This window comes from Lactuca sativa, chromosome 8 (genome assembly GCF_002870075.4).
Source record: "Lactuca sativa cultivar Salinas chromosome 8, Lsat_Salinas_v11, whole genome shotgun sequence".
Taxonomy (NCBI): domain Eukaryota; kingdom Viridiplantae; phylum Streptophyta; class Magnoliopsida; order Asterales; family Asteraceae; genus Lactuca; species Lactuca sativa.
This window is the reverse complement of record NC_056630.2, coordinates 22,631,260-22,703,348: the sequence shown is the minus strand read 5'-3', so window position 1 is coordinate 22,703,348 and position 72,089 is coordinate 22,631,260. Positions and strand designations below refer to the sequence as shown.

The 72,089-nt window shown below is 38.9% G+C and overlaps 2 protein-coding genes across 2 annotated transcripts; both read right to left on the bottom strand.

Moving 5' to 3' along the window:
• Nucleotides 1-21,385: 21,385 nt before the first annotated feature.
• On the bottom strand, nt 21,386-22,626 carry LOC111898094 (trafficking protein particle complex II-specific subunit 130 homolog). The gene is made up of 5 exons (XM_023894021.3): nt 22,502-22,626; nt 22,241-22,427; nt 21,885-22,162; nt 21,708-21,798; nt 21,386-21,588 (listed from the first exon to the last, which is right to left on the bottom strand). The coding sequence occupies exons 3-5, from the start codon at nt 22,146-22,148 to the stop codon at nt 21,401-21,403; spliced, it is 543 nt and encodes a 180-aa protein (XP_023749789.2). The 5' UTR covers nt 22,149-22,162; nt 22,241-22,427; nt 22,502-22,626; the 3' UTR covers nt 21,386-21,400.
• Nucleotides 22,159-22,922, bottom strand: LOC128127660 (trafficking protein particle complex II-specific subunit 130 homolog). The gene is made up of 4 exons (XM_052766317.1): nt 22,717-22,922; nt 22,502-22,586; nt 22,267-22,427; nt 22,159-22,162 (listed from the first exon to the last, which is right to left on the bottom strand). Exons 1-4 carry the CDS (start codon nt 22,920-22,922, stop codon nt 22,159-22,161), a joined length of 456 nt encoding a protein of 151 aa, XP_052622277.1.
• Between the last annotated feature and the right edge of the window lie 49,167 nt (nt 22,923-72,089).

Below are 72,089 nucleotides of genomic sequence, written 5' to 3'. Positions count from 1 at the left end.
ACCTTCTAAACTCTAAGTAATTTCAATATCACGTACTGCATTGAATCCAATAAATAACTCAGTATACGAACACACATATAATAAGCATATAGATTGTCAACTTAATTTTGGTAATGCAGAAAAGAAAAAGAGAAATATGATCTAAAAAACCAAAGAAATGCAGAAACAGAAAAACCTCTGTTTAAGCAACTTCTGGTGGATGAAAATTGTGACCGAGATCGAGAGTTAGGGATCATCTTCTTCGTTCAAGTCTTCAATCCACAGAGGAGACCGAGATGAAGTCGGCGATTACGGTGTACTTCGTGGAATGAATTGATGGAGGATAAAACGATTCAAAATCAAAGCATCTTCAGTGAAGTCTATTCTATTAAGAACATGAGATCAAGGAGTGTGGCAACGACAATGAAAGCTGGATAGATCTAGATGTAATCTAAAGCGAAGTGATGATAACGCATCTGTGTGTGTCGCGCGCGCGCGCGCGAGAGAGAGAGAGAGAGAGAGAGAGAGAGAGAGAGAGGAATGGATAATACGTATGTTTGGAAGTCATTTTTTACATTCCTAAATTGTCCTCTGTTTGATTTATTTAACATGCCCCTTCTCTTTAGTTTTTAACTTATTTACAAAAACGCCACCTTGCATCTTGACCCTTCTTTTTTTGTTGTAGTGGTCTTAAAATTAGTTCTTGGTTCTCAGGAAACTATAGATTCTCAAATGATCATTCCTCTCTCTCTCTCTCTCTCTCTCTCTCTCTCTCTATATATATATATATATATATATATATATATATATATATATATATATATATATATATATATAGGAAAAGCGAATATGTGGTTGTTATGTACCTAAACTTAGGTATAGAACCTTTTAAACGACGTAGTTTTAAACAAAACAAACCCAATTTCATTTTCTCTTAGTTTTGTTTTAATAGAATACCATTGAATTAAGTTAAATTATGGAACTAAAAAGATCAATTATATATATTTTTATTACAAATAATTATTGAAGTTTATAGAGAAAATAAAAAACCAATATTTTTTAATGGATATAAATCAAGCGTTTTGTCTTTCAATTGAAAAACCATATCTAATGATTTTTTGAAAAGCTTGATTGAGTTATGACATGTTTTTCTTTTATCTTTTATTCTCTTAGTTTTTATTTAGAATTTAGTAGGGTTGATTAAATAGTCAAGACTTTTAATGCTTTAAGTTCTTAGACACAATGAATAAAAAATACACATATATTTGATCGAGTTAGTAAGTCACGTGATTAAGAAAGAATAGTAAAAAGAGATATCATGATTAATTTGGATATAAATGGATCAAAACTACATTTTTTTGGAGGGCTCTATATATAAACTTAGGTACATGATAGCCACATATTCACTAAGTCATATATATATATATATATATATATATATATATATATATATATATATATATAGAGAGAGAGAGAGAGAGAGAGAGAGATAGATAGAGAAAGAAAGAGAGCGAGCTAGATTCAAATATTCTAACTAATTATTATGTGGATGTAAGAATCAATGTGAGTCAATCATTTCAAAACCTAAATAAGGTAAATTTTTAATGTTATCTGTTAATTAATTTTAGTAATTAAATAAATATTTAATTAATCTTTTTAATTTAGGCAAGATAGTTTAAGAATTAATTAAATAACGTAAATTTTTAATGTTATCTATTAATTAATTTTAGTAATCAAATCTATTTGTTCAATAATTATATATTTAAATATATTATTTAGACTATTATTCTGTAAGAATATATCTATATTTAGATTACAATGTTTGAATATATAAGGATCATGTTATATTTCAATTGAAGGTTCAAGAATATTGTTTTTCTACAAGAGGTTATTTCAATCAAAATATGTACTCTATCAAAATATATTATGGCACTTTTCATAGAATATCGTTCTAACAGAATTGCATTCTAAAAGAATAAAATTGAGTAAAATTAAAAACTATGTTAGAATTAAAAATGATTAACTAAAAAAATTCAAAATTCAAAATTAAAAGAACCTATATCTCTCAAAAAATCCGAAATTTTCATTGATTAAACATGGGTTTCCCAATTTGAATATGTGTCTCCTAATTAAAAGATAGGTAAATCATTATTTAAAATAACTAAACCATTGATCTACATTCATCCCTACATCCATATAATAATTAATTAGAATATATAATAACCTAAGCATATATATATATATATATATATATATATATATATATATATATATATATATATATATATATATATATATATATATATATATATATATATATATATATATATATATATATATATACACTTTTTTGAATCTTAGATTGTATGCTTGGTATTTTTCAAAAATCGGAATATGCTAGTGGCATAATCCATTAGTAGTGGAAAAGGAGGATTAGGCATGCATTTAGTTTTATGATATGGCCCGGTTAATAATTTTAGTGGCCAAAATTTAAAGAATCCACACACAAGGACGTGTAGTGGGGTGAGATGTGGAGATTTTAGTTTTTTTTAATACGATGAGGGTTTTTCCAAACTTCATTTGGAACATCTTGATCTTTATAAATATAATATGCTCGATGTATGTATGTGTGTTAGTGTATAAATAAAATTATACGGTTAAAATAATGTTAAAGAAATATTTAAATATGATGGAATATATATATATATATATATATATATATATATATATATATATATATATATATATATATATATATATATATATATATATATATATATATATATTTTACGTTTTGTGTATTTGTCAAGACTATATAATTATTTATGATATGACAGTGACACATTCTTTATAAACAATGTGTTGTTTTGCCAATTTGTTGTCTATCATATCTTCGTATTTATTTAGAATGATTAGGTTGTTTATTCTAATTATATATAAGCATTATCTTTTAAAGTATGTTGTGATCTAAAGAAAATATGATCAACATTAATATCATCGTAGAAGAAATCAAGAAGTTGATAGAGTTCTATGTAAAAACAAAAGTTATTAAGGTACTTAAAAATATGATAAATAGTTGAATCGATAGATAGTAGTATACAAGAAAAAACAAATAAGGATCTTAAATCAGCTAGCTGTAACAAATAAACCGAAACTGCAACATCATTTCGTTTTGCTCTAAATGTACAAGCATAAACTTCTTTGAAATTTAGGAAAAGTAAAAGGAAAAAGATGTTGAAATAATAAAGTAACTAATAATGTTATTATTGAGTATTGGTGGAGCCACGATAAAAATAAAAGGGTGTCTCGTAAAAGAAATCGTGTAATATACTATAAGAAAAAAACCCCGCAATTTCATTAGATATAAAATTCAACTTCCATAACAAAGTTAGGTTTTAAAGTTTACATCTTCGCTCTTTTAATTTACAAAAACGAGTACTTACATGTTCAGTCTTAACGTTCTCTAGTGCTTCATTTTCTATACCACAAATCAAAACATCATTCATAAAATCGTCACCTATTCTATTATGCAAATCGGTTTTCAAAAACTTCATTGCAGAAAAATAGCGTTCAACGGTTGCGGTTGCGACGGACAAAACTAAAGTTAGTTTTAATAATCTATAAACCAATGGAAAAGAGAAGTGCTTCCCAGTTCCCACCAACAAACGAGAGAGGTCTGCAATTCCTTTCAAGTTAAAAAGTCTCTCATCATGGAGCAAAGAAAAATATAGATATCAAGTTGTCCATTAAGTTGCGTCATTTCTGAATTGTCAAAATCTTTTTTGTATATCTCGCTTAACTTTAACAACTTTGCTTTATCAAAACTAGAAAATGAGTTCAATGACTCAAAGCTGCCATGTTCTTCATTAACTTTGTGCCAACTTCACTAAATCTATCCCCAAATTCTTGAATTTGCATATCCAAAACTGTGTTAAAAATTACAACTTCAAAATGATGTTGATTAGTCTTATTGGTCCTACGCTTTCGTGGGGTAAGATAATATTCTGACATGTCCACAATTCCAATACTATACTTTTCAGAAAAATCACATACAAACTTCCAAATTTGTGGAAACCCATCTTTTCTAAAAACTAGCAATGCTTTCTTTGCTCTTTTACTAGCGAATCCATTTCTAAAATGTCTTGACCATTTTTTTAAAGATGCCTTGACAAGGTATCCGTGAGGCATAGAGTTTCTAACATCAAGTGTAAACGAAACATGAAATCAAGTGTCTTGAAATATGACAAAGTATCCTTTGCTTGATTAGAGTTAGATAAAATAGACCCCTACTCTTTGATATAATTAAGGACTGGAACAACTTCTGCAAAAAAATTCAACAAACTTACAATTGTTCTAAAAAGTGAACCCCATGTAGTATCTCTAGCTTGAACAAGAAAAATCTCTTGATTCAACCCTTTTCCTGCTTTCGGTTTTGTAACAGCCCAAATTTCGAATAATTTTTTCATTTTTAATTTAAAATTCATTTCCATAAATTATAAAATTCCAATCACAATTGTTTTCAAAATCTGTAACAACAGATAAATTATTCATAAAATCAGAGTGTCCCCAAACAAATCGCTAGAGAGTGCATGCCTGGCCATCAAGTTGTGCCCTTGCCCTTAGATCCTGAAGTACCTGAAACAACCAACAAACTGTAAGCTAATATTTAGTGAGTTTCCCAGAGCATACCCCACACAATCCACATAAACACATAAACCATATTAGCTATATAAGCTACATATACCACATAAGCCATGCACACAAACATATAAGGATGCCATGGAAACCCTCCAAGGTCTTACATCGGGTGCCACTGGAACCCCTACGTGGTCTTAACCAACTGCCATGGGAACCCCCACATGGTCTTAACTACATGCAATGGGAACCTCCACATGGTCTGCACTAACTGCCATGGGAACCCCTACATGGTCTTAGCTAACCAAAGAAATATCATGCGAGCTAAACATACAAACATACTAGGATGCCATGGAAACCCTCAAAGGTCTTACACCAAATGCCATGGGAACCCCTACATGGTCTTAATCTACTGCCATAGGAACCCCCCCCCCCCCCCGGGTCTTCCATGAAAATGTCATACCAACATAGCACATAATCCACTAACAATCAGTATATCACATAATGGGTCGGCCTTGGTGTCATCGACCCATTGGTATAGTGAGGAGACTTACCTCTCGAGAATTGTTGAACCGGTAAAATCAAATCACAACTCACGACTTCCAGCTCAACCTCTTACCACCACCCTGTAACTAACTTCAACAAAACTCCGAATTAACAATGATACTCTTGAAGTCAAACTTGGTCAACCTTGGTCCAAGTCAAAGTCAACAGTCTAGGTCAATAGTCCATGTTGATCTAACTCGTCGAGTGCATCTGGCAACTCGCAGTGTTCCTTCACTATTTAGAAAATTGGGAAAAACCCTATCCAACTCACCGAGTTATCTCATCAACTCGTCGAGTTCACCCAGTATCTAAAAGACGGGGAAACCCGATCCAACTCGTCGAGTTGCTAGGTCAACTCGTTGAGTTTTCCCAGTCTTAACATATTCAACCCCTTCCAGTCAAATCTATAGCCCTAAACTATAGATCTTGTCCCCTAGGGTTAAGATTGTTGGATTAGGTATCTAAGCCCATAACTATAATTGGTATGTACTATATTTGATAGTAGCATGGCCCTTTTGGGTTGCCTTCACCATAGCAACTGGATAGGATGAGTTTTGGAGAAAGGTTACTTAATGGTTTATTAATATATTATACGAATAATATATTAATTGACAAATCATTTTATTTAATTAGTATTAATCAGAAATCAATTTTGAATTAATTTTGGGATTAAAGGAACTGATTAAAAGTAAGGGGACTAATTTTGCAAATCGTTGATAGTTGCAAAATGGGCTGTTGGATCACCTTGGAAGGGTTGGACGAAATCTATGGGAAGCCCATAGAAGATTTCGTCCGAAGGGGCCTTCTGGAAGGTTTCCATGGACTGCTTAAGGCTTAAGCAATCAGATTAGGGTTTCCACCTAAAACCCTAGCCACCACAAGTATATAAAGACCCCTTAGCCACTAGAAATCGGCAACTTGATTCCTAAGAGAAACCCTGGCCGAGTTCTGCCTCCTTTTCCCTTATTCTTTGCTTGTGGTTTTTGTGACTCCATTAGAGGTTCAACACTTGGGGAACTATGCTTTCGAAGGTCAGGGAATTGAAGAAGGATTACTTGTTATTACAATATAACAAGAGAGGTGATATCTAAACCCTATTAGTTTCGCTTTATGTATACTAGAATTAGGGTTATTGCTTTGGAAATCTTATTTTCATGTATAAATTGAGAAAAACCTAGATCCAAAGCAATTAGAGTTGCATGTGCACATAGGAATGTTGTAATGCTCAAAAACCATTAGTGGTATCAGAGCTTAGGGCGTTTTTCTGTTATATTTGATGCAATTGTGATTTGCCTAAAGCTGGAACAAAATCATTTTTTCTCGCTGTCTACTGAACTCGACGAGTCCATGCCCTGACTCGTTGGATCATCTATTAGCAGATATTTTGAATTTCAAGCCTAAATTAGATAAGGATAATTACCTAAAATTGTTTTAACTCTTTAAAATCTAATTTTCTGATATGGTAATGGATATCCTCATCTAATTAAAAGATAATGGTCAAATTTTAAGATAATATTCTATTATAAGATTAATTGATTATTTAAAATTTGAACTAGTAATTTGAAAATTTTCAAATGCACCCTCAAAGTTTTAGAATTTAAAATTTAATTAAAAGTTTAAGTTTGAAATATTAAAATTCTAAAACCCTAGTACTCTAAAAGTTTAAAATACAACCCTTATACTATTATAATATTAAAAGATTAATATGTATATATATATATATATATATATATATATATATATATATATATATATATATATATATGTATAAGATGAGTCAGTCTTACCGTTAGTAGGCCTCATTCACGAAGCTGATCTATAAGGGGTGTTTAAGGAAGCTGCCTATAAAATGACCGTCATTGGGTATCCACTCTTACCCACCACACTCTTTGACTAGTGGAGGGTCGTTAGTCGAACGGGTAGGATAGGACATTAATTCTCTCACTAATAAGTATAATGATAAATATAAAGTAACTAAATGTTTTTTTAAATTCTCAATCTTAGTTACTTTAGGAAAAATGTGAAAATGATGCTAATCCATGAAATTGCACTTTGCACTTTGCCAAGTCGTTAGTGGAGCGTATGTGGTTAACCGGCACACTAACTTGGACTAACAAGGGTGGAAAAGGGTAGCTCGAGAATTATCATAGATCAATGGAGCGTGTGTGGTTAACTGACACATTGATTAGGTGGTAAATGACATCAAGAGTACCGAGTTAATTTGCATGGTTATTCACACCTTGTTTGTGATCCTCAGTATCCTAGTCACAAACTTGAAGGGCATAATCAATATTAAACTTGCCATTGAAAAGTTCAATGAATCTCAAAAGAATCTAGGGATTTCATTTCAATTAAAACCTAATTCTTTATTTCGTTTTTCGTGGTGGAATTGGTAAATCGTCATTTACCTACCTTCAAATAATTTACAATTAGATTACAACATCCCTCTTCCAAGTTGTGAATTATTGTGTTGGGTCCTAGCCTTAATATTTCATTTGTGTGTCATATTAACGATTTCGTTATCTAATTAAAACTTTGTCCTTCTTCTTTTGCACATGTCTACCTCAAACAACATTTTTGGTTCCTCCAACAACAATTCATTCTCGCTCTTAAACATTTGTGCGAGGGTCACATTTGATGGTTCAAACTTCAATGATTGGATCCGCAACATTCGAATGTCCATGCGCTACGAGAATAAAGAATATGTCCTTGAAAATCCATTAAAAGAGGTTGATGAGTCCAAAGCTACTCCCGACGTCATAGCTGAGTATGAGGCTCACCACAAGGATGCCATTAAGCTGTCATGTATTATGGTAGCCACCATGACTCCTGAGCTGTAGCGGCTCTACGAGGACTACTGGCCCTACGAGATATGCAAGGACTTGATGGAAAAGTACCATCAACGAGCACGTCAAGAGAGGTATGAGATAGTCACCTTGTTCATCACCACCAAATTGAGGGATGGAGAATCCATCACATGCCACTTGCAAAGAATGCAAAGATATGTGGATCGTCTCTTGAAGTTGAATGTGAACTTTGACGAAGAGTTGACTATTCACATAGTCCTACACTCTCTACCTCCTTCCTATGACCAATTCAAGATGACTTATCATATAGCAATGAGAAGTCACATTAAGCAAGATTCAAGGCCTGCTGAGAACTATTGAACGTGGATTGAAAGGGAAAAGTCTCGAATCCACTCCTACTCCTGTTGTTGCCCCAGCCCTGGCCATTGGACATGGAAAAGGGAAAAAGACAAAAGCTCCCTCTAAGAACTGGAAGGGAAAGTCCCATGATGGATCTTCTTCAAGTGGATCCAAGGCAAAGACCGGTTCTGTCACTTCCTCCTCCGATCCTAAAGAAGCAACGTGCTTCTACTGCCATGATAAAGGGCATTAGAAGAGAAGCCGCCGGAAATACTTGTAGTACATCAAGGATCGGAAGATAAAGCCCTCCTTCGCAGGTATTTATACTATTCTATCTAATAGCTCATCACATGATAGTTCTTGGGTCCTTGATACAAGATGTGGTTTTCACAGTTATTCTAATTTGCAGGGGCTAAAAAGAAGTAGGGATGTGGAGCATGAGAGGAGAACTTGATTATGGGGAATAGGAAATCGTCGCTTGTCACCAAGATCAGAGTTTATTCTTTAGTGTTAATAGTGGGTTAGGTTTAGATTTGAATGAATGTTGCTACTCGTTAGAGATGACGAGGAATACTATTTCTTTTCTTGGTTTGTACAGACAAGGTTTTAGATTTTCATTTAATAATGAAATTTGTTCTATTAATGCTTATTATAATGGTTTATTTTATTTTGAAGCATTGCCTTATAATGGTGTATATGGAACTGTGATGGTTGTTGATAACTTAGGAAATAATGTGTTGCATATCGATTCGTCTAATGGTATAGACAGGGCCATCTTGTGGCATTGTCGTCTTGGACATGTTAACAAGAAGTGCATAACCCAACTCCAAAAGGATGGAGTGTTGGAGTCATTTGACCTAAATTCAGATGACACATTGTTGGGGTGCATAGCCCCTGATCTTTTCACGAAATTACACAATTTGTCCAACTTCGCAAATGGGGTCATAAAATGATGAAATTGCAGAATTTTCAAATCTGGTCCCTGCAGTTTGTGCGAATTTACACATTCTACCCAGTTTCGCAAATGGGGGTGTGTTTCGCATATTTGACTGTTTTTGGTGCAACAGGTCACTGCAGAATTTTGAAATTGACAATTTCTACCAATTTTTGAGAAATTTTGTCAAAGGCGATCCGTGAACGAAGTTAAAAATTCATTATTTTTTGGATTTTCCGGATTGAAGCAAAATGTATATGCCACATGTTAAGGGGGAGTTTTGACATGAAAAATTCCAAATAGAGCACGTTCTTTTTCCTTTGGAGTTTTATAATCAAATTTCGATTATAAAAAGGGGGAGAAGTTTTATATGGAAATTCGAACTTGAATTTTTCATATTACGCGGATTTGAAGACCGAAGTGATCTTGAAGTTTTGAAGATTACGAGATGATGCAATTGGAAGTTCGGAAGTGATGTATTCGAAATGGGTTTGGTTTATTGAAGATTTTTGGGGTGTGTTTTTATGCGCAACTTTAGGATGATTATTTGGAGTTTGGAATACTCTTGATCATTCGTTGCTGCTCGGATTGTATGGTCTCACATCCTAGAGCCCAAATTGAAGAGTCATGGAAGAATTGAAGATTGAAGTTCGTTTCGACATTTGTCACCTTTGAGGCTCGAGCCGCGTAGTGCTTGATTTTGGAAGATTTGAAGTGGGTCATTCATTCCTAACTTTGAGGGGGAGAATGTTGGGGTGCAAAGTTATTCATTCATGACTTTGTAAATGTTTGACTTGTGTAGACCCACTTGCATGTGGAGTATTAGCCTTGTGACACATGAGAGATAGAGAGTGAGAGAGAGACATGTAAACACCTCTATATAAGGTGGGTTTGTCCACTTGTAGAGGTGTGCTTGAGAGATGTAAAAGTGAGTGTGTAAGTGTGTGTTATTTATGTAGTCTAGATCTAGATCCTTTTTGTAACACCATATACAATCAATACATCTCTTGATCACCTAAATCACCATGTTCAATTGTGCAAGCTTTAATTCCGCATGCCAAACCATGTTCTTTGTCACTACACACGTGCAAATCTTGCTTGCTTGGAAAGAAGACTAAATCACATCTCACTGGTACTTGTGAAAGAAGTAAGGGATTGTTGGATCTCATATACACATATGTGTGTGGGCCCTTCAGATCAAACCGCTTCTATGTGACTTTCACTGACGACTATAGCTGATATGGGTATATCAACTTAATCAAGCACAAGTCGGAAACCTTTGAAAAGCTAAAAGAGTTTAAGAAAGAAGTGGAGAATCAATTAGGCTGGAAGATAAAGATGCTTAGATCCGATAGGGGTGGATGTCAAAACCAGTTTCCTTAACGCGAAGCTTGCTGAAGATGTTTACATGTGTCAGCCAGAAGGTTTTGTAGATGATAAATATCCCAATAGAGTGTGCAAGCTTGAAAAATCCATTTATAGATTAAAACAAGCGTCTCGCAGATGGAATTTTTTCTTCGATGAGAAAGCCAATGAGTTTGGTTCTAGGGGTGTTCACGGGGCGGTTCGAATCGGATAGTAAAAAAATTATAAACCGTGACAACGGGGCGGGTACCTTGGTAGCACTAACCGTAACCGAACCGAATTGCTAAAAAAACCGAACCGAACCGAACTGTATAAAGGCAGGTAACCACGGTTCGGTTCACGGGTATCCATTAAATATAAAAAATAATAATCAATCAAAACTACAAACTTCATTTTAAACAATTCTTTTCTAAAAATAAAAAACTCACAAAATTAAGAAAAAAAAATCAATGCTTACTAATAAACCAACTTTTTAATATTATGATACCAATCATCAATTCTTTGATATATTGATATTTAATATTTATTAATTCTTGTTTTTTTTGCATGTGGCCTCAAACTAATTCTTTGGTTATGTAGGATAATTAATTTGATATCATAAAACCAACATCACTTCTAGATTTTCTAGATTTACACATAACAAAACACAGTATGTTCGAATTATAGTCAAAGAGAGTTAGTTTTTTGATGTTTAAATTCCAATCAAATATATTAATATAACTGAATCTTATATATATAACAGTTCGGTTCGGGTATCCGCGGATATCTAAATATCCAAACCGAAACCGACCCATAGGTACCCGGTTTTTTTCGGTTTTGGTTTTTTCGGATTCGGTTTTTTTCGGTTTCGGGCTGGCCGGATCGGCTCGGTTTTGCAGTTTTTTTTGCACACCCCTATTGGTTTTTCTAGAAGTGATGATGAGTTTTGTATGTATGTCAAGGCTAGTGGGAGTACTGTTAGCTTTCTAGTATTGTATGTCGATGACATACTACTCGTAAAAAACAATGTTCTAACCTTGCAGGAGGTTAAGTCTTGGCTTGGGAAGTGTTTCACTATGAAGGATCTAGGGAAAGCTGCTTACATTATGGGGATAAGAATTTTGCGAAATAAGAGTAATAGACTAATTGGACTTAGTCAAAGTACTTACTTGGACATGGTGCTGAAACGTTTTAGCATGGAGAATTCCAAGAAAGGCGAGTTGCCAATCCAAAGCAATACCAAGCTGAGTAAGACTCAGAGTCTGAGTACCGATGCTGAGATAGCGGAAATGAGTCGAGTTCCATATGCTTCTGTGGTTGGCTCGATCATGTAGGCTATGACATGTACTCGCCCTGATGTGGCTTTTGCGTTAAGCATGGTTAGCCGATATTAAGGGAACCCAGGTAGAGCTCATTGGACAGAAGTTAAGAACATTCTTAAGTACCTGCGAATGACTAAGGAATGGGTCCTTATACTTGGTAGGAGTGATGACTTGAGAGTGACATGGTATAGTGACGCCAGCTTTTAGACCGACATAGATAATCTCCGCTCTCAATCAGGCTGGGTATTTACCCTAAATGGAGGAGCAGTGCCTTAGAAGAGTTCCAAGCAAGAGATCGAAGCTGATTCAACGTGTGAATCAGAGTATATAGCTGCGAGCGAAGCGTCGAAGGAGGTTATATGGTTGAAGAACTTCATTGGAGACGATGGAGTTGTACCAACCATAAAAGATTCCATGGAGATTTTTTGTGATAATGAAGGAGCGGTTCCTTAACCAAGGAACCAGGGGATCATGGCAGATCTAGACATTTCAACAGTAAATATCTATTTCATCAGACATCGGGTAGAAGGACTCCTTGTGGTCAAGAGGGTATCGTCATAAAAAAATCGTGTGGATCCCCTCACAAAGGGTCTGAGTAGGATCAAGCACGTTCATCAAGTGAGGAACATTGGTTTGAAGGACGATGTTAGTTTTAGTGATTAGATAGATGTTTAGAAACTTTTAATAGATAAATGTAATTGACATTTGATGATTATATAATGGAGATTTATATATAAGTATTGTTTACTATTGTGTGTCAATTATTTACTATTGTTTCACTTTTGCATGTTTTACTTCTTGAACAATGGGGTTGTTCAAATTATCCACAGTCGATCATACTTTGGAAGTAAGTAATGAGGCAAGATTGTCATGAATTGGTTTGTAGATTGTCTAAGTGCTTAGACATAGCAAAGTTTTGCTGCAACGTTCATGAGTACTCTTGAAATAAGATTTGAGTATTGGATTAAACCCATGCTCATATGAATTAATTCATGGAATTTATCACGAGTGATTGTGAGATGATAATATCGTATAGTCTTTAAACCGAGATATATGAGTTGTTGTTTACGAGTTGGTTGTGCATTGATAATACGTAAACGCATCAGTAATTTGATGTTATAAAATGTATTGTTGTGTACAAGTTGTTGAGTAAATAGTACAAGAATATAAGTCAAATTTTATCTGTTCCTTTTGCCGTAACGGGAAAAGCGATATCTTGGGCCCGTCAATGATTTTGTGTTGACTTATGTGACGGGCCCGATCAGGAATGAATTGATGTGTTCAATTAATTTCATTGTCAAACAAATCAGAAATCAAGAAACAAACTGTTAAACATTGAGAAAGATTATATTCGATGTCTTTTTCCACATGATATCTTGTAGAACGAAGGATTATATGATCCCTTATCTACAGGACACGTCAATGACTAGGTCAGTGTCGACAACGACTTTTGAAAGCTAAGATTGCTAATCGAATTTTGAAGTCATAATTGCAGTTATAGTTATTAGACTTAACCAAGTGGGAGAGTGTTGGATTAGATGTCTAAGCCCATAACTATAATTGGTATGTACTTGATTTGATAGTAGCATGGCCCTTTTGGGTTGCCTTCACCATAGCAACCGGACAGGATGAGTTTTGAAGAAAGAGGTTAATTAATGGTTTGTTAATATATTATAAGAATAATACATTAAACGAGAAATCATATTATTTAATTAGTATTAATAAGAAATTAACTTGGAATTAATTTTGGGATTAAAGGAACTGATTAAAAGTAAGGCGACTAGTTGTACAAATCATTGATAGTTGCAAAATGGCATGTTAGATCACCTTTGAAGGGTTGGACGAAATCTATGGGAAGCCCGTAGAAGATTTCATCCAATGGGGCCTTTTAGAAGGTTTCCATGGACTGCTTAAGGCTTAAGCAATCAGATTAGGGTTTCCACCTAAAACCCTAGCAACCACAAGTGTATAAAGACCCCTTAGCCTCTAGAAATCGGCCACTTGATTCCTAACAGAAACCCGATCCAATTTCTGCCTCCTTCTCCCTTATTCTTTGCTTGTGGTGTTTGTGACTCCATTAGAGGTGCAACACTTGGGGCAATAGGCTTTCGAAGGTCAAGGAATTGAAGAAGGATTACTTGTTATTACAATATAACAAGAGAGGTAAGATCTAAACCCTATTAGTTCCGTTTTATGTATACTAGAATTTGGGTTACTTATTTGGAAATCTTATTTGCATGTATAACTTGAGAAAAACCTAGATCCAAAGAAATTAGGTTTGCATGTGCATATAGGAATGTTGTAATGCTCAAAACCTGTCAAAGATGCCACGTAAAGTTGTTAACTTCACATCCATGTAAGGTATCAAAGGGCTAAAACACTCAAAGAAATCTTATTAAGGGACCTATAGTATGAAGGAGGGTCAAGACTTGATAAATTTTGCAACTTTAAGTCCACAAAGGCCATGAGATGTCCAAATTTGAAGTCATAACTCCATAATGTGCCTAAATCCAATAACGGTTCCAAAATAGGTTGATAATGGCCATAAACTTTCAAGGTACGAGATCTAGCAAAAGAATAGCCAAGATATCGACTTTATACCTTAATATAGCTACCATAATAGAGAAATCCCCGGATCTAAAGCTCCTTTATTCAAATATGAACCACCAAATTCAACTCCTTCAAGAAATACCAAGGAAACACACTCTTTTAACTCACACAATCAAAAATGGGAGATGAGACACAATATAGGGTTTCTATGGACTGAGAGGACGATGAGAGAGGCTAACAATGAGGCTTAAGGCCTTTAAATAAGGTGAAAACTCTGAAAATTAGGGTTTTCCTTTCCAACGTCTACTCGTCGAGTTGGGGCCGTCCAACTTGTCTAGTTGGCTCTTAATCCCGCGTCCCAAAACATCCCTACACAAAGAGTTGGAGCTCTCCAACTTGTCGAGTTCTAGTCTAAAACCCTAAATTGTTGAAAAAAGGATACATGAATCGAGCATTACAAATCTCCCCCACTTGAACTGGACTTCGTCCTCGAATTTTATGGATGCAAACAAATCCGAGTAATGCTCTCGCATGTCTTCCTTCGGCTCCAATGACCACTCCGAGACCTTCCGGTGCTGCCATTACATCTTCACTAGCTTCACTTCTTTGTTACGGAGAACCTTAGTTTTCCTATGTATGACCGAAATAGGCCTATCAATGTAGTTTATGCTCTCATCGACTTGGATGTCATCTAACAAAATGGATGTAGTCTCATCGGTGACACACTTCCGAAGCTAGGACATGTGGAAGGTGTTATGAATCTGGCTAAGCTCGTCCAGCAGATCCAAACGGTAAGCCACCTTGTCCACCTTGGCAGAATTCCTAAACGGTCCAATATATCGGGGCCCTAACTTGTCCTTATTCTGAAACCTAATGACACCCTTGAAGGGTTTTGAGCATTCTAACACTCCTATGGTGTACATGCAACCCTAGAAACCTTGGATCTATCTTTTACTAAGATACATGTAAATTTGATTTTTTTTCCAAGGTTCTTATCCTAACTAGCATGGCATGGGGAACTTGAACATAAAAGCTAGCAGAATAACATACCTTTGTTGTTGCTTGAATTCCTTAAGAACTTTGTGAGCCTAACACCCCAAATGTGATGCCTCAAGTTTTTTCACACAACACCACAACTCTTGGAATAACTTTGAGAGAAGTATAAACACACTTAAAATCGGCTAGCCCTCTTGTTCTTCACTTAGTGTCGATTTTGGTAGCTCATGGGGTCCTTTTATAGTTGTCTCACATGTAGGGTTACACCATGTAAGCCCTACTTGACATAGCTTTTCATTTCCTCCATGATCCATGGGTTTTAACCTCCATGGAGCACCCAATGGGTTTTAGCCCGATTCAATAAATGATGGATCATTAGCCCACTATATAAGAATGGATGATTTACACAATTAGCCCCATATATTTAATTAGTCTCTTTTTGATCACCAAATTAATTCCAAATTAATTCTTGATCAATACTAGTTAAATAATATTATTAATATAATAGAACTTATAATATATTAATAAACCATAAGTGTCCTTTTCTCATTTTGTCTATCCAAGTGTCATGATGCCATGAAACCCAAATGGACCATGCCAACCGGGTCAAGTACATACCAGAAATAGTTATGGACTTAGACACCTTATCCAACAGTCTCCCACTTGGATAAGTCTAATAACTATAAATGCAAGTATGACTTCAGGAACCGATTAGCAATCGTAGCTCTTTCAAAGTCTCGTGGAACTAAGATGACCTTCCATTTAAGATAAGTGATCATATAATCCTCTGTCTCAAGATATCAGTCGGACAAATACATGGAACAATGTCGTACTTATTGTCCATTAGTTCGTTTCCCGATTTCCGATTTATTTGACATAGAACTTAATCGAACACATCAATTTCGTTCTAACCGGGCCCAGTACATAGGTAAAAAAAAATCATCGAAGGGCCTAGATATCGCTTTTAATCCTCTAATGACTAAAAAGAACAGATAAACTTCGACTCATATGCTGGTTCTACTACTTGTTGAATCATACACAAAGGCACGTTTTATAACATTGAGTTACCAATGCGTTTTCGTACAATCAATGTATAACCAACTCATAGTCAACAACTCATATCTCTAGGTTTGAAGACTTATATGATATTACCGTCTCACGATCACTCGAGATAAATTCCATGAACTGATACAAGTGAGTATGGGTTGAATCCAATACTTGAATCGCTATTCCAGGAGTACTCATAAACACTGCAGCCCCTTTGTCCCAGACAAACTGTAGACCCTTCATGACAGTCTTGCCTCATTACCTACTTCCAAAGTATGATTGACTGTGAATGGTTTGAATAATGTGATATACCATAACATAATTATTATGGAAGTCAAAACATGCAAAAATGAAATGATAGTAAACTATTGACAGCAGATAGAACACTTTACTTATAAATAAACAACTTTTATTTATCAGCAAATGTCAATTACACTTTACAAATTTCAAAAGCTATCTAATTTCTAAAACTAATATCATCCTTTAGCCCAATGCGTCTCGCATGCTGAAGATGCTTAACCCTACCCAGTCCCTTCGTGAGGGGGTCTGTTGGGTTCTCATCTGATGATACCTTCTTTTCCACGAGAAGTCCTTCTTCTATTCGATGTCTAATGAAATGGTATTTTCTGTCGATGTGTTTGGATCTCCCGTGATCCCTTGGTTCCTTGGCTAAGGCAACTACACTTTCACTATCACAGAAAATCTCCATAGGCTCATTTATAGCTGGTACTACTCCAAGGTCTCCAATGAAGTTCTTCAGCCATATTGCCTCTTTTACTGCCTCGCTTGCTGCTATGTACTCTGATTCGCAAGATGAATCAGCCACTGCCTCCTGCTTGGAACTTTTCCAAGTAATTGCTCCTCCGTTTTAGGTAAAGAACTAGCCTGACTGGGAGAGGAAATTATCCAAATCAACCTGGAAGCTAGCATCACTATACCCTACTACTCTTAAGTCATCACTCCCACCGAGGGTAAGGACCCAGTCCTTAGTCCTCCGTAGGTACTTAAGAATGTTCTTTACCGCAGTTCTATGAGCCTTGCCAGGGTTCCCCTGATATCTGCTGACCATGCTCAAAGCAAAGGTCACATCAGGATGAGTACAAGTCATAACATAAATTATCGAGCCTACAGCATAAGCATACGATACTCGACTCATCTTAGCTATCTCGGCCTCTGTACTCGGGCTGTAAGTCTTACTCAATCTGGTGTTACTCTGGATCGGTAACTCTCCTTTCTTGGAATCCTGCATGCTGAACCTATTCAACACCTTATCTGAGAAGGTAATCTGACTAAGTCCAATTAGTCTCTTACTCATGTCTCTCAAAATCCTTATCCCTAGGATATAGACAGCTTCTCCAAGGTCCTTCATAGCGAAGCACTTCCCAAGCCAGGACTTCACTTCCTGCAGATTTGGGATGTCATTTCCTATGAGTAGTATGTCATCCACATATAATACCAAAAAGCTAATTATACTCCCACTAGCCTTGACATATACACAAGATTCATCTTCGCTCTTCAAAAAGCAAAACTCTTTGACTTTCTCATCGAAACAAAGATTCCACCTGCGAGGTGCTTGTTTCAATCCATAGATGGATTTCTCAAGCTTACAACAAAACCATTTGGCCGACTCATGTAAACATCCTCAGCCAACCTTCCATTAAGGAAAGAGGTTTTGACATCCATTGGTCATATTTCATAATCATGAAATGCAACAATGGCTAACATAACCCTAATAGACTTAATCTTCGCTACTGGTGAAAAGTTCTCATCATAATCAACTGCCAGAGTTTGAGGAAAAGCCCTTTACAACTAGTCACGCCTTATAAGTGTTTACATTCCCATCTATGTCGGTCTTCTTCTTGAAGATCCATTTACACCCGACTGTCTTACGACCTGGTACATTGTCAATCAAGTTCCAAACTTCATTGTTATACATGGACTGTATCTTGCTGTCTATATCCTCTTTCCATTTAGCAGACTTGGGGCCTTCCATAGCTTCCATCTAGCTGTTAGGTTCATATAGACTTACCAGTGTACTATCACTGATAAGTTTATCACCTTCTGCAGTAATATGGAAACCATAGTAATGCTCAGGTGCATTCCTAACTCTCGTGGAACGCCTCAGAGTTACAGACTCATCAGTTGGAGCAACATGAGCTTCCTCCTCAGGTTGATTGCTAGGGTTTGAGGTTCCTTCACCACTTGACTCTTGAATTTCTTCAAGGTCAATTTGCCTCCCACTGTTTCCTTGGCTTATAAACTCTCTTTCTCTCTCTCTCTCTCTCTCTCTCTCCCTCTCTCTCTCTCTCTCGAAAGACTCATCTCCTTGCTACAAAGACCACATTATCACTTGGTCTATAGAAGAGGTAACCAAAGGATTTATGTGGGTAGCCGATGAATATACACCTCTCACTTTGAGGTTCGAGGTTATCGTGAGTCTCGCACCTCACGAAAGCCTTGCAACCCTAAATCTTGATGTGGTCCAATTTGGGAACTTTCTCAGTCCACATGTCGTGAGGTGTTTTGGCAACCTTTTTGGTAGGGACTAGATTAAGAATATGGGCGGCAGTCTCTAAGGCATACCCCCAAAATGATATTGGTAGCGAAGCGAAGAACCATGTCCAACAAGGTTCGATTACACCTCTCAGTCACACCATTAAGCTGTGGCATTCTGGGAGGTGTCAATTGTGAGTCAATCCCACATTCCTTAAGATAGTCAAGGAACTCTGTACTAAGATACTCACCACCTCGATCGGATTGAAGCATCTTAATGTTCCTGCCCAGCTGATTCTCCACTTCCAGTTTAAACTCTTTGAACTTTTCAAAGGTTTTTGACTTATGCTTGATTAAGTAGACTTATCCATATCTACTATAATCATCAGTAAAAGTCACATAGAAGCAGTTAGCATCCCTTGTGGCGGTTCTGAAGGCTCCACACACATCTGTGTGTACAAGATCCAACAAGCCTTCACCCCTAGCATAGGTACCGGTGAAGGGTGATTTTGTCATTTTTCCAAGTAAACAAGATTCATAACTATCATTCAAATTTAGGTCAAATGAATCCAAGACTCCATCCTTTTGGAGTTGGCACTACTAGAAAAAAGGCCTTTTACGACGCTCATTGCGCGTCGTAAAACGCTCAGACGACGCGCAAATGCGTGTCAAGGAAGGCCCTGTCATAAAGAGAGACGACGCGCTTTTGCGCGTCGTCTATAGACGACGCGCATTTACGACGCGCGGTTACGACACGCAATGCGTATCAAGGAAGGCCCTGTCATAAAGGAAGACGACACGCATTCGCGTGTCGTAACTTTACGACGCGCGTGTTAATGACACGCAATGCGTATCAAGAAAGCCCCTGTCAAGAAAGGCCATGTCATAAATGAAGATGACATACATTTTTGCGTATCGTAAATTTAAATGTTTAAAAAAAAATTATATATTTATTAATTTTTAAATTAAATTTTCATTTAATTTCTTATAACAGAAATAAAATACCATATACAAAAAATACAATCCATTGCATAATATAAAATAAATTGCACAAATTATAATGTCATACAAAAAATCATTCAAATGTTAAACAAAAATAATACATTGCTAACATGTGTTATACATTCCTATAAAACTAACAAATAATCATACAACTCTGTTTCTTACTGGAAAGGAAAGCCAAACATGATTACAAGTCTCCCTTAATCTTGAACTTCGCCACCACCGACATAAGAAAAAAACTGCGTATAAATATCAAAAAACAAGATATGAGCCAATCATTCTATGACTCAAGGAAAAATATCATTAGAGAAATGTGAAAAAAATATGAAACAAATGAATGAAAGTGCATTGCTATTTCTTTAATACTTACTGCATAGAGTAAGACTTGGACATCATCTATAGTTTTGAAGGACATTGATGTCTCCCTATGCTGCACATATTAAAAATAAAAAAGAACAAAATTAAGTAACATATGGATTCATATATCTATCAATTGTATTGTAAATTGTAAATTAAATAAATAAGCATGCTTATTTATTTTTGCTTGTGTCTCGTTTCCTCCAAAACTTCTAGATACGTTGTGAGCATGCTATAAAAATTGATTAACATGCAGGTTGTGAGCATTAAAGAAGCTTTTGAGAAAACTATAAGACAATACAATTGTGAGTTTGCTTTTGTCCTCAACCGTGCTTCCAATCTTCATCTTGTTGAGGTTTGTTTCAGGGAGGGCAAAATATATATTTTTATATTTACATAAAGGAAAAAAGTTTGGATTAGAAAATGACATGTTTACCCTTGTAATGAAAAGTTGTGTTTCAATTTTGGTCCTTATTTTTGAGGTTCTTGTAAAGGTTTTGGTCCTTGAGTATAGCTGATTTTTTTCCACTTTGGACCCAAAAATAGTCATTTTCGTTGGAGAAGAGGCCAAATATGCAAAAAGGAAACTGTAGGGATGAAAAGAAAAAAGAAATCTATATTTAGGGACTAACAATTGTAGTTGGTTCAACTGAAGACTTTGATCCTTCAAAAGGCAAGACTTTAGTTGACCTTCTAGTCCTTGTTGTTTCACTTTGTTGTGATTTTGGTCCCTCTTACTCGCACCGTTAGTAAAATGACAATTTTACCCCTAGCCCCTTTCTTATAAATCAAAAAAAAAGCAAACCATAACTTACTTGTGTAAAAATTCAAGACCCCCTACAGCTCTTGATTCAGTTCCCATCAATCCAATTAATCCTTCCCATTCCTGCATATATATATATACATAAGGTATTAATAAAAATCATACATACATACATACATACATACATACCTACATACATACATACATACATAAGTGAAGAGGAGCTGAGAGGTGGAGGGGAAACACAGACCACACCAAAGCACCTACAAAAGTCACGATTTCATCTCTAAGCAGGAATGGGAATGGGAATACAGAAGGAGGAGCTGAGAGGTGGAGGGGAAACACAGACCAAGTGGGGCCCAGCTGGGTTGCAACTAATATTACCCTCACCAATGTCCGGTAACTCCAGTTGTGGGGGCCGCATGTACCCAGCAACCAATGGCACGCATAGGATTGAAATCTCTATTCGTGAACCTGTATACATTAAGTTTATTTTTAGACAACAAGGTTTCGAAATCAAGATATAAAATTTATTAATTTATTAAATGTTGAGATATTGAAAGAGGATTTGGATTATAAAAGGTTAGTAGTACCTTGCTTTGTGGAGAGAGGTGCATGGCCTCGCTTCCTCCCAGCAATCATCCAGTTTTCAGAATTTGCGTTTATTTCATATACTACCTCATCCTGTTCGCAAATCAAATATATGATTTAACATTTAAGTCATTTTTACTTTTTATTGCCAAAAAAAAGTAAAAATTTTAGAAACTTACGTATTGTTCGTCCTCGAGATACTTCAACCTTTCAACTCGCCACTTCATAGTAAAAAGCTGGCCGACTCTAAGGCCTTCTGGAGGAAGGGGAAGAAAACCAACTGCCAAACAAGGTTCCAACACTGGTCTTTGTAAAACAAGAGCACTCTTAAAAGTCAACATCTGTGAAGACTCATCCTCAAACATAGGAGTATGCGATCCATGATTTCTATCCCCAGATATTTTATATTTTATATTTAATATCGTATCACTATCAGGATTCATATCTTTCGCTTCATCTGTAAAAAAAATAAAGAGAGAGATTGATTATTTTTTCTAAAGATGAGTGATAAAATGAGAAATAAAATAATGCTTGCCATTTGTGGGTAGGGATATAGTGAACAAGATTTCGGCTCTTGATGTAGAAGGAACTACAAGTGGAAAGAAGGCGGATGTTGGTCTTCCATTACTTTGACTTTCACCAGCAAGGGTAAAACCGTCTTTTAGGTCCAGCCAAGAATCGTGTATGGTTAAGTTAGCCTTCACTTGTGAGTGGAGTATCACCTGGGAATGTGAGTAAATAATTATTACTATTTTTTTTTTGCATTTAACCCTAACAAGACTTGAGATCAATATACCTGCAAAAGCAAGGTGCCATCACTGCATTTATCTGCTACACGTGTGCTGACATGGAATGGGTTGGTGAAGTGAACAGCTATAGTCCTACAAATAATGGCAAAAATGTTCAGGTGCTACATAACCACTATTCCTGCAAAGATTTAACATTGGTTATTGAAAATTTACTTTAATCAAATTGAATTAGTAGTTAAGTTATATATACTTTTAAACATACAAAGTCCCTGAGAATTTTGTGCTAAGATGAGTCGTATCTTCTGGTAGCAGTCTTATAAGCCCAAAATTTGCTATTTTTTGCTGCAATTCTCTATCAAGTAGAATGTTGCTAGTTCTTATATCTGTATGGATGATTGGAACATGGTACTTTTCATGTTGATATGAAAGACCCCCTGCTTCCTGTAAGAAAATCTTTCTGGTACCCATATATAAAAGAGCTTGATCGTCAATGTGGAAAGGGACAGCTAGCTGTTGAATTACCACTCTTATGGTCTGAATCTGAGCTCAATTATCTACAGGAAGTCCAATAAAGGCATATATATGTTCCTATCCTAAGTTTTGAATTTAAGAATAGACACCCCTGTGTTGTTGAATATAACAAACACATTACACATACATCCCTCCTATCAGGCTGAAGTTGTTGAAAGAGCAGAAGGCATCAGAAAAGAGTATAATGAGCTTGACACTGTCTGGTTCATGGCTGGATCCCTATTTCAGGTTGTTTAGCTTTTTCCTTGGTTCATTTTAGTTATTACTAATGCCTCACCCTGTAATCACATCCAAATTCATAATCAAAAATAAATAACTAGAATAAAGAAAGTAAAAGAAAATTTTAATATTATTTTAAAATCAGCTTCACCATGGTATTAAAATGCACGCTGGGATCTTCTTCCAAACATAATTATTTGGCTTAAATAATGCATACCGACTTTGCTAGAATATATATGGCCAGGTACTTGAACAAATCCAGCCTGAATAAATCCAGCCTAAGAAAGAACCTAGCCTATCAGAATCAGGTACTTGAAAAAATCCAGCCTGAATAAAAGCAAAAAAAAAAATTAGAACTAGTTGAAATAAAAAGTTGAGTGGGAAAAGAACAAGACAAAAAGTTCTTCATCATGATAGAAATACAAAATACTAATAATGTTAAAAAGGAAAAATGATCATAAGATGTGAAGGAAGATCAGGAAAACAGTCATCGAGATGATGCTTGGACCATGCTATTTGGCACCCAACAAACCTACATAGTCAAAAACACATTAAGGAAGAATTCAAGGCATGATACTATTGAAACTTAAATGACAAAGATCAATCCATGCAAGAGCATTCTTAGAATGTAGAGCACAAACCTTCAATGAAATCAAGCCTCAGGAGCTAAAGAAGAAAGAAGAACAAAAAACCAAGTTGAGGTTGTGTGGCTCTGAACTTATGTGCTCCTTCAACAACCATTTGTCAAACCACATCCTGTAATAAAAAAAATACAACATGTTTAATTTGAGTAACAATAGACATGGTCTACTAACAAAACCTGTAAATAAAAAAAATCAAACCTAGTATAGATTGCAGATCAGTGCAAAAGAAGAGTTGAGGTGTCAAGTTGATACAGGAGAAGAAGACGTCGACTTAGTCAAACCATTTATAGTGTTTCCTATTCATGCCCTAACCTAATTCACCCTAAATTTCAAAGAAATTGATCAAATTCTAGCATAACTATTAACCCAATCGGGCACATGAACTGGTGGATAAAGGAGAAACCGAAGATTGAGAATTCTAAATCACAAACTAAGATCAAAATCATATGGAAAAAATCTGAAATCATAAACTCATATGGGAAGAAATATGTGAAAAAGAATTTTGAAGAAAGAGAAACCGAATATAAACATTACCAGAATCAAAAGAGAAACCAGAGGAAGCGACAAATTCTCTCAATCCCTCCTCCGATTTCTTAAACTCGTGCATCATTGTATCGCCACTGGAGATAGAGACATAGAGCCTCAGGCTGCCATTGCTGCTTCCCAGCATGCAGTTTCACCTCGATTTGGAAACAGAGCACGAAACCAAATATGGCAGAGATCATCTTTTGGGCCGAGAGTTGTTTCTTCTGCTACTGAAGCGAGAACTGATCTCACGGAACTCGAAACGCAGGTGAAGAAATTGGTCAGCGACTTGAGCAGCGCTTCCATTGATACAGTCAGGAACGCCACCGGTGAACTCAGATTACTTGCGAGACAAATGAAATTGAAAGGTGAACTCAGATTACTTGCGGGATCAAAGATTTGGTGATATTGCGATTTTGTTGTGGGAGAAAAGAGGATTTGTGACGATATTAGGGTTTTTTTTGGGTATTAGAGTAAGAGAGATAGAGAAAGAGAGAGAGTGAGTGAGAGAGAGAGAGAGAGAGAGAAGAAAGATGGAAATAAGATAGAGGATAACAATGGCGGCATTTCAAACTTTTGGGATTTTCTTTCCCCCCAGCTGCAAAAAAATAGAACGCGCCTTTCATTTAAAAAATATAAAGCGACATTTCTAGACGACGCCCATTTTTAATTAAGTGCCCTCCGTGTTTTTAATTTTTTTTCTTGGACATTAATTTTAGGGCACGCACAAAAGCGTGACCTCTATCCTTCAAAAGTTTGAAGAGATGACATTATTTTTAGAGCGCGCGCTTTTGCGTATCGTAAATCACCGCGTGTCATTGTTTGCGCGTCATTAAAGGCTGTTTTTCTAGTAGTGTGGCCTATGCGTTTCTTGCTCACATGTCCAAGACGACATTGTCATAATGATGCTTTATCCAAGTTAGTGGAAGAATCGATACACAACACATTATTTCCTAGGTTATCAACAACCGACATAGTTTCATATACACCATCACAAGGTAATGCTTTAAAATAAAGAACATTAATAAATAAAGCATTAATACCACCACATTGATTATCAAAAGAAAAAGTAAATGCTTGTTTGTACAAACCATGAAAGGAAATAATATTTCTCGCCATTTTAGACAAGTAACAACATTTATTCGAATCTAATGTTAACCCACTACTTAGAAACAAAGAATAAACTCCAATCTTGGTGACATGTCAAGCTTTCCTATTCCCCATGATTACGTCCATCTTCCCATGCACCACATTTTCACTTCTTCTTAGTCCCTGCAAATCAGAACATATGTGAATACCACAACTTGTATCAAGGACCCAAGAATTAGAATATGGTGAGTTTTTAGACAATATAGTGTAAATACCTGCGTGGTTGGGTTTTACTTTCACATCCTTAACATCTTGCAAGTACTTTGGGCAGTTTCGCCTCCAGTATGCCTTTTCATGGCAATAGAAGCATTCAGCCTCTTTAGGGTTGGCAGAAGGAGTGACAAAACCACTTTTGGTTCTAGTTGAAGAGGAGCCATCAAGAGATTTTCCCTTGGTACCCTTCGATCCCTCTTCCTCTTCTTCCCTTTACCTTTCCTGATAGCCAGAACAGGGGAGGCCGTAGGATTAGGAGTGGTAATAACCGATTTACCTTTAAGACCGGTTTCCGCGATCTTCAAAAGTCCTTGAAGTTTGCTGAGTGTGACCTCCTCCTTGTTCATATGGTAAGTCATTCAGAATTGATCAAAGAAAGAAGATAAGGAGTGCAAAATGATGTCAATTGCTAACTCCTTCGGAAAGTTCACATTCAAATTCAGCAGACAGTCCACAAACCTTTGCATTTTCTGCATGTGGCCCGTCATGGGTTCACCATCCTTCATTCGAGTTGTTATCATGGAGGAGATTATTTCATATTTCTCTTGACGGGCACTCTGATGGTATCTGTCCATCAAATCCTAGTGCATCTCAAAAGGATAAAAGTCCTCATAGGACTTTTGGAGCTCGGCTGTCATCGTGGCTAACATGATACATGCCACTTTGGTAGCATGTCTCTCATGTGCCCTAAAGTCAGCGATCTCCTCGGGAGTAGCTGTAGACTCATCAAGATCCTTGTTGAGGACATATCCCTTGTCCTCATAGTGAGTGACCATCCGTATGTTCCTAATCCAATCATTAAAATTAGTCCCATCAAAGATGACTCTCCCACAAAGGTTCATGAGAGAGAAGGAGCTGGTAGGGTTTGAGCCAGAAGCATAATTGTTGGAAGACATCTGAAAAAGTAGAAAGGCAAGTTTGGATTACATATAAAGATAGTCCTTAATAAGACACCCAAATGTAATATTAAGGCTAGGACCCAACACACTATTTTATAACTTAGAAGAGGGATGCTGTAATCCAAGCTATAAAATATTTGAAGGTAGGTGAATGACGATTCACAAATTTCCACCATGAACAACGGAATGTTTTATTAGGTTTTAATTGGTTTTGAAGCTCCTAGATTCTTTTGAGATTCATTGAACTTTTTAATGACATGTTTCAATCTCAATTGTGCCCTTCAAGTTTTGTGACTGGGATACCGAGGATCATAATACAAGGTATGAATAACCATGCAAATTACTTGGTACTTTTAATATTTATCACCTAATCGATGTGTCGGTTAACCACACGTGCTCCACCGATCTATGATAAACCTTAAGCCACCCTTTGCCAACCTTGTTAAATCCAAGTTAGCATGCCGGTTAACCACACACGCTCCACTAACAACTTAAGCAAGGTGCAAAGTGTAATTTCATGGGTTAGCACCAAATTCACATTTTCCTAAAATAACTAAGATTGGAAATTTATAAAACATTTAGTTACTTTATAATCATTACAGTTTTAATGAGGATTAAAGTCATTATCCTACCCGTTCGGCTAATGACCCTCCACCAATCAAGGAAGCAGTGGGTGAGAGTGGACACCCATTAAGCTACCATTTTATAGGCAACAACCTTATTCCCCCCCCCCCCCCCCTTTATAGACCGGCTTCGTGAATGAGGCCTATTAACGGTAAAACGACTTGTTCTTATATATATATATATATATATATATATATATATATATATATATATATATATATATATATATATATATATATATATATATTAACTTATAATATTATAAAGTATAAGGGTTGAATTTTAACTTTTAAAATTATAGGGGTTGGAACTAAAGTTTTATAAAGTGACTTTACATGTTCCAAAACTTGACGGCAAGTTTTGTAACTATTCAAAACTTTTCAACTTCATAACTTATGAGTTAATGGTTTATTAAAATGAAGACTCTTCATTTTATGTAACATATGTGTTCTTTAATGGACTTTAAAAGAAAGACTTTTGGTAATCCATAACGTGAGGACAAATAATGGATTCCATTAAAACTATTTAGATCAAGAATTAATCTAACAAACAATTTGCAAATAATTCCTATGGTCTACCAAACTCATAAGTGTATGAACATTCATATAACCATTTTCAAGAATCATAAAAAAACACATATAAAACTTGAAATTTTGATAATAACCATTGTAAATGGATTAGCATAATCATTACCACATCAAAAACAGGTTTTATAAGTCTAAAACAGTTTAGGGTAATGATTCTAGTGCATTTCCAGCAGCTAAACTCGAAAAACTGCACTTTGGGCCTCCTATTCGTCGAGTGCATGTACCTACTTGATGAGTAGGATGAATATATGCATGGACTTGTCGAGTCCCCCCATGAACTTGGCGAGTTCACTCAACAGAATGCATAAAATTTGAGTTTCTTCAACCATTTTCATCAAGTATCAAGAAAACAAGCCTAGGCTTTGATACCACTGAAGCGTTTTGAGCATTCTAACACTCCTATGGTGTACATGCAACCCTATAAACCTTGGATCTATGTTTTGATGGGTTTGAGCCAAAATACCATCCTATGTGCTCATGCAAACCCTAATGCTTGGATCTAGGTTTCTCTATTGTACATGCAATCATCCAAGACTTGAAAACCCTAGATCTAGTGTATATAATTCAAAATTGACATAAAAAAATAGATCTAGATGATTACCTCTTCTTGAAAGGTTGAATCTTCTTGTCCTTGGAGCTTAGAGTCACAAATGTCACTCCTCTAAAGGCTTACAAACACCACAAGCAAGAGGATGGTCTTGGAGAGAGGTTGGAATCTCTTGAAGTCGGCTCTGGTACTCTAAGAAGTAGAGTTAATCGATTTCTAAAGCCTTAGGGGTCTATTTATACTTATGTTGCTAGGGTTTCAGTCAAAACCCAAATCAGATAGCTTAGGCCTTAAGCAGTCCAAAATGGCTTCCAGAACAAAGGCCATAGACGAAATTAGATGGGCTCCCACTCTAATTTTCGTCCACCCCTTAAATCCAAAAGGATTCTCAGCCCAAATCAACTATCACATAATTGACAGTTCCAGTCCCCTTTATTTAATTAATCTCTTTTCGCCATAGAATCAATTCTTGTCTAATATTAATTAAACTATATGATTTCTCTTTTAATATATTATTCATATTACATATTAATAAATCATAATAACCTCGTTATTCATAAATCATCCTATCATGTTGCTTTGGTGAAGGCAACCTAAAAGGACTATGCACAACCGAGTTAAGTACTTACCAAATATAGTTACGGACTTAGACACTAATCCAATAGTCTCCCACTTGGATACGTCTAATAACTAAAAATGTAAATACAATCCAATTAGAAATCGTAGCTCTCAGAGATGATGTTGAACTCTGATCTTATCAATAACCTGTCCTTTATATAAGGGATCGTATAGTCCTCCATTCTAGATATCGTGCGGACAATTACATTGAACATAGTCATACTTCTTGTCCAGCAGTTTGTTTCTCGATCTCAGATTCGTTTGACATAGAACTTAATTGAACACATTAATTCAGTTCTGACCGGGCCCGACACATAAGTCAAACCAAATCATCGAGGCGCCCTGATATCGCTTTTACCCTCTTAGGATAAAAGGAATAGATAAACATCGACTTATATGCATTTACTATCCACTAATCAAATCATACACAACAATGCGTTTTATAACATCAAGTTACTGATGCGTTTATGCATCATCAATGTACAACCAATTAGTAAACAACAAACCATATATCTAGGTTTTAAGACCATATGATATTATCATCTTGCGATCACTCGTGATAAATTCCATGAAGTGATTCCAGCAAGCGTGGGTTTATTCCAATGCTCAAATCAAGTTCATAAGCACTCATGACCGTTGTAGCAAACTTTTGCTATGTCTAATACACTTTAGACAATCTACACACTAATTCATGACAGTCTTCATTCATACCTACTTCCAACATATGAACGATTGTGGACCGTTTGAATAATCTTATTATTCAGGAAGTCAAAACATGTAAAATGAAACAATAGGTAAACAATTAACATAAGACAGTAACTTTACTCATAAATAATACCCATTTATTTAATCATCGAATGTTAATTACAATTTATCTATTACACGTTTCTAAACTATCTAATCTAAACTAATATCGCCCTTCAGCCAAATGCTCCTAGCATGCTGCAAGTGCTTAACCCTACTTAGTCCCTTCGTAAGAGGATATGATGAGTTATCCTCCGACGATACCCTGTTCACTACGAGGAGTCCTTCTTCCACCCGATGTCGAATAAAGTGATATTTTCTATCGATATGTCAAGATCTGCCATGATCCATCGGTTCGTTGGTCAAGGAAACCACGCCCTCATTATCACAGAAAATTTCCATAGGCTCCTGTATGGCCGGCACAACTCCAAGGTCTCCAATGAAGTTCTTCAACAATATTGCCTCCTTTGATTCTTCGCTCGCTGCAACATACTTTTATTCGCACGTTGAATGAGCTACGGTCTCCTGCTTGGAACTTTTCCAAGTCACTGCTCCTCCATTAATGATAAAAACCTAGCCCGACTGCGAACGGTAGTTGTCCTTGTCGATCTGAAAACTTGCGTCACTATACCCTCGCACCCTTAAGTCATCACTCCCACCGAGGACAAGAAACCATTCCTTGGTCCTCCGAAGGTACTTAAGAATATTCTTGACTACGGTCCAATGCGCTTTGCCAGGGTTCCCTTGATATCTGCTGACCATGCTCAAAGCGAAGGCCATATTAGGGAGAGTACAAGTCATAGCATACATAATCGAGCCAACTGTTGAAGCATATGGTACTCGGATCATTTCTTCTATCTCGACTTCCATACCCGGGTTTTGAGTCTTACTCAACTTGGCATTACTTTGGATTGGTAACTCTCCCTTTCTTTGAATTCTCCATACTAAAACGTATTATTACCTTGTACAAGTAAGTATTTTGACTAAGTCCTATTAGCCCTTTACTTCTGTTTCTCTTTATCCTTATTCCAAGAATATAGGCAGCCTCTCTGAGGTCCTTCATAGCGAAGCACTTCCCGAGCCACGACTTGACTTCCTACAGCGTCGGGATGTCGTTTCCTATGAGTAGTATGTCGTCGACATACAATACGAGGAAGCTTACTATACTCCCACTAGCTTTGACATATACACATGATTCATCCTCGCTTCGTAGAAAACCAAACTCTTTGACTTTCTCATCGAAAAAAAGATTTCATCTGCGAGATGCTTGTTTTAGTCCATAAATGGACTTCTCAAGCTTGCACACTCTATCGGGATTCTTCGTATTAACAAAACCCTCTGGCTGAGCCATGTAAACATCCTCAGCCAACTTTCCATTAAGTAAAGTGGTTTTGACATCCATCTGTCATATTTTGGAGTCATGAAATGCAGCAATGGCCAGCATCACCCTAATAGACTTTATCTTTGCAACCGGTGAGAAGGTTTCATCATAGTTAACTTGGTGAGTTTAAGTGAAACCCTTTGCGACCAATAGCGCCTTATAGGTGTTCACATTCCCATCTATGTCGGTCTTCTTCTTGAAGATCCATTTGCACCCGACCGTCATACAACCTGGTACATTGTCAACTAAATTCCAAATTTTGTTGTCATACATGGATTGAATCTCCTTGTCCATCGCCTCTTTCCACTTTGCAGACTCTGAGCCAGCCATGGCTTCCTTATAGTTGCTAGGTTCATCCAAATTCACTAGTATACTATCACTAATGAACGTATCCCCTTTTATAGTAATATGAAAACCATAAAACTGGGGTTGAACCCTAACTCTTTTGGAATGTCTAAGAGGTAAGGACTCGTCAATCAGTTCAAACGGAGTTTCCTCCTCAGGTTGAGTGTCAGCGTTAGAGGTTCCTTCATCGCTCGAATCTTTGATTTCTTCAAGACCGATTTGCCTCCTACTGTCCCCTTGCCTTATGAGTTCTCGCTCACGAAAAACCCATCTCCTCGCGATGAAGACGACATTGTCACTCGGTCTATAGAAGAGATATCCAAAGGACTTATGCGAGTAGTGAATCAAAATACATCGCTCACTACAAGGTTCGAGCTTGTCGTGAGTCTCTCGTCTTACGAAAGCCTTGCAACCCCAAACTTTGAAGTATGCCAATGAGGGAGTTTTCCCTATCCACATCTCGTGAGGTGTTTTGGCAACCTTCTTCGGAGGGAATAAGTTAAGGATATGGGCGGAAGTCTCTAAGGCATACCCTTAGAATGAGATAGGTAGCGAAGCAAGACTCATCATGGAATGAACCATGTCTAGCAAGGTTTGATTACGCCTCTCAGCCACACCATCCAACTGTAGTGTCCTAGGTGGCGTCAATTGCGAAACGATTCTGCATTCCTTGAGGTAGTCGTGGAATTCAAGACTTAGGTACTCTCCTCCTCGATTGGATCGAAGCATCTTGATTTTCCTTCCCAACTGATTCTCCATTTCTTGTTTAAACTCTTTGAACTTTTCAAAGGTTTCTGACTTGTGCCTGATTAAGTAGATATACCCATATCTGCTATAATCATCGGTAAAAGTCACATAGAAGCGGCTCGCATCCCTTGTGGTGGATCAAAAGGGCCCACACACATCAGTGTGTATGAGATCCAATAAACCCTCACCCCTCGCACAAGTGCCAGTGAAGGGTGACTGGTTCATCTATCCAAGTAAACAAGACTCGCACACGTCATCATCCCTAAGGTCGAATGACTTTATCCCTCCATCCTTTTAGAGTTGGGCTTTGCATTTCTTGTTGACATGTCCAAGACGACAATGCCACAAGCATGCTTTATCCAAACCATTGGATGAATCAATACATAACACGTCATTTCCTACGTTATCTATAACCATCACAGTTTCATATATTCCATTACAAGGCAATGCTTCAAAATAAAAGACACCATTAAGATAATCATTAATAGAACCCTTTTCATTATCAAATGAATATTTAAAACCTTGTCTATATAAACCATGAAATGAAATGATGTTGTGACATCCCCAATTTCACGGCCAGAAAAGACCGATTTGTTTATGCTTTGTTTTAAAATCAGAGTACTCCTTTTTAAGGAAAACAGTTGCGGAATTTGTCCCAAAAACAAAATATGATAACCATTTATCAAAACATTTCTCAAAGAGAATGTATTTTCATTTAATAATAAAACCTCGGGATGTCATGTTCCGATACAGACACATAAGCATAAACAGAACTTACATTATATTATACTAATGATTTATATCTCCTTTAAATCTCTCGGTGAAATATGTCTTCGTATCGATACCTGTGATACAAAGAAAACTGAGTGGGTCAGGCTTGGGAGCCTAGTGAGCATCTAGGGTTTTCAGCCCACAATAATACATTTATTATATTCGATCATCAAACAATCAACCCAATTACCCATCCCTGTTATCTCCATTTATTTCTTAAGTACCTTCCCTAAGGAATTATCCTAAGGGTCAACTCCTACATCGTATTTACCTCTCATCTCCTTACATCGCATTTCCTTTATATATATATATATATATATATATATATATATATATATATATATATATATATATATATATATATATATATATATATATTCATTCCTAAAGCATGAATACACAGTCACAACATCGCCTGGACTTGTAACTCATAGTAAGGGTTAGGCTATCATCTCATGAATACGTAGTCACAACATCGCCTGGACTCGTAATTCATAGTAAGGGTAAGGCTATCATCGCATGAATACGTAGTCACAACATCACCTGGACTCGTAATTCATAGTAAGGTTTAGAGTATCATCGCATGAATACGTAGTTGCAACATCGCCTGAACTCGTAATTCATCACATATAGGTTATGAGCCTGCTGGTGTTTCCACGGGGTCATCTAGAATAGTCTGTGGTCGCCATCTATACTCTGGTAGATGACTACATCGCCAAATTGCCACATCGCCGGTCAAGGTTATGGTATCTCCTCTCATCTCACATCACCTATTTATCATCACCTATCTATCATCACCTAATTATCATCACCTAATTATCATCACGTATTTCTCATCACCTATTTCTCATCACCTAATTATCATCACCTATTTCTCATCACCTAATTATCATCACACATCAACTAATTCATCTACCCATGTTCTACCCAACATATTTGTAGATATAAAATACATATACAGATTAACTCATTTAACACCTATATAAAACATCCATTCCACACTCATCTCAAATAAACAACAATATATAAACACATAACATGTATTTCATAGCAAATACTTCATATCTTTATGTTAGAAGAAAATAACCACACACTTACACATATAAACAACAATATATATACACATAGCACGTATTTTATAAAATACTTCGTCTCTATGTGTAAGATGAAAGTGACTATACACTCACCTGATCAGAAGATGATCGGACAGCACTACGGCTCTAAGAGTAGTATTCTTTGGTGAAACCGGGATCACTTCACACACCGGGTTTCTCGCGGACAGAGCTTCGGCTCGGAAACTCTTTTCTTCACGGGATCTTCGGGCTTCGGGACTTGCTTCGGGTCTCGGGATTGATACCGAAGCTTCGGGGGTATTTCTTGGCACGTAAATCGATGCAATATAGGTGAGAGATGAGAGAATGAGCAACCAAACTCGGCTGAGCCTTGATTTCTATTTATAGGGAAAATTTCTCATTTCCACGTCGTTGGCATTGTTTCCACGTCTTGGGCTTGATCGTCACTGCATGCGTCATCGCAAGTTGCGTCTGGGGGACTCTAGAAGGTGTCAGAAGACTTGCCACGTCGTGTCGGTTCTTTCACGAAACTTCGATAGGTGATAACTTCTTCGTTATAACTCGGATTTCGGCGTTCTTTATATGTACGGAATCCTTGTAACATATACTATACCTTAGTTAAGAATAATCCTTCTAAATAATCTTCCATAAAAAAGTCATTTTTGATGCTTATCGTCTCTAAACTGACTAGCCCGGATCTACGGGCGTTACAATTATCTCCCCCTTAGGATGATTACGTCCCAGAATCATCAACGAAATAGGACTTGTATAATGATTCCATACGCTATCTCTTCATCCTAGGTAATAACAGTAACTTCTATGTTTCTTCGAAAGAGTATCTAACTCTAGGGCTTCTTGACTGCTGACGATGCTCAATCTTGCATCTGCTTTTCGTACTATGTTGGACTTTCAATCATAACCTTCAAGTTACAAAATAAGTCCTCATTTTGGACTCCTTCTTCTTTGTAGGATAAATACTTTCCTTTATCTATTGTAACAGACTGATGGGTCATATTCTAATGACCTCTCATCGTATGATGCAACGCTTAGACTCAAGTCTCTTAGAGTCAAATTCCAGAATAGATTATTCCTTCCTTCATATTCTAATGTGATATAATCACATTTTAGCATGTAGCATTTCTAGCTACTAACTTCTTTAACAACGAGCGCGATGCTATCAATCGCATTGATTTCAATCTTCTGACTTAAGTCAGATGCTACATCAAACTCGGTTCTCTGAACCACGTAACAAACTCATTGCAGTCGGACTCAATTTGTCATGACCGCTAGGGTTAGAATAACAACCCTCTTACTAGTCATTACCGAAACAATGGTAATGACATACATGAATAAAACGGAATCAATTACTAGTTTCTTGGTAACCTTGTGACTTTCCCTGATCCAAGTGCGAGTCCTGTGCTTCCGGTAGCATAGATCTCTACTACCATTCACACCTCTCATACTCGTCCCAAGTATTGTCTCGCAGTCCCCAAGTCCTAAAATCACAAAGCAACTTAACACATACGAATGTGTCCAAATAATCATAAAAAATTTCCTAGACTCTACTAGGACTTCTTCCATGCGTATCTCCACTCATAAATCCTGCTTCACCTTGGTTGGTGGTGGAAAGTTCATCCAATGGGACAACTTCAGGAATAACACCAATTGTTCCATCATTCCGCCAATCGAAGGTGTACTTTAGACGTACCGTACTCCTCTAAACGTTCCGTTATTTTATTAGACATAAACTAAAGGCAAGACATCACTCTTACGATATCTTCCGATAGGTGTCATTCACTATCATAAGCCTTTCATTTCCTCCATTTACTCAATTTTCTACGAGTCTTCACCATAACGTTTTGTACACCCAAACTGACGTTCGGTGTACCGGGAAAGAATTTAAGATAAGAAAGCTTCATTTACGATAGACGTATAAATCTCCTTATCACTCTGAAACGTTTACATGCTAGTTCTAATACCGTAGTCGTACGCTTAGAATCCTAAACACATAGGTTTCTAGATCCGATCGGCAACAGACCATAGATCCGAACAAACAATATCATATATGGAAAACACATAGCATTTAGCACATAAAAGCATTTTAGGCATCTTTTCTAAAATATACTAGTGCTCGTCTCTAAAATATGGTAGACACTCATCTAACAATCATTGCTTAGCATTCTAAGTTTAAGTCTAGAAATCCTACAAATTCTTAGTTCGCTTAAACTAATGCTCTGATACCAACTGTGGCATCCCCAATTTCACGGCCAGAAAATACCGATTTGTTTATGCTTTGTTTTAAAATCAGAGTACTCCTTTTTAAGGAAAACAGTTGCGGAATTTTTCCCAAAAACAAAATATGATAACCATTTATCAAAACATTTCTCAAAGAGAATGTATTTTCATTTAATAATAAAACCTCGGGATGTCATGTTCCGATACAGACACATAAGCATAAACAGAACTTACATTATATTATACTAATGATTTATATCTCCTTTAAATCTCTTAGTGAAATATGTCTTCGTATCGATACCTGTGATACAAAGAAAACTGAGTGGGTCAGGCTTCGGAGCCTGGTGAGCATATAGGGTTTTCAACCTACAATAATACATTTATTATATTCAATCATCAAACAATCAACCCAATTACCCATCCCCGTTATCTCCATTTATTTCTTAAGTACCTTCCCTAAGGAATTATCGTAAGGGTCAACTCTTACATCGTATTTACCTCTCATCTCCTTACATCGCATTTCCTTTATATATATTCGTTCCTAAAGCATGAATACCTAGTCAGAACATTGCCTGGACTCGTAACTCATAGTAAGGGTTAGGCTATCATCTCATGAATACGTAGTCACAACATCTCCTGGACTCATAATTCATATTAAGGGTTAGGCTATCATCACATGAATACGTAGTCACAACATCGCCTGGACTCGTAATTCATAGTAAGGGTTAGAGTATCATTTCATGAATACGTAGTTACAACATCGCCTGAACTCGTAATTCATCACCTATAGGTTATGATCCTGCTGGTGTTTCCACGGGGTCATCTAGAATAGTCTGTGGTCGCCATCTATACTCTGGTATATGACTACATCGCCAAATTGCCGCATCTCCGGTCAAGGTTATGGTATCTCCTCTCATCTCACATCACCTATTTATCATCACCTATCTATCATCACCTTTCTATCATCACCTATCTCTCATCACCTATTTCTCATCACCTAATTATCATCACCTATTTCTCATCACCTAATTATCATCACACATCATCTAATTCATCTACCCATGTTCTACCCAACATATTTGTAGATATAAAATACATATACAGATTAACTCATTTAACACCTATATAAAACATCCATTCCACACTCATCTCAAATAAACAACAATATATAAACACATAACATGTATTTCTTAGCAAATACTGCATATCTTTATGTTAGAAGAAAATAACCACACACTTACACATATAAATAACAATATATATACACATAGCACGTATTTTATAAAATACTTCGTATGTATGTGTAAGATGAAAGTGACTATACACTCACCTGATCAGAAGATGATTGGACAGCACTACGGCTCTTAGAGTAGTATTCTTTGGTGAAACCGGGATCACTTCACACACCGGGTTTCTCGCGGACAGAGCTTCGGCTCGGAAACTCTTTTCTTCTTGGGATCTTCGGGCTTCATGACTTGCTTCGGGTCTCGGGTGTCACAACCCAAAACCGATAACGGCAGAATACGTTTCGGGGTGGAGGACGTCATGTACAGTATCATCACAATTGCATAATAGTAAAAACAAGAAACATACAACCATTGCATTACATAGTGAGTTTAAATACAAGTGTGTTTTATAATGTTCAACAAACACCAAAATAATACAAAAATAAGAGATGGATCTTGTATGCTCCACCTTCTCCAAAATGATGCACCTGTACCTATCTATCTTTGACCTGAAGATACAAGTTATTTTGAAAACGAGTATCAGCATAAAGCTGGTGAGTTCATAAGAGTTTAGTGTGTGTTTTGTATAAAAGGCATTAGAACTGATAGTATCAAAAGCTGCAATTTACATTCATAAGTAGTAGAAAACCCTAGAAAATCCTATATTTTCCAGAAAACACATTGTAAGTGAAAACCTTTAAGAAAGCATGTAATTTTTATCTTTGAAAACCGTTTATTGTAAAAGTATATTAGTGAATCTCCAATAAGTAAGGTATTAAAATAAGTTATGCTTGTAGTCAGTAATAGAGGTGCAGACTTCCTTTAGTGTTAGATACTTGTTTACTTCGGGATGTTAACTTAGCCTTTAGTTCAGTATTTTAGTGTGGATATAGTGTATTCCTTGTATGCTACCGATAGTGTGAACAATAGAGGACCCCATGACCTTCCCGGTCATGCATAGTGTAGTGAAGTAGTGGCATCCCTGGGCCTGCACGGCTCGGACTAAAATTAACAGTCGGGATGTAATAGTGTCTGCCCCGTATAGATCTATACATGTAGCGTCGTTCTCCTGTCCGAAAACTCTGGGCGTAGTGTGTAGCGAATAGAGTATCTCATAGTGAGTTAGTGTGTTATCTTCGAATTAGTACTTTCTCTTGTATTATAGTGTAGTAGTCTTTTGTGTAGCTCGTAGTGTGTTCTCTTATTAGTGTATAGTCTCGTAATAGTGTGTATTATAGTGTGTAGAGTAGTAGCTATAGCGAGTAGTAATGGCCTTAACTATACCTATTATAGTTAACTTAGTGTGTATGGTTCTTGTCAATTTAGTGGTTTAAGCATCGGATGAAATGAAAATACTCGTATCCAACACTAATATACATGATATATAACTAAGAAATCAACGACAGTCGGACGGATAACAACTACCCTAAGCCCACAATCAAACAAGAACAGGAAATAAGGCGAGTTATCGGTCCTAAGTCCTTCAAGTCTTACTTATATAAATATATTAGTGTGGTTACATTTTGTAAGAAAAAATTATTTAATAAAAATCATGTCAAAAGGGAACATTTAGAAAATTGTTTATTTATCCAAAATAGTTTTGAAAACGTAAAATCCTTTTATAAAGCATAGCGGTAAATCACATGTGATTTGAACTACGGATAGTGAATCACATGTGATTAATTTCCATAAACATGTATATTTGACTTGTATCCCCCCCCCCCTTAAAACATATAAAAACATTTGAAAGGTTTATTAAAGGGGTATGAACTCACCTGAAACCAAGTAAATCGGGTAAATCGGGTGAAAGTGTCGGTTGAGCGTTTTGTACCAAATAAGGACTTGTGCACCTTTTAAGACCCTAATATCATATGAAATATGTATTTTACAAGAAATTAATCATTTTATTCTTTTCATTAAAACATTTAGGCATTCTAGCATTGATTCGGGGTCTTAGGGCTTAGAAGTGGTTCTCGGGGATCGTACAAGGCCAAATAGGGGTTACGGGGGAGTACTCCCTTGGAGTTTACGGCCCAAAGGCCACTCCTTGGGATTTTACGGCCGTAAGCCCCTAGGCTTGGCCGTGAACTCTTGTTCTCCTCTCAAAAATGAGTGTTAAGGCCTTAAATCAATCCCCTAAATTTCTAGTGAATGTCTAGGACCAATTTGGGGGTTTAAAACCTTCATTTGGTTGTGCTTGAGGGAGTTTACGGTCCTAGCTTGTGCTTGGGCCGTAAACTCCATTTTGTCCCTCAAAATGAGTTCTTAAATGGTCCTAAGCACTTCCTAAAATTATAACTAAAATTCTAGAATGCCTTAGGTGAGTTTTTGGGACATTTTAACATTGGAATTGGGTGTTTACGGCCTAAGCATAGGCTTGGGTCGTAAACCCTCTTTTAGGCTCTAAAATCTTATGTTTTGGTGTCGAAAATCATCTAGGTATATCCCTTAATTAGTACACAAGCTTAAAGGAAGGAAAAATGGGACATTGGCCAAGATTTGGGGTGTTTATGGCCAAAGCGGCTTCTTAGGCCGTAAACTCCATGTTTTCCACTAATTCATATGATTTTTGTGTGCTAAATACAATGGAATACGTTTAGAACAAGCTAGGGAAGAAACTCTTACGTTTGGAAGCTGGAATTCGCGATTTTGGATTCGGAATCGGGTCTAGAGGGAGAAAGTAGTGAGAGAGTGTATGAATGGGGTGGTAAAAGGGTGTAAAGTGACATCCCTTTTCCTTAAATATGCCTCGGGTATTGCACCCGGTACACGACCACCCGATGCTAAAGTTTAACGGGGTTAAAACTTTTTACCCGGATGAAGTGGTTGAAAAGTAATATAACTTTATTTGGTTAAACAGGGTTAACACTTACAAGTTATATTTACTTATAATAATAATGATAATGTAAAGAAAATATAAATAAATGGATATTTATTTATTGACGACTCCAAATATTACGGAAATTTATATATAACGACGAATTCCGTTAGAGAAAACAGGATTATGTAACGGAAATAAATTTGGGTTGTCACATCATCCCCCCGTTAGGGGAATTTCGTCCCGAAATTTAGAATTCATACAGAGAGTTATTACAGAACTACTATGCGAAAAGATGTGGATATTTGAGTTTCATTTGATCCTCGCGCTCCCAAGTGAATTCCGGTCCTCGCTTGGCATTCCACTGAACCTTCACAATTTGGATGCGGCTTTGTTTCGTTCTTTTTACTTCCCGATCCATAATCTCCGCAGGCTCTTCCACGAAGTTGAGGCTCTCATTGATCTCGATTTCGTCGAGGGGAATCATGAGAGTCTCGTCGGACAGGCATTTCTTCAAGTTTGAGACGTGGAAGGTAGGATGTATGTTACATAGCTCGTGGGGTAACTTGAGTTTGTAAGCTACAGGGTCGATTCTAGCGAGAATCTCGAAAGGCCCTATGTACCTCGGGTTCAACTTTCCACGCTTTCCGAAGCGTATCGTACCTTTCTAGGGCTAGACCTTCAAAAGGACTCGGTCTCCCACCTAGAATTCCAAGGGTTTTCTCCGTTTGTCTGCGTAGCTTTTCTGTCGATCCCTAGCGGCTTTTAATCGTTCGCGAATCCGTACAATCTTTTCGGTCGTTTCTCAAATAATCTCCGGACCAGTGAGAGCGCTATCAGGAACTCATCCTTTAGCTAACTGAGTGTCACCCACCTCAGCCCAGCACAAAGGGGATCTGCACTTCCGGCCATAGAGGGCTTCGAATGGAGCTGCTTTGATGCTCGTATGATAACTATTGTTGTAGGAAAACTCCACAAGGGGTAAGTGTGTGTCCCACGATTTACCGAAGTCAATCACACAAGCTCGTAGCATATCTTCCAAGGTTTGGATCGTCCTCTCACTTTGTCCATCAGTCTGTGGATGGTAGGCTGTACTCATGTCCAGCCTCATCCCCAAGGCTTTTTGTAGTGATTGCCAAAATCTCGAAGTAAACCTACTATCTCTATCCGAGATAATAGATATGGGGATGCCATGCAGCCACACAATTTCCTTTATGTATGTTCTTGTGATTTTCTCCATGTTTTCCGTTCTTTGATGGGCAGGAAGTGTGCAGACTTGGTCAATCTGTCGACGATGACCCAAATGGTATCCAACCCACCCGCTGTCTTGGGCAGCTTGGTTATGAAATCCATTGTGATCCGCTCCCACTTCCATTCTGGTATCTCCGGTTGTTGGAGGAGTCCCTATGGCTTCTGGTATTCGACCTTGACCTTCGCGCAAGTAAGGCACTTACTTACGAAGGTAGCGATCTCCGATTTCATGTTAGGCCACCAGTATAGCTTTTTGAGATCCAGATACATCTTATCTGAACCTGGGTGGACGGAGTATCGAGTGTTGTGTGCTTCCTTCATGACCAGATCTCTGAAACCTCTGTGGCGCGGAGTCCAGATTCGGTCCATGAGATAGTAAGCTTCGTCACCCTTGACCTCCAAACTCTTATCCATTCCACGCAGGGATTCTCCCGTCACATTCTCAGGCTTTAAGGCTTCAAGATGAGCCTCCTTGATCTGTGTGGATAAGTGTGAATGGATAGTCATTGTTAAGGACTTGGTTCTTCCACCAGAATACTCTTTCCTACTTAGGGCGTCTGCTACCACGTTGGCTTTCCCCGGGTGATATCGGATTTCGCAGTCGTAATCGCTGAGTAGCTCGACCCATCGGCGTTGTCTCATGTTGAGCTCTTTCTGATTCAGTATGTGTTGGAGGCTTTTATGATCAGTGTACACCACGCTCTTCGTCCCATACAAGTAGTGTCTCCAGATTTTTAGTGCGAAGACGACCGCTCCTAACTCGAGGTCGTGAGTAGTGTAGTTCACCTCATGTGTCTTTAGCTGTCTTGAGGCATAGGCAATGACCTTACCTCGTTGCATCAAGACACAACCGAGCCCCTGATTTGATGCATCGCAGTATACTACAAAATCTTCTGTCCCTTCAGGAAGGGATAATACCGGTGCGGTGCATAGGGCTTGCTTCAGGGTCGGGAAAGCCTTCTCCTGTTTCTCTTCCCAGTCGAATGATACACCCTTCTGCGTCAACATGGTGAGAGGCTTCGCAATCCGAGAGAAGTTTTGGATGAAAATGCGGTAGTAGCCAGCAAGGCCTAAAAATTGACGAATCTCTGTAGGCGTCTTCGGTGCTGACCAGTTCTCAATAGCTTTAATTTTGGAGGGATCCACGTGGATTCCTTCTTCACTAACCACGTGTCCTAAGAATTCAACTCTTCGGATCCAAAACTCGCACTTAGAGAACTTCGCATATAACTTCTCTGATCGCAGCGTTTCCAAGACTCATCGTAGGTGATCCTTGTGTTCTTCCTCTCTTCGAGAGTAGACGAGTATATCGTCAATGAAGACGATGACGAACTGATCTAGATATGGACGACACACCCTATTCATCAAGTCCATGAATACTGCAGGGGTGTTAGTCAGTCCAAAGCGCATCACTACGAACTCAAAATGCCCGTAACGGGTTCGGAAGGTTGTCTTCGGGACATCTTCCTCAAGCACCCGTAACTGGTGATACCCGGATCTAAGATCAATCTTGGAGAAGTAACTTGCTCCTTGCAGTTGGTCGAATAGGTCGTCGATACGAGGGAGAGGGTAGCGATTTTTGACCGTGAGTTTATTGAGTTCCCTATAATCGATGCACATCCGAAAGGATCCATCCTTCTTCTTCACGAACAAGACCGGAGCTCCCCAAGGTGAGAAGCTCGATCTTATAAAACCCTTGTTGAGCAGCTTGTTGAGTTGACCGGATAGTTCTTTCATTTCGGCAGGTGCTAAACGATAGGGCGACTTAGCTACGGGGGTAGCTCCTGGGACTAGGTCGATTCTGAACTCAACCCGACGTTTGGGAGGTAGACCTGGGAGATCCTCCGGGAAGATATAAGGGAATTCGCATACAACGGGAATGTCTTTTGGATCTTTCACTTTCTGACTTGTGTCGACGACGTGAGCTAGGAAGGCGCGGTATTCCTTACGCAAGTATTTCTGAGCCTGGATACTAGAGATGATACGAAGGCTCGTACCGGGTTTATCTCCATAGATCAATAGGGTTTCGTGATTCGGAAGGTTCAGGCGAACAGCTTTGTCGGAGCATAGGATATCGGCATGATGAAGACTCAACCAGTCCATACCAACAATGACATCGAAATTTTTGATTGGTACTGGTATAAGATCGATTGGAAATGGGTGATCGTCTAACGTGAGGGTACAACCTATGTAGATTTCGTTACAGCTTTCTGTCTTCCCGTTAGCCATTTCTATGACGAATGTTTCTTTTAGTGGTTGAGGGGATTGTTTGAGTAAGTGTTTAAAGTTTTGATTTATGAAGCTTCTTTCTGCACCACTATCGAATAAGACACAAGCATAAGAGTTGTTGAGAAGAAACGTACCCGTGACTACTGTGGGATCTGCTACCACCTCATTGTGACCAATAGCGAGTAGCCTTCCAGTTCCCCCAGCATTCGCAGCCTTTGGATAGTTCTTCTTAAAATGACCAGCTTCACCGTAGCCATAACACGTCGGGGTCACTCCCGAACCGGAAACTTGCGAGATAGGTTTGGGAGGGGCCTTGCAGAATCGCACCGTATGGCCCTTCCGACCGCAGTTGGAACACTGCAATTCACGGCAGGGGCCATTGTGGTGGAAAGGGCATTTGGGACATTTGGGCAGATTCCCACTATAAGCTTTTGGTGGGGCAGGTGCGGCTGGAGTGGTGGCAGCATGGACCGCCACAATTTGCTGGTCCTTGGAGGAGGTTTGAGTTTTCTTGCCTTTCTTCTTATCCCATCGCTTCCTCTTTATGTCAGATGAATCGGGTGGTGCAGTGGTGGTTGGGGTTGCTGTTGCTGGAGTGGAAGAGACTTCATGGTTGATCAGACTCTGGGCCAATTCCTTGGCGCTGTCGAAGGTGGTAGGGCGTGAGGCTAGTACGTTTCCTCGATACGGGGGCATTAGACCCCAGATGTATCGTTCGATCTTTTTGCTTTCGGATGGGATCATGTTGGGACACATAGCCGCCAAGTCGCAGAACATGGCTGTGTAAGCTATTATGTATGTCCCCACCATCTTGAGGTTCCAGAGTTCCTCCTCAAGTTTCTAGATTTCGCCCCTAGGGCAGTACTCCTTTCTCATAAGATCCTTTAGAGTGTCCTAGCCCATGGCATTGGCTGATACCAAGGAGAGTGCACTAACATGGCCGTTCCACCATGTCAGGGCCCTGTTGGTGAGGGTGGCAGTAGCGAATTTGATTTTGCTCTCTTCGGGGCAAGAGCACATTTCAAACACAGCTTTGGTTCTTTCGAACCATTGGGATAATGCCAGAATTCCTCCGGTACCATCGAAGACGGTAGGTTTATAGTTCATGAAGTCCTTATAAGTGCATCCCTGCACTCGTTGATGGACTTCACCAAATCTGGAGTTACCACCGCTTGCGTCCCCGGAGTTCATTTGGGCCATAGCTGCTATCACAGCCGCGGTCACAGCTGTTTGGAACAGCACTGGATCGAACTGCGGAAGGGGAGGTGGTGGAGGAGGGGTTTGAGTTGCTGGTCTTCCTCTACTTGGGCGCTTTCGTGGAGGCATCTTTCACTGGAAGATCATAGAAATGATAACAATAGTAAGAGTCTAGTGCAAATGTGAATAGAGTGTTTCATGGATTAAATCAACATAACCCAAGATCAGAATGAGAGTCATAGCAACATAGTAATCAACTGCCAATATACTGGTATTAATGATGTAACACAAGTTCATGAAAATTGACCTAACAGTAGGTCTTACATCAAACCATAAAGAAAATGTTGGCAGTTTAGAGGTCTAGTTAGAGTATTTTTAAGCTAGGAATGTTTACAGACAAGAGATCTACAGAACATAGAGAGGAAAGGCTAGTCCTTTAAACAAAAGAGTGAGGTACTAGACATCTTCTACTGGCGACAGCCACTTGTTGGGCGAACCCTCAGATCCGCTAGCTGACGCATAACCTCCTGAAGGTGTCGATCATGAATCCTTTGACGTGCTCGGAGTTCCCTAACTTCGGCTCGGGATGCAGCCAGCTGATGCTGCAGAGCCTCATTGGTCCTCCTTGTCCTGTCCATGGCGTCTTCGAGTTGGCGGATGCAAACCGTGTTTAGATTCGAGTTGGCATCCACTTTTACAACTCGACCAATAGTAGCTTGACCCTGCTCGACATTCCTGGCAATCCTTCGGATCATGATGGGCAGAACCCGATCCGCTGATCCTCCTTCGTTTATGTTGTAGAAGCTTCGGTCTCCATTGTAAGGTAAGGGTTGGCCCTGCTCCTCGCTCCATCGGTGCAAGGATATGGTCCACATAGGAGTGGGACCCTGAAATGCCGGACGAGGGTTGGGGTTCGTAGCTTCAGGAGGTTGGTTGTTAACTTCTGGTTCGGAGCTCGAGCTATCTTAGAAGCCTTCAGCATGATGATCATCCAAAGGGATCGGGTGATCATCGTCTGACTCCTCATCGATCCATCCTCCATTGCCCTGGTTTGGATAGTACGAATCACCGGGATGGTGGAAGCCAGCCATGCTATCTACGCGAGAAAGGGGAAAGGAAAGGTTAATAGACATACTACTCTAAGATACTTATAAGATGAATCGTTATTAGTCGACCCAATACTTGCGTAGTGCATACCGATTACATGTAACCGAAGCAAGATAGTCCTTCGAATAAGCAACCCTAACTTCAGACCCCCAATCAAACAAGAACAGGGAATGAAGCAAAGGCTACAGATTCTGAGTCTATAACGCCCTAGTCACATGTAACCGTGGTGTATCCACTTATCAACTATTGTCCTACCAGTAACGACCCTTTTAGTTATCACATACGTATGTTTTAGAGATACAGAATACTCCTATAGTATTCCTGTGGTAACGTTACTATGGTAGTGTTGGTAAGTTTTTAGACTTGTTGCAACACCACAACCAAGCTTAGGCACATGCTAGTCACTCCCAGAAAAACGTAGTTGATCAGGCTACATTCCCCCAAATGTGACTATATGCCTCTAAGCCAAATTGTGTTGTCCAACAATCTTAATACTTTTGTTCTGTTCTAGTGTGATACTGACTTCTGTGTTTCATAGAGGCGTGTGTATATATACTTAGTTAAATCTTTTAGGTACTTAACAGTATATATTCTTAGTCAAAGTGTTTTAGTCCCGAAGTGTTTATAGTTCGTATATCTTTTATAGGTTGATATACTTGATTCACTATAAACAATGCTCTGATACCAATCTGTCACACCCCAAAACCGATAACGGCGGAATACGTTTCGGGGTGGAGAACGTCATGTACAGTATCATCACAATTGTATAATAGTAAAAGCAAGAAACATACAACCATTGCATTACATAGTGAGTTTAATTACAAGTGTGTTTTGTAATGTTCAACAAACACCAAAAGTAATAAAAAAATAAGAGATGGATCTTGTATGCTCCACCTTCTCCAAAATGCTGCACATGTACCTGTCTATCTTTGACCTGAGGATACAAGATATTTTGAAAGCGAGTATCAGCATAAAGCTGGTGAGTTCATAAGAGTTTAGTGTGTGTTTTGTATAAAAGGAATTAGAACTGATAGTATGAAAAGCTGCAATTTACATTCATAAGTAGTAGAAAACTCTAGAAAATCCTATATTTTCCAAAAAATACATTGTAAGTGAAAACCTTTAGGAAAGCATGTAATTGTCATCTTTGAAAACTGTTTGTTGTAAAAGTATATTAGTGAATCTCCAATAAGTAAGGTATTAAAATAGCTTATGCCTGTAGTCAGTAATAGAGGTGCAGACTTCCTTTAGTGTTAGATACTTGTTTACTTTGGGATGTTAACTTAGCCTTTAGTTTAGTATTTTAGTGCGGATATAGTGTATTCCTTGAATGCTACCGATAGTGTGAATAATAGAGGACCCCATGACCTTCCCGGTCATGCACAGTTTAGTGAAGTAGTGGCATCCCTGGGCCTGCACGGCTTGGACTGAAATTAACAGTCGGGATGTAATAGTGTCTGCCCCGTATAGATCTATACATGTAGCGTCGTTCTCCTGTCGGAAAACTCTGGGCGTAGTGTCTAGCAAATAGAGTATCTCATAGTGAGTTAGTGTGTTATCTTCGGATAAGTACTTTCTCTTGTATTATAGTGTAGTAGTCTTTTGTATAGCTCGTAGTGTGTTCTCTTATTAGTATATAGTCTCGTAATAGTGTGTATTATAGTGTGTAGAGTAGTAGCTATAGCGAGTAGTAGTGGCCTTAACTATACCTATTATAGTTAACTTAGTGTGTATGGTTCTTGTCAATTTAGTGGTTTAAGCATTGGATGAAATGAAAATACTCGTATCCAACACTAATATACATGATATATAACTAAGAAATCAACGACAGTCGGACGGATAACAACTACCCTAAGCCCACAATCAAACAAGAACAGGAAATAAGGCGAGCTATCGGTCCTAAGTCCTTCAAGTCTTACTTATATAAATATATTAGTGTGGTTACATTTTGTAAGAAAATTTATTTAATAAAAATCTTGTCAAAAGGGAACATTTAGAAAATTGTTTATTTATCGAAAATAGTTTTGAAAACGTAAAATCCTTTTATAAAGCATAGCGGTAAATCACATGTGATTTGAAGTACGGATAGTGAATCACATGTGATTAATTTCCATAAACATGTATATTTGACTTGTATCCCCCCTAAAACATATAAAAACATTTGAAAGGTTCATTAAAAGGGTATGAACTCACCTGAAACCGAGTAAATCGGGTAAATCGGGTGAAAGTGTCGGTTGAGCGTTTTGTACCAAATAAGGACTTGTGCACCTTTTAAGACCCTAATATCATATGAAATATGTATTTTACAAGAAATTAATCATTTTATGCTTTTCATTAAAACATTTAGGCATTCTAGCATTGATTCGGGGTCTTAGGGCTTAAAAGTGGTTCTCGGGGATCGTACAAGGCCAAATAGGGGTTACGGGGGAGCCCAAGAGTTTACTCCCTTGGAGTTTACAGCCCAAAGGCCACTCCTTGGGAGTTTACGGCCTTAAGCCCCTAGGCTTGGCCGTGAACTCTTGTTCTCCTCTCAAAAATGAATGTTAAGGCCTTAAATCAATCCCCTAAATTTCTAGTGAATGTCTAGGACCAATTTGGGGGTTTAAAACCTTCATTTGGTTGTGCTTGAGGGAGTTTACGGTCCTAGATTGTGCTTGGGCCGTAAACTCCATTTTGTCCCTCAAAATGAGTTGTTAAATGGCCCTAAGCACTTCCTAAAATTATAACTAAAATTCTAGAATGCCTTAGGTAAGTTTTTGGGACATTTTAACATGGGAATTGGGTGTTTACAGCCTAAGCATAGGCTTGGGCCGTAAACCCTCTTTTAGGCTCTAAAATCTTATGTTTTGGTGTCCAAACTCATCTAGGTATATCCCTTAATTAGTACACAAGCTTACAGGAAGGAAAAATGGGACATTGGCCAAGATTTGGGGTGTTTACGGCCTAAGGGGCTTCTTAGGCCGTAAACTCCATGTTTTCCACTAATTCATATGATTTTGTGATCTAAATACAATGGAATAGTTTAGAACAATCTAGGGAAGAAACTCTTACGTTTGGAAGCCAGAATTCGCGGTTTTGGAGTCGGAATTGGGTCTAGAGAGAGAAAGTAGTGAGAGAGTGTATGAATGGGGTGGTAAAAGGGTGTAAAGTGACATCCCTTTTCCTTAAATATGCCTCGGGTATTGCACCCGGTACACGACTACCCGATGCTAAAGTTTAACGGGGTTAAAACTTTTTACCCGGGTGAAGTGGTTGAAAAGTAATATAACTTTATTTGGTTAAACAGGGTTAACACTTACAAGTTATATTTACTTATACTAATAATGATAATGTCAAGAAAATATAAATAAATGGATATTTATTTATTGACGACTCCAAATATTACGGAAATTTATATATAACGACGAATTCCGTTAGAGAAAACGGGATTATGTAACGGAAATAAATTTGGGTTGTCACATCGGGGTTGATACCGGGGCTTCGGGGGTATTTATTTGCATGTAAATCGATGCAATACAGGTGAGAGATGAGAGAATGAGCAACCAAACTCGGCCGACCCTTGATTTCTATTTATAGGGAAAATTTCTCATTTTCCACGTCGTGGGCTTGATCGTCACTGCATGCGTCATCGCATGTTACATCTAGGGGACTCCAGGAGGTGTGAGAAGACTTGTCACGTCGTGTCGGTTCTTTCGCGAAACTTCGATAGGTCATAACTTCTTCGTTATAACTTGGATTTCGGCGTTCTTTACATGTACGGAATCCTTGTAACATATACTATAACTTAGTTAAGAATAATCCTTCTAAATAATCTTCCATCAAAAAGTCATTTTTGATGCTTATCATCTCTAAAATGACTAGCCCAGATCTACGGGCGTTACATATGTTTCTTGCCATATCTGGTGAATAGAAACGATTATTTAAATCTAATCCTAATCAACTACTGAGCATTAAAGACTAAACTCTGATCTTGGTGATAGGCGACGATCTTCTGTTCCCCATGATTAAATTTGTCTTCCCATGCTCCACATCCCTATCTCTTCTTAGGCCATGCAATTCAAAACAAATGTGAAAAGCTCATCCTGTATCAAGTACCCAAGAAATGGCATGTGATGAATTATTAGATTTAATAGTGTAAATACCTGTGTAGGATGGCTTGATCTTCCTATCCTTGATTGCTTGCAGATATTCTGGGCAGCTTCGTTTCCAATGCCCTATCTTGTGGCAGTGGTGGCACCCTGACTCCTTGGGGTTTGAGTTGGGTTAAGCAGAACCAACTTTGGTTCCACTAGAAGAGGTACCATCTTGGGACTTTCCCTTGTGGTGGCTTTTTAAGGGAGCCTTCCTCTTCTTACCCTTCCCTTGCCCACTTGCCAAAACAGGGGCAGCAACAGGAGTAGGAGTTGATGCAACAGACTTATCTTTGGGATTGCTCTCATCACTCCTTAGCAAGCCTTGAAGCTTGCTCAAAGTGACCTCTTCCTTATTTATAAAGTAGGTCATGCGGAACTGGTTGTAGAAGGGAGGCAAGGAGTGAAGGATGATGTCAATTTCCAGCTCATCATCAAAGTTAACATTCAACTTTAGCATGCAATCAACATATCTCTACATATTTTGCAGATGAGTGGTAAGGGACTCTCCATTACCCATTCTGGTAGTGATCATTGAAGTTAGATCTCGTACCTTTCTTTCCTAGCGCTCTGGTGGTACCGGTCTAGCAGATATTGATGCATCTCATAGGGATACATGTCCTCATAGGACTTCTGGAGATTTGTAGTCATAGTCGCCAGCATGATGCAATGGACTTTCGTAGCATCACGCTCATGGGCCTCAAAGGCCGCGATCTCTTCAGCGGAGGCAGTGTTGAGGTTGGTTTCCTTCAGCTTCTCATCAAGGACGTACTCTTTGCCCTCGTAACGAGTGACCATTCAAATTTTGCGGATCCAATCATTGAAATTGGACCGTCAAAGATCACTCTCCCACACAAGTTCATGAGTGAGAATGAGCCGGAGGAATTTGAGCCGGAAGCGTTGTTGTTGACGTTCGACATCTGAAAAAGAAAAAAAGCAAAGTTTGATTAGAAATTAATCCCCAATTAAACACTCAAATGAGAAATTAGGGCTAGGATCCAAAAACATTATTTACAAATTAGAATAGGGATGTCGTAATCTAACAAGTAAATAATTTGAAGGTAAGTGAATGACGATTCACTAATTCTCCACCATGAAAAACGAAAAAAAAAATTAAGATTTAAATGTATTGAAAACTCCTAGATCTTTTGAGATTCATTGAACTTTTCAATGGCATGTTTAAATCTCGATATGCCCCTCATGTTTGTGACTGGGATGCCGAGGATCACAACGAGGGTGTGAATAACCATGCAAATGCACATGGTGCCCTCATTGTTACAGTTACCTATTTGATGTGCTGGTTAACCACACACACTCCATCGAACTATGACAAACAAAGAGTCACCCTTTTCCACCTTTGCTTAGAACCCAATTAGTGTGCCGGTAAACCACACACGCTCCACCAACATCTTAGCAAGGGTACAAAGTGTAATTTCATGGAATTGCATCAATTAACTTTTGCCTAAAGTAACTAAGATTAGGAATTTTTGAAAAACATTTAGTTAGCTTTTATAAATTCATTATACTTTTAATGAGGAAAGCGTTGCCCTATCCTACCCGTTCGGCTAACGATCCTCCACCAATCAAGGAAGCGGTGGGTGAGAGTGGACACCTATTAAACGACTATTTTATAGGCCATAACCTTATCCCCCCCCCCCTTATAGATCGACTTCGTGAATAAGACCTAGTAACGGTAAGACTAGCATTTAAGTTATACATACATACATACACACACACACACACACACACACACACACATATATATATATATATATATATATATATATATATTAATCTTATAATATTATAAAGTATAAGGTTGAATTTTAAACTTGTAAAATTCTAGGGTTTGAAATTTAAATAATTCAAATTAAACTTTTAATCAAAAATTTAAATTTCAAAACTTAAGGGCAAGTTTTAAACTTATTCAAAACACATAGGATCAAATAGAAAATAATTTAAAATTAAATATTTAATTTAATGATTATCTAAATTTGACCTGATCAATTTTATTCACAAGATAATTCATCAAATAATTTAAATAATCAAATATTATTACATAAGGAATTTATTCTAATAAATGGTAATTATCTTTTGTTTTGGAAAGGATAAACATATAACTATAATAAAATTCGGATTTTATTAGTCAAAAATGATTTTGGCAATTATCCTTAAGCAAAATAGCAAGAAATCCTGAAAATCCCTCTGTCTGACGCTCCGACTCGCCGAGTCCCCTTATGGACTCGTCGAGTTCATCCTACTCGTCGTGCCCACATTGGGACTCGCCGAGTCCGCCAGGAAGAAGACCCAAAAACTCGATTTTCAAGCAAGAATGAAACACAAAGCATCAAATACAATAGAAACCAAACAAAAGATCTGATACCACCAATGGGTTTGAGCCAAAAGAACATCCTATGTGCTCATGCAAACCCTAATGCTTGGATCTAGGTTTCTCTATTGTACATGCAATTCATCCAAGACTTGCAAACCCTAGATCTAGTGTATATAATTCGAAATTCACATAACTAAACAAATATAGATGATTACCTCTTCTTGAAAGCTTGAATCTTCTTGTCCTTGGAGCTTAGAGTCACAAATGTCACTCCTCTAATGGCTTACAAACACCACAAGTAAGAGGATGATCTTGGAGAGAGGTTGGAAGCTCTTGAAGTTGGCTCTGGTACTCTAGGAAGTAGGTTTAACTGATTTCTGAAGCCTTAGGGGTCAATTTATACTTGTGCTGCTAGGGTTTTAGTCAAAACCCTAATTGGATAGCTTAGGCCTTAAGCAGACCAAAGAAGCTGCCAGAACAATGGCCATGGACGAAATTAGATGGGCTCCCACTCTAATTTTCGTCTACCCCTTAAATCCAAAAGGATTATCAGCCCAAATCAACTATCACACAATTTACAGTTCCAATCCCCTTTATTTAATTAATCTCTTTTAGCCATATAATTAATTCTTAATTAATTCTTGTCTAATATTAATTAAACTATATAATTTCTCTTTTAATATATTATTCATATAACATATTAATAAATCATAATAACCTCTATATTTAATAAATCATCCTATCATGTTGCTTTGGTAAAGGCAACCCAAAAGGACCATGCACAACCGGGTCAAGTACTTACCAAATATAGTTACGGGCTTAGACACTAATCCAACATGTTTTACTAAGATACACACAAATTTGATTTTTCCAAGGTTCTTATCCTAACTAGCATGGCATGGGGAACTTGAACATAAAAGCTAGCAGAATAACATACCTTTGTTGTTGCATCAATTCCTTAAGAACTTTGTGAGCCTAGCACCCCAAATGTGATGCCACAAGTGTTTCACACAACACCACAACTCTTGGAATAACTTTGACAGAAGTACACACACACTCAAAATCGGCTAGCCCTTTTGTTCTTCACTTAGTGCCGATTTTGGTAGCTCATGGGGTCCTTTTATAGTTGTGTCACAAGTAGGGTTACACCATGTAAACCCTAATTGACATGGATTTTCATTTCCTCCATGATCCATGGGTTTTAACCTCCATGGACCATCCATGGAGCACCCTATGGGTTTTAGCCCAATTCAATAAACCATGGATCATTAGCCCACTATATAAGAATGGATGATTTACACAATCAACCCCATATATTTAATTAGTCTCTTTTTTATCACCAAATTAATTTTTGATCAATACTAATTAAATAATATTATTAATATATTAGAACTTATAATATATTAATAAACCATATGTGTCCTTTTCTCATTTTGTCTATCTAAGTGTCATGATGCCATGCAACCCAAATGGACCATGCCAACCCGGTAAAGTACACTCCAGAAGTAGTTATGGACTCAAACACCTTATCCAACAACCCTACCATGGTGACACTTTCAGCAAGACGAAGTTTCCCACCTGGAACTCAAGATCTGAGCGATGCTGATTAGCATAGCTCTTCTGACGACTCTGCGCGACCTGCAGCATGTCGTACACTTGCTGGATCAACTCGGTAGTCTGAAGCACCACCTCACAACTTCATGACTCGGTGCCCAACTTCACCCCAACAAACTGGGGTCCTACACCTCCGACCGTATAACAACTCAAATGGGCTCGCTCGATATTAGCATGATAACTATTGTTATATGAAAACTAAGCTAGTGGGAGGTATGTATTCCAACTCCCTCCAATATCCAATATGCGTGACCGTAGCATATCCTCGAGCATCTGGATCGTCTGTTTGCTCTGGTTGTCTGTTTGGGGGTGGTAGGCAGTGCTGAAGTGTAACCGTATGCCTAGTTCCTCGTGGAACATCCTCCAAAATCTGGATGGAAATCGTACATCCCGGTCAGAGACCTCCGACACTGGCACCCCGTGCCTGACCACCACCTCTCGCACATAAATATCTGCTAATTTCTCAACAGAGATGCTCTCGGGGATCGAAATAAAATAATCACTCTTCGTCAACCTATACACAATGACCCAAATGGAATCCACACCCCTCGCTTTCCTCGGTAACTTCATGATGTAGTCCATGGTGATCTCTTCCCACTTCCACATAGGAGTGGGTAACGGCTGAACCTTGCCATCAGGCCTCTGATGTTCGGCCTTAACCTTCCTGCAGGTCAAGCACCGTTCCACGAACCATGCATTCTCCCACTTCATACAGGGCCACAAGTAGCTCAACCTCAGATCCATATTCATCTCTATAGACCACGGGTGAATAGAGAACTTGGATTTGTGCGCCTCCTCCAAAATCATTTGCCTCACACCTCCGAATACCGGTACCCACACCCGGCCACACTGTGTTAGAATACCTTGACTATCCCGAACAAACAAGGGAATCTAACCCCGAATTCGCTCTATCTTCCATTTCTCTTTCGTCAATCCCTCCACTTGAGCCTTCTTGATCATATACAACAATGGAGAGACCACCGTCATCCTCAAACAAACGTTCCCGATCAGAGCACCCGTCGCCTTGTGGTTCAAAGTATCGGCTACCATGTTGGCATTCCCTGGATGGTACAAAATATCGCAATCGTGGTCCTCCAAGACGTCCAACTATCTCATATGTTGCATGTTAAGGTTCTGCTTATTCGTCAAATACTTCAGACTTCTGTGATCAGTAAAGCTGGTGCACCGAACTCCGTACAAGTAATGCCTCCAAAATTTGAGGACAAACACCACCGCCCCTAGTTCCAGGTCATGAGTGGGGTAATTCGCCTCATGAGGCTTCAAATTCCTCAATGCGTACGCGATCACATGCCCCCTTTACATCAAAACCACCCCTAACCCTAAGATCGACGCATCACAATACACTACCAGATCGTCCAATCCCTCGGGTAGTACTAGAATTGGGGCCTCACATAATCTCTGTCTCAAGGTTTCGAAAGCCAGCTGTTGTTCCGAGCCCCACCGGAAAGTCACATTCTTCTTGGTCAAGCGAGTCAATGGTACGACGATCTTGGAGAAATCCTGGACGAATCTCCGATAGTACCCCGCTAGACCCAAGAAGCTACAGATCTCATATGCATTCTTCGGTACTTCCCACCGCATCATTGCCTCAGCCTTGGCTGGATGGATCAAAATACCCTCTTGGTTGATGGTGTGCCCTAAAAACCGCACCTCTCACAACTAGAAATCACACTTCGAGAACTTGGCATAAAGCCTTTCCGTCCTTAGTGTCTCCAATACCTCCCTCATATGCTGCTCATGCTGCTCCTTGGTATTAGAATAAACCAAAAAGTCATCAATAAAAACGATCACAGACCGATCCAACATCGGCCTACACACCCTGTTCATGAGGTCCATGAATGTTGTTGGGGTATTAGCGAACCCGAATGGCATCACCACAAACTCATAGTGACCATACCGAGTCCTGAAAGCTGTCTTCGGTATATCCTCATATGATGGTACCCGGACCGAAGATCAATCATGGAAAACCAAGATGCACCCTGAATCTTATCGAACAAATCATGGATCCTCGGAAGCGGAAAATGGTTTTTCACCGTTAGCTTGTTCTGCTCCCGATAATCGATACACATCCTGTGTGAGCCGTCCTTCTTCTTCACAAACAAGATCGGTGCTCCCCACGAGGAATTGCTCGGATGAATAAACCCTCGGTTTAGCAGCTCCTGAAGCTGCATAGACAACTCCTGCATCTTGGGCGAAGCTAGCCGGTACGGTGCCTTGGCTATCGGAGTAGCACCCGGCACCAAATCAATGCGAAACTCTACTTGCCTCTCCGGAGGCTTCCCCAAGCAACTCCTCGAGAAAAACCTCCTGAAAATCCTATACAACTGGTATACTACCCAAATCTATCGGGGTCTCAACCCTCATATCCAAGATATATGCCAAGAATCCCGAACAACCTTGATGGAGAAGTCTCCTAGCCCTCACAACTGAACAGAGGGTTGTCCCCTACGAGGCCCTCTCTCCATGAATAACCAGTTCTCCCCCAATTGGGGTTCGAACTCTCGCCTGCTGGCACTCGCAATCTATCATGGCCCCATTGTCCCCCAGCCAGTCCATCCTAATGACCACCTTCAATCCTCGCAACGGTGTCAGAACCAGGTTGACACGGAACCTCTCCCCAAACACATTCAGGACACATTCCTGATATATCCTCGCAGCACTCACAGTACGGTCATCTGAATTCTCAACCTCAAGTGGGGAATCAAAGTCCTTGGAACATCCTGAAACTTCTTGCTAAGCGTAAGAGATACGAATGATCGGGTAGCTCCCGAATCAAAAAGAACATGAGCCGACATACCATTGACCAAAAAGGTCCCTATATAATAGCACACATATACATAAGCGTAACATATCAATATCGAGCATAAAATATATTACGTACTAGCCACGACGTCTAGCGCTGCTCGAGCCTCCTCAATAGTCAACTGAAATGCGCGACTCTTCACCGCAGGAGCATCCCCCTTGGAAGGGCGGCCATTAGTGATCAACATTGTGGCGGGCCCAGGCGCCACCACTGCTCCTCCTCTTCCATGCAACCTTGAGTAATCGGCCTTTTTATGGCCGGTCTGGTTGCAGTGGAAACAAATCAATCCCTTCTTGGGGCAGCCCCTGGTCACGTGCCCTGGCTGGCCATAGGTATAACACACCAATCCCATCACTCGACAAACTCCACTGTGCGATCTCCCACATTTGGCACACCAGCCATGCCCTGCGGACCTCTACCCGAAGAATCAGAGGTCTTAGGCTTTTTATCCCGACCCATAGTTTTCTGAACCTGCTCTGGCTTCCGCTTAGTGTGGTGCTCCAACTCCATCTCCCGCTCCCGAGCCTTCTCCACCATCTTATTCAGGGTTTTTCACCCTGAAAAGATCACAAACTCACGGATATCATCCCTCAACATGGAATGATACCTCATCCTCCTCATATCCTCATCTGCAACATACTGTGGGATCAATAGTGCTCGTTCTCGGAACTTGGTGGTGATCTCTGCCACAGTCTCAGTAGTTTGTTGGAGCTCCTAGAACTCCTTCACTAGCCATTGCACCTCAATGGATGGTGCAAACTCCAAATCAAAACGCCTGACAAAGCCCTCCCATGACATCTAAGCCACTCCAGCTGATCCCACCTGGTCGGTCACCTCCGCCCACCAATCCCTGGCTCGGTCCCTCAACACGCATGAAGCAAACCCCACCTTTTCCGCCTCGAGGCAAGAGCTCGTGCGCTGGACATTCTCCAAATATACCACCCAACGTCGACTAACTATGGCGTCCCGGACCTGTAATACTCTGACTTGTTTTCAAATAAACTTTTCATTTTTAAAATCACACAAAACACATTTTCACATTTCTCAAACCCAAGTTTATAAGTTGTTCAAAACACAAGACAACAAAATGCTTGACAATATCCCATAATCCTAAAAAAATCTCTAGCTGGTGTGTACAATCATGTCGGCACCTTCCCGCGATCCTGAGAGGTACTTGAAACACATTTCACACAACATTGTAAACACGAAACATAGTGAGTTCCCCAAAATACCAGTCACAAATAATTAGCCTCTCATGGCTATATCTCGATAAGGACCCTCCGGTCATGTGTCTCAGTGAAGACCCTCCGGTCTCAAAGCTCGAGTCGGACACCCCAGTCTGGTATCTCAGTGAAGACCCTCAGATCTCACAGCTCGGGTCGGACCCTCCAATCCAGTATCTCAGTGAAGACCCTCCGCTCTCATAGCTCGAGTAGGACCCTCCAGTCCGGTATCTCAGTAAGGCACATAAATAATATACAACATAAATCACAAAGACAAAATGCACGATATCACATAAATCAGTATAAGCACATAAAACCCTCGGGTCAATAACTCAATTAAGACCCTCCGGTCACACAGTATTACCACTCATGTAAGTATAGTGAGAAGACTCACCTCGCAGAGTAAAGCAATATATCCTACACTCGAACTGCTAGTCTGGACTCCGCCCCTCCATGGCCTCCAAATCCACAGCTTGACCAAAACCCTAAAGTCAAGGGAAGTCTACAGTCAAAGTTGACCCAACTCGTTGAGTGCAACTCATGAACTCGTTGAGTTCCTCAGTACTTAGTAAATCACAAAAACCTAAGTCAACTCGCCAAGTTGCTAGCCAACTCGTCGAGTCCATGTAGAGTCCAGAAGATCGGGGAAAAACCCTAACCACTCGTCGAGTTGTCCCACCAACTCATCGAGTTCACTCTGAATCCAAAAGCGGGAAAACCCAACTCAACTCATCGAGTTGGATGCCTAACTCGTCGATTTCTTCAGCCATTGCAAATTAAACTCATTCCAGTCGATTCCAATGCTCCAAACTCCAGATCCAACCTCCTAAGATGAAGTTACCACGTAAAGTTGCTAACTTTACGATCATGAAAGGCCTCACAAGGCTAAAACACCCAAAACTAAGCTCAAGAAGGGGTTTAGGACATGAAGATGGATCAAAGCTTCATAAAGCTTGGGGCTTTAGGCCTAAAGGGCTTAGTAGTGTTCAGATCTGATGTCTCTACTCTGTAGGATGCTCACAACCATTAATGGCTCAAGGTGAAGCTAGAAAGGGCCATAAACTCTATAATGGATAGATCTAACAAACAAGTTATCAAGGTAATGACTTTTTACCTTCAAATGACTACTACCACTGAGATGATGTCGGATCCAAAGACTCCTTCTTGTTCCAAGCCTTCTACTTTTCAAGGAATGCACCAAAACACACACACTATTAACTCTAAACACTCCCAAATGGAAGGTACTCGATTAGGGTTTGTCTAAGGGTGATAAAGTGATGAGGGGGGCGGGGTAAAGGACTTAAGGTCCTTTACATAGGGTGTAAACCCGAAAAATTAGGGTTTCATCAAACAGCCTCAACTCGTTGAGTTCAGTCCTCCAACTCGACGAGTAGACTTCATATTCTACGTGTCCTGATCAACTTCTACATGACGAGTTGGGACCAACCAACTCGTCGAGTAGGTCCTATAATGAGAATAAAATTCTCAAGTTTCACATCCAAGAAATCAGGGTGTTACAATTCTCCCCCACTTAAATTAGATTTCACCCTCAAAATAGCTCTTTATCGACACATAGATTGAAACAAACATTCCGAGATGCACAAGCATTAAATCTCATAACATACAACGATCCCCCTCCCAAGACATCCGAAACGAAATAGGAACTCCTAACCTGAAAAGGACGGAACCATTTGTTGTTTTCGTATCAGCTCGTACTCTCCAAAATATCACATTGTTAATCGCTCATCGAATAACGGACCGATAAAACACTACTAACTTTGATTATCTTTTTGCGACTGATGGGAACAAGTCGTTGAGCATAATTGGCTGCTGATCACTCATGTTAGACATACTAGTCAATCCAGATCGTAACTCAAAAGGAAAGGAGGGGTCACATCTCACCAAGTATCAACCACAAGGTACAGCTATCAGAACCAATCTGAAGAATGACTCTCAATACCCTTCCCTCGGGCACAAGAAGAATGACCACGTCCGGTCATAAATATCCTCTGATCTCCATAACCATAAGCCCCAACTTCCCTTCAAATGTTCCTTCCAACACTGAGTACCAGGTCATCTCCCGACCTAAAAGTTGAACCTCCAAGGCTATCCTAGCACATCCATCAATACGACTTTTCAGTCGTTCTATCCAACACAGCTGTCTCAACCAATCACATTAGACTCACAATCACCAATTTCGCTTTACCCCAAGCGATTACTACAACCGATCTGAAGTTCCACCTCACCTTCGACCTCTGTCATCTACTATTTGCTAATTTATGCATTTCGTGGTTCTCCTCAAACCAACGAACCGATTCACCCAGGTCTAAAACATCAGATGGGAAACATCCCAACTCAGTATGAAACCCATCTGAAAAATCCGAAATCCCAACATGCCCGTCCTCCACACAGATAGAGCCAACCTCAAACACAAGAGTCTAGTCCGACACAGAATTGTAACAACTCGTATCCAATCTAATACTCGACTAATAACCCGTGTTCCACGAATCTACACATGAATTACACCTCGATCCTTCCGATTTGCAACAACCCCTCCCTAACTCAAAATAGAACGGTTCCCGACCATCGATGAGACCCCAGTCTCGCCCCTGGTCCAGCCACCAGGTTCCCAAAGACTTAATTGGCAAGGCTACCCAGGCCTAAGAACCCCTCTACATCATACTCTCACTAGTGAATGCTACGACTCCCCATAATCTTACAACACTCATTGACTAATGAGTGCTACGGCTCCGCGCAGTCTTATAACACTCTCTCACTGACTAATGAATGATACGACTCTTCGTAGTCTTACAACACCCTCTCACTCGCCATGGGCTCACCCTACGGTTTTCCTTGACAATCCTAAGTGATTACTCCTACCTGGATCCACTCACTCTCTTATCACCCCACAATCTCATCATCAAGCCATCACCATATTGAGTTCACTAACTCATGCTTCGCGGTCCAACAATGATAGGTGCACACACCTACCCATATTAGGCATCACTACTCTTGACGAAAATTCTCGTAGACAAGGTACTTCCCTTAGTATAGTTTACACCCTTGTACAATCCCCGTCTGGCGACAATTAACTGATGGTCTCACACCTGGAAATATAGTTAGTTGATGTTCCACTTGTCATCTGAAAAACCCAAATCTCGTAGTAATCCATCAATTTAGGGCATCATACTTGGATACCTTGATACACCATCAAAGAATCTCACGATATCTTTCCACCACCACTGACCTTCCACTCACACAACTCGAAACCTTAAAGTACTCTAACTCATAATTTGAAGCACAGAGGAATCGTCAATGACTGAGAACACATTGATGACAATCTAAATCCCCATCCTCCACTGATCAAACCCATGCAAAACTACTCATACCGACTCTGAAGTTGATTGACAAATCAACTTCTGCCCTTCCCACAGTACAGATAACAATATATACGTCGAACTATCAATCTCTCAACAATCGAATCTTGACCTCAGCAACCCAACCATCTCGAAACTCAAACATTAGCAAACCCGAAGAAACATGTGCTATAATCAGATTCCTGTCCAACGGCCACCTGTCGTGAAGACACTCATTCTTTCCTGAGCATATGCAACATGCATCATCTCGCTTTATACGTTGCCTTGACTACCACATGACCCCGGTCTCATATACTCGGACCGCAGATCCCCATAACCCAAACTTCTATACCACATCAAATTGAGGATCCTCCCCACAGAATACCCAGTTCTCCCCTGCTTAGGGTTCGAACCATCGTCCATTGACATACTAAACAGACCACACTACAAACTGGATCACCAGATGTACCATTCCCGACTCATGAAACGTACTACGCAGCACTCGATGACCTTCCAGATAATAACCAAATAACTCCAAGTATCCTTAATCTTAGATGAAAACCTCGAAATCCTCCCAATGTGACTTCCTCTAGTCACCCAAAATCTCATATCGACACACGACCAGACATCTCGACTGTCCCGGATTACTTATGAATCTTATTCTGAAAATAATGAACTGTCACACACACCTCATCTCCGATTCCTCAACCAACATTCCATCACGTGAATTTTCATAGAAGCAAGAGACGTCACTCTCACAGTCGATATACAACGTAGACAACGAGGGTCGTCTACCCGATATACTCCTCTTGATTACCTGGATCCGTTGCTAAAATATGCCTTACTATACTCAACTAAGGTATATTCTTGTCCTCATCCATCTCAGTCCCCACTGACGACTCTCTTATGGTATAAGAAATACCTCGCAGCAGACATACTACAAAATACTCTGGTGAAAATATCGCAACTATATGCTACCCCACGGGGTTTACCACCAAACTATGAAACCAGAAGCTCGTTATCCCTTTTGCTCCACACGGGAAACGGAAATAGTTTAATTATCGTCACAGAAAGTGACATCTCAACCATCTTCCGATCACTCAACCCAGACCGCAATCCTCCACAAAGCATCATCTCCACTTTTCCTTGAGTCCTGCGACTCCAACTGGCACCTCACCAGTCAAAACCCTCTGGATCTAAACTCAATTTTCCTCATAAGTTATACTCCATTGAAGATCGACCGACATGGACCTCTGGCCCGACAATCTACCATATCCACTCTCAGTCTAAACAACCACAGCGGGATAACTGGTGAAGATGGAAGCACACTCTGCTACGAATCATGGTACCTGAACCATGTTATCTACCCTCAATCTGCTACATAGAACCTCTGGAATTCCCCTTGTTTCAAGTATGGGTCCTATGCTTTCAATAGTACAGGCCCATACTACCTTCAACATCTACCTATACTTCCACACGGATCGTCCCAGATTTCCTAAGTAACTTCTCAACCTTCTCGGTCAACCAATCCCATTACTCATGCTCGCTCTCCAGCGAATACTCACCTCTAAAAACCACGCTCTTCAGACTAAAATTACTCCCTAGGCTCTCCTAGGTTCTCACACTTCTCTTCCATCAGTTGTTGAAGGACTCCTCACAATGTCAATTAGCTAGTCTAGCTAACTCACATCACTCGTGAGTTCCACAAAGCACAAAGCAAGCAGCATTCGAGCATCGAATAACCTCCACCATCACATAAAACCACTCTAGCATACAACTCCACTTGCTTTATACACAACTCAAAAGGAATCACCAAACTCAGACAATCCTACCTCTCATGGGTATCTATCTACTTTCTCAGTAGATTCCTCAAATGCATATCTAGGTATCTCTCCTAGATTACTCCTCGACTCAAAACTCTCCCTACAGATTCCTGCCATGTACCCCTACTCAGCACACATAGAGAAAATAGCAGATAATATCAATCAATATCATTCCCCTAGGCTAAGGCATCATGAATCAGGCAACTCTAGCTCTAAATTTCAGAAATACCTAGCCTATCATCTAGCATGCATCTCTAATATCTCGTAAGTATCTCATCTCATAATACAAACAAATAAGGGTATTTTAGGAAATCACGGTTCAGGCTCTGGCTGATTGTACACACTGCTTCATCTCGTTTCCCCTTAAAAACTTTTACTTGTTTTAAAAATCATTTCTCTTTAGGAAAGTCCTCAAATCCTCAGTTTGAGTTCAGACATACATGAGGGTACATTTGAATCCCGCAAACCAAGGCTCTAATACCAACTTCAAATACTCTGAGTCTTTGATTTCTTTTCAAATAAATTTTTAATGTTTAAAATCACACAAAACACATTTTCACATTTCTCAAACCCAAGTTTATAAGTTTTTCAAAGCACAAGACAACAAAATGTTTGACAATATCCCAAAATCCTCAAAACAAAATCTCTAGCTGGTGTGTAGAATCCTGTCGGCGCCTTCCCGCAATCCTGAGAGGTACCTGAAAAGCATTTCATACAACACTGTAAGCATGAAGCTTAGTGAGCTCCCCAGAATACCATGCACAAATAATTAGCCTCTCATGACTATATCTTGATAAGGACCCTTCGATCATGTGTCTCAGTGAAGACCCTCCGGTCTCACAGCTCGGGTCGGACCCTACAGTCTGATATCTCAGTGAAGACCCTCCGATCTTACAGCTCGAGTCGAACCCTCCAGTACGCTAACTCAGTGAAGACCCTCCGATCTCACAACTCGAGTCGGACCCTTCTGTCCGGTATCTCAGTAAGGGCACATAAATAATATACAACATAAATCACAAAGACAAAATTCATGATATCACATAACTCAATATAAGCACATAAGACCCTCCGATCACACAGTATTACCACTCAGGTAAGTATAGTGAGAAGACTCACATCGTAGAGTAAAGCAATATATCCCACACTCGAACTGCTGGTCTAGACTCCGCCCCTCCATGGCCTCTAAAATCCATAGCTTGACTAAAACCCTAAAGTCAATGGAATTCAACAGTCAAAGATAACCCAACTCGTTGAGTGCAACTCATGAACTCTTCAAGTTCCTCAATACTCACTAAATCACAAAAACTCGGGTCAACTCGCCCAGTTGTTAGCCAACTAGTCGAGTCCATGCAAAGTCCAAAAGATCGAGGAAAAACCCTAACCACTCGTCGAGTTCACTATGAATCCAAAAATGGGAAACCCCAACTCAACTCATCGAGTTGGATGCCCAACTCGTCGAGTTCTTCAGCCATTACACATTAAACTCATGCCAGTTGATTCCAATGCTCTAAGCTCTAGATCCAACCTCTTAGGATGAAGTTACCACATAAAGTTACTAAATTTTCGATCATGCAAGGCCTCACAAGGCTAAAACACCCAAAACTAAGCTCAAGAAGGGGTTTAGGACATGAAGACGGGTTAAAGCTTCATAAAGCTTGAGGCTTTAGGCCTAAAGGTCCTAGTAATGTCCAGATCTGAGGTCTCAGCTCCATAGCATGCTCACAACCATTAATGAATTAAGGAGAATTTAGAAAGGGCCATAAACTCTCTAATGGAGAGATATAACAAACAAGTGATCAAGGTATTGACTTTTTACCTTCAAATAACTACTACCACTGAGATGATGTCGGATCCAAAGACTCCTTCTTGTTCCAATCCTTATACTCTTCAAGCAATGCACCAAAACACACACACTATTAGCTCTAAACACTCTCAAATAGAAGGTACTTGATTAGGGTTTGTCTCAGGGTGATAAAGTGATGAGGGAGGTGGGGTAAAGGACTCAAGGTCCTTTAAATAGGGTGCAAACCCGAAAAATTAGGGTTTTATCAAACTGCCTTAACTCGTCGAGTTCAGCCCTCCAACTCGACAAGTAGACTTCATATTCCACGTTTTCTGATCAACTTCTACACGACAAGTTGGGACCGACCAACTCGTCGAGTAGGTCCTAATATGTGAATAAAATTCTCAAGTTCCACATCCAGGAAATCGAGGTGTTACAGGACCCCAAAGGACCCAGGCGCTTCGCATGCCTTGAACTCCCCGAATGAGGGTGTTCGGGCCCCAACCTGGCCCGTAACAATCTCAGATTGGAAATACCTGAGCCTCTCCTCCATAATCTCCATCATCCCCTCCTTGACTGTACCAAAAATTACTAGGGTAGCATCAAGAATGCCCCTCGTCACCTCAGCTGCGATAAGCTCGCACAACCTCTCATCAATGGGCTCTGTAGTGTAGCCCGATCCAGATCCGGATCTTGATCTTGATCCTGATCCCCCTGCTCCATGATGTGTCATCACTATCCTGATCTGAAATACCATAAGACCGAATGATCAAAATAACCAAAAAGGGGATCCTACCACATCGGTTCTCCTTAGAGCTTCTAGATCTCACATTAGTTTGGGTAAATGTCTTGTGCTTTTAGTAGTACGGGCCCAATACTACCTTCCAAACCTACATGTGCCTTCCCCAAGGCTCTGCCTGATAACTCTAATTCATCCCGGAACAAAAAATATCTCACAGGCTACCGCATAACTCAAATCCTAGGCTATCCTAAGATTTTCTCCATCCACATCAAACCAGAACTCAGATCAATCATAATAGGTTTCCCTATGCATGCAAATTATACACAGAACAGGATCAAATAGACTTTCGAATCACAGGCTCTACCTAGGACCACAACCAGACAAGGAACAGGAAATAAGGCCAAATCAATCATTCTAGGGCTATAAGATCCTAACCGTATACAGTTTTTAAAGCATACACATAGCAAAATCCATCCGACTATCATAATCTAAATATCAATATAGCATGGCTAACATATTAGGGAACCACTTACTTGAGCTCGACCGATTACGCGCATTGCACTCTCCCTTTTTCATTTTTAAGAAGTTTTAACTTTGACTTTTGAAAACAATTTTACCATTTCTTTAGTTTAAGTCCTGACACACCCGAGAGTGTGCCCGAATCCCTCAAACCAAGGCTCCGATACCAATTTGTAACAGCCCAAATTTCCAATAAAATTTTTCATTTTTAATTAAGAAATTCATTTCCATACATTATAAAATTCTAATCACAATTGTTTTCAAAATTTGTAACATATGATAAATTATTCATAAAATAAGAGTGTCACTAAACAATTCGCTAGAGAGTGCATGTCGTGCCATCAAGCCAGACCCTTGCCTTTAGATCATGAAGTACCTGAAACAACCAACAAACTATAAGCTAATGCTTAGTGAGATCCTAAGAGCATACCCCAAACAATCCATATATTCACATAAACCATATTAGCTATATCAGCTACATATACCACGTAATCCATGTATACAAACATATAAGGATGTCATGGAAACCCTCTAAGGTCTTACACCAGGTGCCACTGGAACCCCCACGTGGTCTTAACCCACTGCCATGGGAACCCCCACATGGTCTTAGCTAACCAAAGAAATATCATGCAAGCTAAACATACAAACATACTAGGATGCCATGGAAACCCTCCAAGGTCTTACATCAAATGCCATGGGAACCCCCACATGATCTTAATCTACTGCCACGGGAACCTCCTAAGGTCTTCCGTGCAAATGTCATACCAACATAACACATAATCCACTAACAATCCATATATCACATAATGGGTCGGCCTTGGTGCCTTCGACCCATTGGTATGGTCAGGAGACTCACCTCTCAAAGAATTGATGAACCGGTAAAAACAAATCCCAACTTACGACTTCAAGCTCAACCGCCTACCACCACCCTGTAACTAACATCAACAAAACTCTGAATTAACAATGATACCCTTGAAGTCAACCTTGATCAGCCCTGGTCCAAGTCAAAGCCAACAGTCTAGGTCAAAAATCCATTTTGACCCAACTTGTCGAGTGCATCTGGCAACTCATCGAGTTCCTTCAGTGTTCAGAAAACCGAGAAAACCCTTAGCCACCTCGCCGAGTTATCTTATAAACTCGTCGAGTTCACTCAGTATCCAGAAGGCGGGGAAACCTGATCCAACTCGTCGAGTTTCCTAGGCAACTTGTCAAGTTTTCCCAGTCTTAACATATTCAGCCCCTTCCAGTCGAATCTAAATCCCCAAACTAAAAATCTGGTCTCGTAGAGTTAAGATGTCACGTTAAGTTGTTAACTTTACGTCCATGCAAGGCATCAAATGGCTAAAACACTCAAACAAAGCTTATCAAGGGACCTAGAGTATGAAGGAGGGCCAAGACTTGATAAAGTTGGCAACTTTAAGTCCACAAAGGCCATGAGATGTCAAAATTTGAAGCCATAACTCCATAACATGCCCAAATCCAAGAATGGTTCCAAAATAGGCTAATAATGGCCATAAATTTTCAAGGGACGAGATCTAGCAAAAGATGTGAAGCTATAAGGTATCATACCCTGAAGATTACAAAATAACAAAAAAGTAAAAGCGACCAAGATGCAAGGGAAAAACTTTTGCTTAACATTTCCGGAAAGACCCCCTATTTGTTCGTTTATCAGGTATAGCCAAGGTATCAACTTTATACCTTAATATAGCTACCACAATAGAGAATTCCTCAGATCTAAAGTTCCTCTCTTCAACCATGCACCACCAACTTCAACTCCTTCAAGAAATACCAAGGAAACACACTCTTTTAACTCACACACAATCAATAATTGGAGATGAGACATGACTTAGGGTTTATATGGACTGAGAGGACGATGAGAGAGGCTAACAATGCGGTGTAAGGCCTTTAACTAGGAAGCAAACCCTGAAAATTAGGGTTTTCCTTTCTAGCATCTACTCGTCGAGTTGGGGCCTTCCAACTCGTCGAGTGGCTCTTAATCCCGCGTCCCAAAACGATCCCTACATCCGGTGTGTGATTGAAAAATACGAAGCTAAGTGTTATAGTCCTTATAGTTGCGAGAATCAAGTTGAATGAATCATTTTGATCTTAAAAACGTTGAAAAGTGAGAGCATTTACTCCTTTTTTGGTAGAAAGAAATATGACAGTGATGTTATTTATTGTAGGAAAAAAAATAGTCGTTGTTTTTGCCGTTTATAACCATTGTATATATATAGTTAGTGTGTGTGTGTGTGTGTATATATATATATATATATATATATATATATATATATATATATATATGTCACACCTCAAAACCAGAACGGCGAAAACGTTCTGGGGCGGAGGACGTCATGTAATGTATCACAACAATGTAAAGTAGTAAACAAGCAACAACATCATCCATTGCATTAATAGTATAATTTTACTTACAAGTGTGTTCTTTCATAGTATAAGACAACATAATGAATAATCAAAATAAAAGACGAGTCTTGACTGCTCCGTCTTCTCTAAACCTTGCATCAGTACCTGTCTATTTGTGACCTGAGAATACAAGTTATTTTGAAAGCGAGTATTAGCTTTAAAGCTAGTGAATTCATAAGTATTTAGTGTCATTATTTATATAAGTATTAATGAAAAGTCTTATAAGTAAAGGGGTAAACATTTGAATTTCCTAGAAAATCCCATATTTCCTACTAGTATAAAAAGGTAGTCATCTACCAAAACTAGACTGTTTTGAAAGTAGTCTTCTACCAAGACTTAAGTGAAAGAAAGTAAGCAAGTAATTAGTCTTCTCACGAGACCCTTTGTAAGTAAGTAGTCATCTCACGAGACCTGCTGTATGTAAGTAGTTTTCTCACGAGACCCGCTGTAAGTAAGTAGTCTTCTCACGAGACCCGCTGTAAGTAAGTAGTCTTCTCATGAGACCCGTTGTAAGTAAGTAATAATATGATTGGTAGTCCTTATTCTACGTTTGGAACTAAAGGTGACTTCCACAACGAATTGCTAGGTCGAAATCCATATTTATTACCAAATCATATATAAGCCCAAACTATACCTATAATAGCTTACTAGGGATATATGAACGTATACCTTTGCTACCTAAAGGTACTGAACTAACTAATTAGAACTATTATGTCCATATATGTACACATGATATATATAACTAAACGACCTTCGGATGGATACCCGACACCCACCTGACCACAACCAACGAGGAAAAGGAAATAAAGCGGGTTAGCCTTCCTATGTCCTTTAAACATTACTTATATAACTATACATATACAGGCATGCTTTTAACAAGGTATCTATGTAAAAGTATCCATGTAAGTGTATCCAAGTAAGTGTATCCATGTAAGTGTATCTCTTCATATAGCATTTAGAATATACTCATGAATGAACTGACTCTGGTGTATTCCTTGTACTTGGAATGGTAAGTAGTATCTCCTAACTATACCTATAATAGTTATTAGTAAGGTACAAGTATAACGAAGGTATACCTTTGCTAGCCAAAGGTATTGAACTGACTGAGGGTACTTTTATGTCTATATGTGTATACATGATATATAACTAATAGTTGAACGACCTTCGAACGGATAACTGATACCCTAAAGCCACATCCCAACGAGGAAAAGGAAATAAGGCGAGCTAGCCTTCCTAAGTCCTTCAAGCATTACTTATATAACTATACATATATAGGCATGCTTTTAACAATTTAAAAGTATAAAATAAGATTTGTAAAACATTTAAGGGTTTTGAACAATAAATAAATAATAATGACTAGATGTCATTTTATAAAGCATTTCGAAAGTAATTCTTTTGATAACAAAGTATAAGATAGTTTAAAAGGAAACTTACAGAACATAATATACTTTAATAAAGAGTTTTAAACAAGTAAAAACGTTTTAGAAAGCTATCTGAAGTAATCTGTTTGATAAAACAGCTAAAAGTGTAGTAAATCCATTGGTATGCTGGTTATTAATCACATGTGATTGATATAATAACTAGCATGACTTAACTTGTATCCCCCCCCCCCATAAAAGCATTTAAAAACATTTAAAACATTGATTAAGGGGTATGAACTCACCTGCAGTGAGCGGATCGGAAGGAAGTATCGGACAAGTGTTTGGTGTCAAGTGAAGACTTAGACACACACAATGATCCTAATAACATATGAAGACATATGTATATATATAATTAATGATTATAACACTATTTAAACATGTATAAACATCCTATTGCGAGGAAAACACTTTGGTCAAGTGCTAGGAGGCTATCGGGTTGTAACAAATGAGTGCAAGGCCTCCTACGGGAGTTTATGGTCCAATGACCATGTTTGTTGGAGTTTACGGCCCAGGGGAGTTTACTCCTGGTTGTAAACTCTCAACTGGTCACCAAAAGGGCCTTAAAACTCTAAGGGCTTAAGTGGTTAAGTGCTCCAAAGCTTTAAACAAGAGTTTGGGTGGGTTTAAGGTCCTAAAATGACCTTGTTTGTTGTTTACGGCCCTGGGACCACTTCCCCATGATTTTACGGCCGTAAACTCACGGTAAGAAGTAGCATTTCGTGAATTGTGGTCCTTAGGTCAATGATGTAAGGTTCTATGTCACTAACCAAGGCTTACTAAGGTGTTAGGGTGTCATTTGCACCCTTAAAAGGGGTTTACGCCCCAAGAACATGTCTTGGCCGTAAACTCCTTGAATCCCATGATTTCTTATGTTTTCTAAGCTCAAAATATGATAAACCTAGTGTACAATGAGTTGGATCAAGAGTACTTATGATCTAGGAACTTGAATGGTCGGTTTTGGCCAAGAACACTAGTGTTATTGGTGTTCTTGGTGAAACTTGAAGATCTACAAAATGGAATGATTTCATGGATGAAATCATGTAAGATTACTAGTTCATGCAAGATATCAACTAGTTAAGACAATAAGCATACGAGATTTGAAGATCGGGGACGAAGATCGGGATGATACTTGAGAGGATTTGGGCGAAATGGAAGGGAGGAATGAACAAATGACCACCTCTTCAACATATAAGCAAGAGTTTACGGCCCACATGGAGTTTACGGCCGTAAACTCCCATGTGTTGGCCGTGAACTCCTCGCATGGGTGTTTAAGGTCATTTCTTTGAGCTTCAACTTCAGCCGATAAACCCTGATACTTATTCCTTAAGTGTACAAGGCTCAGAACGCCCAAATAAACTCCTAATTGTGCTAAAGGATAACAACAATGAGTTTGACTTATAAATGAAGTGTTTGACTGAACTGGATGGAAAATTCCAGGTTGTCAATATATATATATATATATATATATATATATATATATATATATATATATATATATATATATATATATATATATATATATATATATATATATATATATATATATATATATATATATTAAGGTTGTAAAAATCGTTTGACGGTAGCTCGACGGTCGACTGGTGTTATGAGATTAATCGGTCTTGGCGGGGATTAATCGGGGATTAATCGGAGACCATAGATTACTAATAAAATATTAAAATTAATTAAATATTAATATATTTTAAGGAAAACAAGTACTTCAAAATTAGAAAATAAGAAAAATTGTAATTTGGAAATTTGGAAATA

What these genes read in the sequence shown, in the direction of transcription:
- LOC111898094 (XM_023894021.3), bottom strand. Translation starts at nt 22,148, where the DNA reads ATGAATCCTGATAGTGATACGATATTAAATATAAAATATAAAATATCT. An exon ending in ATCTCGAGGACGAACAATAC is followed by an intron (nt 21,799 to 21,884) that starts GTAAGTTTCTAA and finishes ATTTGCGAACAG; the next exon opens with GATGAGGTAGTATATGAAAT. An exon ending in ACCTCTCTCCACAAAGCAAG is followed by an intron (nt 21,589 to 21,707) that starts GTACTACTAACC and finishes TAATGTATACAG; the next exon opens with GTTCACGAATAGAGATTTCA.
- LOC128127660 (XM_052766317.1), bottom strand. Translation starts at nt 22,922, where the DNA reads ATGGGTACCAGAAAGATTTTCTTACAGGAAGCAGGGGGTCTTTCATAT. An exon ending in ACAAAATTCTCAGGGACTTT is followed by an intron (nt 22,587 to 22,716) that starts GTATGTTTAAAA and finishes CATTATTTGTAG; the next exon opens with GACTATAGCTGTTCACTTCA. An exon ending in ATGGCACCTTGCTTTTGCAG is followed by an intron (nt 22,428 to 22,501) that starts GTATATTGATCT and finishes TCACATTCCCAG; the next exon opens with GTGATACTCCACTCACAAGT.